This window comes from Dicentrarchus labrax, unplaced genomic scaffold, assembly GCF_905237075.1.
Source record: "Dicentrarchus labrax unplaced genomic scaffold, dlabrax2021, whole genome shotgun sequence".
NCBI lineage: Eukaryota > Metazoa > Chordata > Actinopteri > Moronidae > Dicentrarchus > Dicentrarchus labrax.
Window position 1 is genome coordinate 10,795,331 of NW_026136716.1, and position 72,089 is coordinate 10,867,419.

Consider the following 72,089-nt stretch of genomic DNA (forward strand, 5'->3'; position numbering starts at 1 on the left):
GTCTGTGTTCACAAATTCCTGCAATTTTGGTTCACATGAATTCCACAAAAATATCCATGTTGTATACTTTATTCAATCAATTTTTTTGGCAAAACACATCTTTGAGGCCCATTAGTGCATTTCCCTGCACAGCCAATTTTCTCTTTTATTTTGGAACCTTCATTGTCCGTGTTTGCTTACTACAGTGACAGCAGTTCTACACCAGCAGACATGGCAATGTGCCATCAAAAGGCTACAAGGCAGACTAACAAGTGTGTCCTCCGTCCTGTTTCCATAAAAAAATAACCCTTTGATTTTGGATGACTTTTTCAATGTTCATTGCCAATGGTTTTTAAAATGACCTCTTTCCACAATATCTGCACATAGCAACAACAGAAAGGTTAAGAATAGATAAAGATTGTGGTTAAGCTAGTGTTAAGGTTAGTGTTAATGTTAATGTTAAGGGTATGGTTAGGCAACTAAATCATGAGTTAGGGAAACGTGATCATGGTTGAAATGACGCCATTTTCTTCCACTTTGCTAGACGAAGGGCCTTCTGCATTTACGCTGCATACTAGCATTGGAGGATTAATCCAGTAATCCACTTATTTAGCATTGCACTCCACTCACAATGGACAACAAAAATCGATCCGAATCAATGCAGCAGAACCAGAGATATCGTCTTTAAAAGCATTATCCTTCCTTGTCAAAACCTGGCAACTATCTCACCCACAATGCGACGCAGCAGCTAATGTGGCGTCAAGCTCCTCGTGCAGAGATGAGGAGCCGGGTATGGTCTGAACAGAGTCCAGTCCAGGAAGTTGCGATATTGTACCATGAGATTTTAATTTAATTATGCAAAAGAAATCAAATATATTTAGCAATTTTTCACTTACTTCATTGCAAACCAAAAAAGGCCTTAAGGCTCTGCATCATGCATTGCAATTTTTTTGGGAAAAGCTGCCACGAAATCTGGCATTTTAGGCCGCAGATCCGTGAAAATTACCCGCGAAATCCTGGAGGGAATGGTAAGCTCACTTCTTTCTAACTCAGCACCCCCAGATTCTTTCTCCAACCAGTTTGTCAGACTTCACACAGCTCCCTCTGGAGCGACGGAAGGCTTTACACAACTTGCAGCAGTGCTCTCCAAGACCTGTAAACACACTTTGATGTGGAAAAATCAGTTCTGCTTTAGGATACTGGGCGGGTGTCCTGGTGCACATGCTAGTACAGCAAGAGATACAAACAAAACGGGGAACCCACAAAGCACAACATAGCTCCCTAGGACCCAGATGGCAAAAACTAAGAAGAGCCCCTTTAATTTAGTCCCAATTCCAACTGTAATATATTCAGTTTGGGTGGAAAAGAGGCTTAACACCAACCCAGGAGGAGTGCTTAGTCCATTTTGCATTTTATGTCACTTTGACTTTGCCTCTCATCTCCTTTTGTCCCCAAACAAGCCACTCCAGGACACTTCATAATATCATCACATGACCATCTTAACAGACAAGCACCAGAAGCTGGTAGGCAAACCAGATGACAGATCTTAGTAATCAAACCACAGGCACAACCGACGGTCAATAGTCTGTGGCACAGTGCCGTGCTGGCAGTCAGCAGGCAAGCAAACATAATGATGTGGAACTGTGTTAGTAAGAGCAATGTCATCAGAAATGATTCTGCATTTGTATAAATCTCACCTAATCCAAACTCTCTTTTTTTTGCTTACTCACCATCTGATATTGTTTGCCAAATATGCATGGCAACGAGTCTCCAAGCTGCAGCTGGCCCACACACACGCAGGCAACCTGGCTATTATAGATTATCATCAGTGTGACAAATGAGCTGCGCGGGGGGGGCTTTTCTGTGTTGGCCTCCCTGTGTGCAGGTTATGCTGCTAAATGCGGAGCAATACACAAACTTACCTCAAGTGTTGACCAATAGTGATGGAGTTCTGCAGTGCTGGAGTCAGACGCTTCACGGCCATATAATCAATTCTCTGGCTGATTCAATCATGCATGATAATTTGTCTGAACAGGACAAAATGTACAGAGCGGTGCAGCTGATGCATATTGTAACAGTGGAGCAATGTGTGATTTTCTCTGAAAGCATCTGGCAGTTTCTTAAAGGCAGTTGCAGCAGACTTTATTTCCCCTCTGGGCTTGTTGGCATGATGAGAGAGAATGGAGGGACAACAAGCAGCTTAAGATTATATAATTAACTCGGCATGCATGGAGTTTTCTTTTTGATATTACACTCAAAAAGGCCAGTAGTATCTGAGGGTAACCATCAAAAGTAGCAGTTTTTTCCTTTCATATAACAAATACAAAGCCTCCTTGATGCAAAAAAAAAATGGCAAACCGTGACTCCATTTAACCCCAGTTTAGGATATCTTAATAAATTAGCAATTAAAAAAGCCGGCAAATATCACAATGCTTTTATGATTATGAGGATGACATATTGTAAAAAAAATTATTTTTCCCTTGCCCCTGGGCTAAAAACTAACATTCCTAGGGAGCACAATGAGGCAGATAATGTCCTATGCTTGCATAATGCATATTCATAGCCTGGATACTAAAAGTATGAGTTGAAGCCCAATATGTTTTAATGAGCTTGCTTCCTAGGGTGAGCGACTAAATTTCTCATTTGAGCTCCAGACAGAAAAGGTTAAAAGAGCTCTCCCCTGCCAGAGAGAGGAAGAAACAAAAAGGGAGAGAGCGATGGCGCGTCGACGGCAGCCAAAACCTCCCGCCAGGTTACAGCCACGAAATGTTCCTTTTCTAGCTGCGGCTCAGGTTCTTACATTGTAAACATGCACACCCATATGGATAGATGGTCCTTTTTTTTTGCTGAATAATTCACACGGTATCCGTTTCTGTGCAGAAAATTAATATTTTAATATGCTCGTATTTTATTCAGGTTATTTGCTGAGTTAATTGAGCTATTGGAAAGTCCTCAGAGGACAATAAGTCTCATCTAGTCCCGTCTTATTTTATTATATCCAGCCTCTGTTTTAATTGACAGAGCTGGTAATTAAGTATGTGTCAGTTTGACTCCCTTCTTCATATAAACATGTATTCTTTGATTATGATCAAAACTTTATATTTATAGAAGGAATAACATCCTCAAAGGACAATAACCTTCATGTAGCCTGCATCATAAAAACCTCTAATCTAACATTCTAATGCTTAATATATTTAAAATGTAGCAATCTCTTCCCACTGAGCCCCCCGCCCCCCCCCCCGCCACCCCCTCTGGATTCTCCTTCCGGCAACACGAAGCGATCTCAGATCTTCTCGAGCGCGCTTCATTTCATCCGTGGCACAACAAGTCATTCGCCCGTCCGCAGGGAGGAGGAGCGCCTCGCCGCGCTGAGTTAATAAAACAGGATCAAGTGTGTGACAGCGGTTGTGCCGTCGTCAGCGAGCACACCCCCTGCTGTCCCGCTTTTACAGTAATGAGCAGGGACGTCCTTTCTTCATCCCCCTTAGAGGCAAAATCACAACTAATAATAGAGGAGATTCCAGATGGGTTTTCTCCCCGCTTCCCTTATTTTCTCTTCACTTTTAGACCGACTGCTTCCTGTTTACAAACACCTTTTTTGCCTTTAATCTGCCTTTGCAGCTTCTTCCTCGGTGGTCCCTCGGTGCTTGATATATGATCCTCTGCACAGTGGCTATAAGCTACAGCATGTGCCATGTCTCATTTCCACAGAGTGCACTTGTTCCTCGACTTAGTGCCCACTTTGCGCACATGAATCATGTAAAATGCATGCGCCCCCCCCCCTCGGGAGAGGCCGCACCGACCCTTAACATCGCATCACATTTTATGGAACACACAATTCCCATGAACATTTATTGCAAATGGATGCCTTTGAACTCTTTTTCTCTTTGATAAGTCTCCATGTCGGTGTTTAAAAACTACAAACCTTGACCTTCCATTTAGCCAGGTCAACCGGTTTTTAAGACGGCGCACGTCCGCCACGCTGTAAGTGCAATTTCTGAGAGCAAATTTCCTCGGAAGGATTTGAGGTCACATTGTGAATTCTTTGCAGTGTTTTGCAAGCAAATGCTTTATATACAGTATATATATAAAAAAAGATAAACTGCTGAGCTTGGACTTGTCTGTTCTATTCAAATGATCCCTTTTTTCACAAGAAGTGTTGGAGTTTGAAACTGTGTTGTCTTTTTTTTTATTTGGTCTTCAGAATGCCTAATAAAACAATGACTGCAGACAACAGTCACCCCTTGAAGAGTGCACACATTTTGTTCTGGTGAATCAATTATTGATAGCTCTATCTTACTGGTGCTGGAGAAATGGATGATCAAGGTGCGCCGGTAAAGCTTAACTTACTGCAGCACACAGTAAGACCCAGAACAGCTGCTAGTGCACAGCAGTTTTTTTTTTTTTTCCCCACTTCAAAAGTGTTGCAGTTTAGCTCACAGTAGACATTTCTGTCCTACTTCAAATATAAAGTTTACCCGCGCTGAGCTGTGCATCAGGAAACCTCAGCTTCATCTCACTGCCTGCTTGATTAGTAGCACAAAGGGAGCTATTTGTACCAAACTGTAGGCCGTATCACCAAAATAAAGTTCCCTCACCAAATCTGATGTTGTGAAAAGTGACACAAGAGTGGGCTTGGATGAAAAGAAACAACAGCAAAAAAAAAAAGGCACAGGTCCAAATTTACTCTAGGTACATTGTCCTTGCGCAGCAGCACTGCACATGCAGCTGCCTACGCTGGCCTGGCTCGAAGCGGTCACATTGAAGAGGCACTTGCGAGATAATATCAGGCCTCTTTTTTGATATCGGGACTTTTCTTCAAAGGTAAAGTAAATAAAAACTAGTGGTGTGTCATGTGAATGTCTGGGCTCGTATTCAGAGACGAGCAAGAGCAGACTGAAAATAGCTGAAGGGATCATTTCAAGTCACCAGAGAATTAGAAAAAATAAATAAATAAAAAAGAGTTTCTCCTGGCTGTGGATATTTATGTCTCTTTCAGTTATTTTTTTCCTCTTATTTGCGTCAAATTATTACGCGTTTGCTTTTGTCCTGCCACAAATATCAGATGAGGATGGCTTGGGGGTTGATTTCCGTGCAGAAAAACAAGCAAAAAAGCACTGCGGGTATTTGAGAAAATAATACACTCGGGGTTAAAAGACAGACACACAGACATGAGTTTCATTGGGAGGAAAGCAAATACTGATTGAGGATGAGTCTAACCTTTAAAACTTGAGTCTGTATTTTTTTTTTGTGCATGTCCTCATTATACAACTGTAATGTGCGGTGGAGAGCAGCCAGTCTGAGAGGTCAGAAGCTGCAGCAGCTGAGCCTGATGGCTGTGCATGTTGAAATTTGGCAGAGGGGAAATTCTATTTGAAGGGCACTTGTCCTGGCCGAGTACCAGTAGTGGGCCTGTGTCATAATGGAGGAACTGACACAGGATGACAGCAGGAGCCCGCTGTGACATAATCTCACGTAATCGTGATAATACACGGACATTTAGTTTGATTAGCTGTGAAACGGGCATTAAAGCGCTGATCGATTGCAAGGATTTTATTAAATGTAAGACATATTTAAAGTGCGTTAAATCTAATTTCTGTTTCCCTCAACTCTAAGTCGTTTTGCCTCAAGGAGCAGCTAATGCTAAAAGAATTTCATTAAGTGATGATCTAAGCAGTGGTGGAATGCAGCCAAGTACATTTACTCAAGTACTGTACTTCAGTGCAGTTTAAATGAACTGGTTTTTCAACTGAGTATTTACATTTTTTTCCTCCACTTTACCACATTTAAAAAAGGAGAAATACTTTTTATTTGACTACATTTATGTGTCAACTGTCACCCAAAGAAATCCTCAGCTCAAAAATATGATACACATAAACCGATCGACAGCAAGTAAACTAGTTCAATTAGGTCAACTAGCTGCAAATTGGTGCATCAGTAATAATGAAATGGTATAAGTATTAATACAAGACTAAAGAGGGACCATTCTGCATGTACAATGAGTATTTGTTTATGATAAGTATGTTTTTCTGATCATAATTTTACACATATATTTTGTTTTAAAGGACCAGTGTGTAACATGGCGGACTCCGTAGAAGAGGACCTGCTCCTTGTGTAAATACAAAACAACTCATTCTAAGCTAACGAAAAGGCAGGTGATTATACACCACTGAAAGCATATTTATGAATATTATATTCTATTTCTGCCAACATAGCCTCCTGAATATTATACACTGGACCTTTAAGTTAAATTGTGAATGCAAGAAAAAAGTTTTGTGAAAGATCGAATGGATTCCTGTTAAGAACATCCTTGACTTTATCCACATAAACCTTAACTCATTATTTTTAGAAAAATAGAGGTAAGGTCAACTCCAATTTAAAAATATATTGTTATACGTGGACGACTCTCTCCAATATTTTAACTCTCATAAGAAAGAAAGCTTTGGTAAGAGTTCAAAAGGATTCCTGTTCAGATCAGATCAGACCTTGACTGTAGGCATAAAAAATGTAATGGCTACATCAGTTAAGCCATAACCACAATGTTAAAGAACATCAGCAAATTACAAATTGGATATTTTTTCATTGTGCTTAAAGAATCAACAAGTTTCTTTCACCACTAATGAAACGAGAACTCTGGGCAAACACTGAATACTTTATAGTCTTTTGGCCTAAAACAAACACTAACATTTAAAGTGAAACTTGGCACAAAACATGAACTTTTTAGAAGTTTAGAATCTGAACCTTTTGATGCCCTCTTCACTCCCGTCTTGTATCCCAGCTCTTTTATATGTAACTGGTATTTGTTCCAAAACAGTCAAACAAAAATAATGCAGAATTTACAGAATAATAATCAAAAGCTTTGAGTTTGAATTGATAGAGTACAAATTCAATACCTGGTGATTCATCAGTGAAGACATTTCCTTTTTATCCCCGTTATCTGAGCTCTCTTGACTTTTAGACTGCTTGTACATGATCAAACTTTAATAAATCTAAAAAAAACAACGGCTACTGCATTTATGATTCTTTGGAGAATATTCCTCCAAACAGCAACACTGTATAATGCACCTGCATGAGAATCTTGCGCCTCAGAAGGGTTTTGATTACTTTGATTATTTATACCCAACTCCAACAGAGGGCGATGATGCAAAGCCGTTTTGGAGACACCTCCATCACGGGAGCATTCAACTCTGCTGTCAAAATATCATTTTTCACTTTGGCTTGTTTGTGAAAGTCAGGAGGTAACGCAGAAAACAACATCATTTCTGTTATGATTGTGCGGGAGGTCAAACAAACGATTATTTCTCCGCCAAGTGACAGTGACAGAGTCGCTCTACATCGCAACGGAGCTCTCCAGAAGCGTAAAGGGCCTCCGATTTCTCTTACATTCCTCAAACTGACGTATACATTGCTTTCTAAGGTGACATAAATGCCTCAGCCAGCAACATCCAGCTTGTGCATCTTCCTCCTCTAGCCCAGAGGAGCCTTTTTAATGGCCAGAACGGCGACATGCATCAAACCGAGCTGAATTGACGCAGCCCGACACGCGTGACATTGATATTCATGGCGATCACGCAGGTCATTTAGAGTCGTGGCAGGGGGAATTATGCAGAAAGTGCAGAGTGGTGCAGATTTGTCAGACTAGGGAGCGTCTGGGACCAGAAGATGCCCTTGGATCGTCCCTTTAGTGGACTCCAGCATAGTCACAGGAGTGTGTGTGTGCGCGTGCTTCGTGGACGCGTGCCAATTTGTCATCATCTCAATATGTCTTCATGCTGATGAAGGTCTCGTGGACCAAAATATCAGTTGCTCCTCATGAATATGTAAACAGGGGAGACGGAGGAAGGCCACTCTGAGGAGTTTGAAGAACTCGTCCTTGTCGGAACATCTTTACACAGCAATCATACACTTTTTCCCACTTGAGGATTTAGCGTCTAATAACAAACAAACACAGAGAACCCGACGCTCAAAAGCTGTGATATACAGGAGGAACAAAACAAAAAAGAGGGAATCCTGCAGAAAATATGCAGCAACAAGAAAACTGTAAGACTTCTTTTCTTTACTCTCCAAACTTTCCCTGGCCACTGAAGCACATCCTTAAATTTGATGCACAACGTCAGATGGCTTTTGTGAAAAATACTGAAATTTGCATATTGCGCCTGACAGAGTCATCCCTATCTCTCAGCAGAAATGTATCAGCAATGCTGCAGTGTGGAGCAAATGGAAGCGATTCCAGTACAACAGTCTGCTCGTGTCATTCCCTATATAGGTCACACAAACTGGGAGACTGGCGATGCTAAATGGCATCATTACTCCTCTAAGTGCCCCCCCACCCCCTTTTGACTTTTTGTGCATTTCTGTTATACTTTTCAAAATGCTTCTTATTCAGGATGGCAATTTGTAGAGCTGCAAAATAAAGGGAGGGAGGGAGAGAGTGGGTGGGGCGACTGGGAAACAAAGTCTGAGCCTGATCTGAGGTTCTGGGGGCTTTGCACTATTATCAAAAGGATCAAGCATCACATTCTTTGATCTGGAGTGATTTGGGGGAACTCTCAAGTGAGGTCATCGAAACTACAGAGGAGGGCTGGTATCAAAGTGATCGGCTTATGAATGGGAGCACAGTCCTCGCAGGAAATGCCAAACCGGAGTGGGTTCGGGCTTCTTAATAATCCACAAAAAAAAATGTGGCGATTTCCAAAATGCTACTGATGTCACCGAGTTTTATTTGGCTCGCTTCGGCCATCAAAAGGATTGCGGAGATTTGATCACAGCATTTCTATTGGGTCGTGCAATGGGTAATAAAAGGAATGAAAGGAGACGAAAGCATGTGTGAAATGTGTTTTTTTGGCACAAACATAAGAGCATCAGTTTGATAGTTGTTTGTGGCTCTACTGCACCAAATTCTTTGTAGAATTGTGGGTAATTTGTGGGGAGGTTTTACTAGGTAATTACAGGTCAGAAACTTTCTGACATCTTTTGTACTGTATTAGCAAAAAAAAAAGAGGGCCAATATTTCTCTTTTTTTGTGCCTCTGAAGGTTTTTCTTCATTTTAGTCCATGCAACAGCAGTCAATGCAAAGCTGTTTGAGAGACACACCTTCATTACTGAAGCTGCAAATTGTTTTTAACTCAACTGTCAAAATCTAATTTCTCACTTTGGCTTGTTTGCAAAAGTCAGTGCATTTCTTATGCTTTGTGCAATGGATAATAAAGAAAGGAGACAGGAGATAAAAGCATGTGTGAAATGTGTTTTTTGCAGAAACAACAGGAGCTTCGCAGGAGCGGCAATTACCAGTTGTTTGTGGCTTTATTGCCCCAATTTCACCATGGAATTGTGGGTAATTTGTAGCGAGGCTGTCCTCAGAAAGCTCCAATACTGTATCATTAGCAGAAAAATGAGGCCCCAGAGTTTTCCTGTGTTTTTTTCTGATCTACAGCACCTTAAACACTGTAAACAGCATGTGCTTTGAGAGAAATATACTGGTCATCACATGAGAGATCATCATCATGTATTCTTATCAGGTGGAGATGTTTAACACAGAGATGAAACATCACGACATGAGGGTCGCCCTGTTCTGTCTCGGCGTGGATCAAGGTGGGCGGAAGAACCAGGGCAGACTCAGAGACCACAAAGTGATCGCTTTTAACTGCAGTTTCAGGAAACAAAAAATACTAAAATGTTACTACAGCAAGAAAAACAAGAACTCTAGGGTAGTGAGCTATGACGTTCTGGCAGCCTTTAACTTAAATAAACTCTTGACTAGGCTCCTCATCAGGTGTGCTCTCAGCGGTAGTCCAATATACGACATTGCACACAGGTGTGCTGCTCCTCCCACAGAAAGCTAGACAGAGAGACAGTGAGGGAGACAGAGAGAGGGAGGAGAACAAAAAGCCAAAACACACCAGGCATACAGCATTCATACTGAAAGGAGACTTAAAAAATAAAATGGAACTCGCACTCACACAGCGACTCACGGGGGTGCGACTGTGACAGACGCAGAGGCCACCGTCTGGTTAGTGTCGACTCCTAAGCGTTCTAAAAATGGGAAGTGTTTACAGAGTGGGGCCGTGTTCTTTATGAGTCCATATGAGCCGGTCGGGTCTGTTTCCAGTCAGACTCTTACAAGACTTATCTGCTTTCACTTTTCTCTCGAAGAAATGTGACGGATTGGTCCCCCGCTGGCACTCATTTAAGATCAAGGAAGTTCAGTGGTATCACAAGAAGTGCGCTTCTCAACCTGCCACATGGTGTCCATTTACCTGCTGTAGTTGCTGGTAATGGGGGAAATGAAACTCAGATGCTCTAGTTTTGCTTGGAAAAATATTGACTTTCATGCCTTTTTTTTTTTATGTTCACGCACAGTATGAGTGACATTTTTAAACGTCCTCTTGGAATAACTTGTTATGTAAGAAACACATTGGCAGCGTAGCGACTTGTGTGGCAAAGCCAACTTCAAAACATCCCATAAAGATCTAAAGACGGGTTGAAAATGACCCAGCTTGTCTGCTTATTTTCCAATATTTTAGTGAGAAAAATATGATGTCTCCGGTATTCCTCAATAATCCTTGCTTATGACATCCCCACCGTTGATTCTTTTATTTACCTCTTTTACATTTTCAGTAAATAGTTTTTGGTTCCATAAGTGGAATATATTTTTCATTCAAATTCATAGAAACCTTCATCATCAGTCTGGTTTCCATTTTTAGTTCAAATGTCGTAGATCTTTCACCATTTTTTGCAGAGTGAAGTGAATAGAAATAAACAATATAAAATGGGACCAGGATGAAAAGATTAGCACAAATTTTTATTTTTTTTTTAATTCACTAAATGTAGCTTAGCTAATTAGATTAGTGGCATATTTGACAGAGACAGTCTTACTGTTAGGTGCTAGGTATAGCTTTAATAATGATTTGATAAATGGCACAGTGTTCATTATTTTACATTTGTTTATGTGTATTATTGATGTGCTATTTAAGCTATGCTCCTCCATTTAGTATATATTCATCTTAAGTGTTGACTTGGCTGCTAGATAAACAGATCTTAGAGACACTGATAATAAAAAAAAAAGGCTTACAGTATTGAGAAGCCTGTACATACATGAGGACGGAAGAAATAGTGAAAAATGTGTTTTCAGATTGCATATCCTATAAAAAAAAAGTTGGATTATAATAATGAACTTATCAAAATGTTCATGACTGTTTTCCAAAACGACACATTATCTTAATGCGTTTTTTGCGTAATCTAAATATGTATACTTTAAATGCAAACACGCACTGAGAACAGGTGTTTAACCAACTCTGCTTTTTTTGTGCGTCACAACTGTTTTCGTTTCCTTCCTGAATCATGACAAATGGCTTCAACTGGAAGAGGTTTACAAGAATAGGAAGTTCAGTGTTTGCCAGTTGCCTGCTTTCTATCTGTCCATCCCGGAGGTTGTGATGGTAAAATAAAAAACAACAAGTTTTTTTGCTATTCCTGAAATTGCAACATGTCTGCCTTTTATTTGCAGATAGTTTAAGTTGTACAATCTGTCTGCTCTTGAGGAGGAAGTAAACTCTGAGTTTAAACTCACTGGGCCAAGCTAAGCAACCACATTTTTCCAACTTAGGATCACTTGACTTAAAAAACCCAGTGAAAAATGAGCAAGAATAGAGGCAACTTTAAGCTTTTCATCTCCATTTTCTGGTTTCTTCAAACAAAGTATTACACGTTTGGATTTTTCTGAAACCGGACCCATGTTTTCTGTCTACACACAATTACTATCAAGGCGTCACATCTGAAATTTCAAACAGGTCTCCAGGTCCAGTATCTACCCACATCACCTTCCTGACACTGCCATTCACACGGGAACGTCTTGTTGTAATCCAATCCAAATGCCAAAGTCTTACACAGTACCTGCAATATCATCACTTTATTATTTATTAAGCATACAGAAGCCCTGGAAATGAACTTCACAAACAATCACTGGCATCAAAAAGACGCCCGCATTTGCATTTGTTAAAATAAACAGGGTTAGGTCTGCTTCGTGCTTTGCTCACCCACCCGACGAGTCATCGTTATGCTGAGTGGCTGTATACGAATCATCGTTTTAAAAAAAGAGTTCACATTTACATTAAACGATGGAAATTTATTCTTGAGAGAGGCCTGTGATAAAGCCATAAAAAGGAATTCAATGAGGTTTTTCAGCAAAGACCAAAAGTGGGTCATAGGATTATGTGAAAGTACTTCACAAACAATTGTCTTCTTAATGCCTCAAATCTTGACTGCCCTGCAGGATTATATGAAGAAAAGAAGCACACATTATAAACATGGGTGGAAAATAAAAAATACTCGGTCAAGAGGGAGTTCCGTATGAATCCAGTGGAGTCCAATTTCTTCAATGCAAAGTCAAGAGGAGGCTTATAAGAGCGAAGTTAAGTGTTTAGTAACACATCTTCCTGCCTTCTGAAAAGCCATTCAAAGCTGTTTGAATGGAGCTTTACCTTTCCGCACCCCCACTCTAATGCATTGCCAAGGCCAAAGGTTATTAGCTCATATGTCACACCTTGACAGCTTCACTCTCCTGTTTCAGCAATGAGATACCTGGGCCACGTCCCTGTGGTCATCCTCAAATATGTGCTCCCATCACCACCACACTGCAAAGTTGAAAGCAATCAGCTTGTCAAGAGCTGAAGCTCATCACTGTGTCTGCATGCCAACAATTAACTGTTTAAAGTTGCCCGACTGTATGTGAAGAATTCCAAAGGGTATGAATTCAACAAAGGAAACACATGTTTAAATATTAATAGGAAAAGTGGTGGCTACAGGCTGTGTGCCAAATGTTTCATCTGTAATAGAAACACTGTACGTCAGTTATTCATCACTCCATTACACTGTAGTCATTATTTATAAGTCTTCATGTCACAGAATTTAACTGTATGAATTAGATGAGTCAATATTTCTGTTTTCAAAGATAAATTGTCAGTACAGTAAAGCTGTAGTTTCAAGTCTAAAATTTAATTTCTTCTTTTTCGTTTTACACTTTTTGATTTTCATGAAGTCAAACATTTTGGATACCACTGAATTTCTGCATTTTCTGAAATAGACATTTAATGCATTTAGATTCTGTAATTATCTCTGTACATAATAATTTGTATTGGAAGTGGTGGGGTCCACCATTGTCTTGTCTGAAATAGCCATTCAATGCATTAAATACAGTAATTATCTCTCTATATAGTATTTGGTATTCAAAGTGGCAGGGTCCGCCATTAGATTTCTGAATTTTCTCTGAAATAACCATTTATTGCATTTACATTCAGTAATTATTTCTTACATATAAGTTTTTATAGGAAGTGAATTGTTGTTTAAGCTGTATATCTGATCTCTAAATTATTTTACATTACCAAAGTAACTATGGGTGTTGCCAAATCAATCAGGGCTGAAGTCTTCAGGATTACAACTTTAAACAATTATTCTGGTTTGGTTTGACTCTTTGGAAAACTTTGCATGGGCAGTAGAGGTAAGAAGATGAACTTATTCCCCATCAGTTATCTGGATCACTTTAAGTTTATTGGTGTAGCCCTGCTTGTGATCCTGGATTAGTGTCACTGCGAGATGCTTTGTGACAAGAGAGCCCAGAGTGGGGATCTGCATGTACCGAGAGTACCGAGAGTCACGCTTGAGTTGTTTTACAAGGTCAACAGTCCCACCTGAAATGGCAGATGACAGGGACAAGTAGTTCAAGGACTCTCGACGACGTCCGAGAATAAATGAAAAGCCTCGTCCCATATTCAGAACGCCGTCAGGGACCAGCTGGGTCAATAATATTGAGGGGCAAACAGCGCCGTGCTGTTGGAGAAAGTGTTGGCTTTTTATGTTTCACAAAAAAATGAAAAGAATCATTGACTCGCGCCAAACCTTTTACGTTTCTCTCGCTCGTGTTATGACTTTGTTTGTCATCTCCTGGTCCTTGGATGCCCCTTGCACCTCAATATGTTATACTGAGAGCGAGCTATAAACATAAACACTGAGAGGAAGAATAGACATATGGAAAGCTGTGTTCTCACTACAAGACATGCTGGAGGGTAGGAAGGGGAAAGGGTCAGTTTGAGGGTAAAGCAGAAGGTACAAACTAAGAAATGCACAGCCTATTTTAGTCATGAAATTGCCCCTCAAGAGCTTTGATTATAAGTAATATAAATACATTAAACTAAACAATAACTTATAGTATATGCTACTAAAATAGAAATACTACCTTCTGAGTTTAAAAGCAGTGGAATATAAGGCACGCTGAAACTGAAAGAATCTAATTCCTCCTCACATTTCTGAAGAGGAAGGATTGTTGTTCTAGCCACCCACCTTCTTTCCCCTTAAATCAGCCTCCTGTGCACCACTGTTTATCCTCTGGACAAAAACAGTTACCTCACACCGACTTTTTCCTCGGCGGTCATATTTAGATTGCCGTGACAGCCTACCTGAGCTATCTGGGCCATGGTAAACTTTAGCGGGCCGCGTTTACTCCTCTGGCTCCAATAATCATCACAAGACGCTGTAGCCTCCTGCTACGGAGAAATTATTTATCCTTGCCTCAGCTGGGGTACACACAGGACATGCTCGCTCGGAGCCTCTTTCTCTCACATTTTAGCCTTGCCAAACAAAGCACATTTGGATTCTGCACTTTCACACACATGCTTGTTTTCATCTTATTATACTGTTTGTTGCATGACAGCTAGATAATACTTGCAGTAACAAAATTATGATAAGCATTTGGAGCAGGTTTTTCAGGTAAGCGCATTCCCTGAGGCTAAGTTTGTATTCTGTTCAAACACAATCAGTGTGATTTGCCTCCCGTCCAGGACATAATGTTCCTTTGCCCTTGTTTTTATTGCTCAAATGAATATTTAAGCGAGCGGAAAGGCAATTACTGTGCGCTTTTCACCAATAATGAAACCCAAGTAGCAAGATTACTTATGTCAAATAAACACTTCTGCAACAAGGTCATATACTTTCAAGAGGGCAACAGTGTTGTGACTGGATTAAATGTTTAGTATGATTGTATCTGCCCTATGATGAGTTCACCGTAAGTGTTGGGCAACAACATTACAGTACATTAATACTTTTCCCAATAACAAGTTGTTACAATTTGAAATTCAGCAACTTATAATAACGGGTGCTGGTGCAGAAAATAAGAGCATCTTTCTTGAGTTTGAACAGTCCAAAAACAACTGGAATATACATGGATAATAAGGGCACAAATCCAGTGCTGAGAGTGAGGCTGCATGCAGGCGCAGTTATGGAGAATTTACACATGGTTTATATGCTACCTGCTACTTTTCTCCTGTAAATCCTGTTTGTTTTGTTGACTATTTTTATTCACCCCAGAATTATATTTTACTTTGGTTTTTTGGTGAAGGCTCTGAGACAGCATTGTGAGATATAATTAACAAATAACAGTTTATTTTTTATTTTTTAACAGTTTATTAAACATTAAAAAACACGAGTATTTTGCAGCCTTTTTGTCTGGTACTTGGGGTTGCAGGCTGCTTGGGAATTGGGACTCATGACCTCAATAAAATCCTGCTTACAGCCCTGACTTTAAAGTTGTCTCGTTGTGTGTTGCAGCTTGGGGAGGGGGTGTGAACTCTGCGGCTTCACGGTGAGGACAGCCTAAGCCAGCTGTTGATGGTCACTAAATACCTTGAAAACACAAGATGGCTGCTCGTTTACACATGTTAAACCCAAAATATGTGCATAGCAGCTTCGTAGTTCTCCGAAGGAACCTTTTGACAGAAGTAGTGCAATAATTACTTCTGCTATAGAGTCATTTTTTAAAGTATTGGTCATCTGATCTGTAACAAGTTATTTTCTACTAACTTGGCCAACACTGTTTCTGTGTATACAATAATTTGCATGATGATTTATGCGGAAAATACGCGACACATGCGAGCACCAGGTGACAATCTTATGAAAAAACTATTTGAATAGCAAATAGGCTCTGCTGTTGTTGGTACCCAGGGAGGAGGTGATGTTTTGACAAGACTCTAGAGGAGTGACAAGTGAAAGCAGCACAAAACGAAGAAGACAAGAGAGGGGAGAGGGAGGGGGAGGAGAGCAAGCAAGGTGGCCACCAGCTGGGAGAGAGAAAGGGGGAGAAAAAAAGATAGATAGATAGACAGATAGATACTTTTGGTATTGTATATGTATGTGCAGATGCTGGGGTGGCAGAACAGGAAGGAAGACAGCAAAATGCATGTCTTCAGGCATGGGAGCTGCACGGCGAGAGAGGGAGGCATCGAGAAATGAATGTATTCATGCAGGGGGGTGGTGAGAAAGAGAGGGAAGGAGCGAAGCAAGAGTGTGAAGAAGAAAAATATGGACAAAGAGGGAGGAAGTAGGCAGAAATAGACTTAGGAGAGAGGACAATGATGAAGAGACAATAAGGGACAAAGAGAAAGAGACAGGGCTGGAGCTCGCTCGCTGTGTTTATAGGTCCCAGATGTCCGGTGGTAATTGTGCAGAGGGATTGCTCTGCAGACATCTGGCTGCTGAGAGCTCAATACTCTTTCACACAGACACACACACTCAAACAAATCCATCTGAAGAGCTCCCCATAATCCCATTGGATGCATTGCTTAAAGCATGTAACCTGGGTTAATTTAAATCACTCCAGGTTCCCACCGCGGTGGAATTCAACCAAATGAAGGGGATTCTTTTGAGAGTTCACCAAAATCTCCCTTAAAATTGACCTCTAATTTGAGAAGTCTAGAAGTTTCTTATAAATGCTGAACTTTTTATACACATTCTGACTTTAATAAGTTGAAATATTATTATACTACTGCTGCAGAAATCTAGCAAACTGTGATTCCACTATACCTGATGGCTGAATTACAACTTATGGGTTTCGGTATGTTGACTGGTCAGCCATCTCTGTCAGCTCTGTAAAACCAAAAGTTCCACTCATTTCCTACTGGCATCCCTTTTGTGTACCGGCTCAGGTGGACTGGGATTCGGTTCAAGACGTGGTGGATCCGTTTGATGCTGTTGCCATGTTTTCAGTTTCTCTTGAACATTTACGCTGCTGCCTGCAGTCCACCTTGAGGAGCCCAGACTGCGGCTCCTTCTATTCCAATACGCCTTCTTTCAAGTCTGCCAGAGCATGCATGCCTTTGGGAGGTGATGTTGAAATTCGACTGGCAGATCGCCTTTGAAACTATCTGTAAGGTTTGTATAATGTGTTATTGAATTTTGGTTATCGTAGCAACAGTGCTGCAACTGATTCATTCATCTGCTTTGAAAATTCAGCTGCAGCTCTGCTTGGGGTGTCAAAACCGCTCACATTAGTTTTGGTTCAGCTCCTTCGGCAATTAGCCGATTATAAGTGATGAGCCCCATTCGCTGGAACACTACCTGTGATCCTAATTAAAGTTTTAATCGAGGGCTGACCATTTGCCACAGCATTCTCGATCGTATCTTCCATCAAGGAGGTTCTGGGTAATGCTACTGCTTGGTCTTCTGAGTAGTTTGCATTTTATTATCCAACCCGCCTCCATCTGCTGAACCTTGGACCTCTTCATATTAAAAAAAACAAAAACCACTGGCATCCACCAAAAATGCTGTTACTCATATTGCTCTATCTTTGCACAATGGTCCTAAAATAGCCCTTCTTGAATGCTTGATACATGTAGAGATTTTCTTACAGTCATCAGTAGCTTCAAAACTCAGAACACGCACTTTAGAGATATTCTGCCAAAGCATCTTGGCGGTGACTTCTAAAATGTGGAATTGGCCTTGCAGGCTGCATTTTTAAAACTGATGCCCTAAAGGCAGTAGGTACAAAGTGATACTAGCCACAGGCTGCTAAACATACAAGCAGTCTGTTATGCAGCAGAATGCCATGTTACGCCTCCCAGGAAGCCAAGCTAGAGTCGGTAGCTGCCAGACAATACCAGATGCCTGACAGGAAGTAAAGCCATACAGGGGCAGTCTGTCAGGCAGCTAGATATGAATTTAGCCTCCCAGGCAGTCAGGAATACCAGATTGTCTTTGGAGTGCCATATGCCCAACAGAAAGCAAAAATACTATTGGGACAGGTTATTGAGTTATCTACTGTATATCTCCTGGCTTCCTTTCTCTGCTAATGGGTGTTATTGTGTGCCTGTGCTGCACTTTAGTGTGGCCTGTAGACTACTATAGCATGTCTTTCCTTGGACTTTTCTGTGCACAAGGATGTATCTTGGTAAACGCCTACCTTATTTTGGGTTAGAAATATTTCTTGTGCACAGAAACGGGCTTGAAAGATGTGTACAACTTATCATCCAAGATAGAAAAAACAACTTTACCAATTCTGACATAAGGCAACACTATCGCCAGACAGAAATGTCAATATTGGACAGTTCTCAAAAGTGAGGATTATGTTCAATGTCAGTGTTTTTTCAAATTCTTCCATTCTGCAATATCTTCACAAGGCAACTTTGGTATGGTTAATATTAAGAAAAGATCAGAGTATAAAGTTAAAGGAATATGATTTATGTACGGGAAAATTGTTCGTTTCTGTTAGTTTTGGTTCCCCAATCATTGTTGATGATTGCTAAAACCTTGGGGCTTCCGGAGGCCATTGACATCTGACACTGACATTTAGTTTAGTTAGTCAGAGGAAGAACGCGTTATTTCAGCCTTACTTCAGTGACATAGTCTTGCTTTAAAGTTACGCAAATGTCGTGACGGTTAAGGAAAAGGGCATTTTAAATTACAGGTCTGTGCAGTAGATAAAATCTTCTGCATGAAAGTCAAACTAACTTCACCTGACTTGCTTCTTTACTTTGTTCTCTTTACATATAGGGCACACTACTTCCTGTATTAGCACTTAACACTTGATGTAAATCATGAAGTAGAGAATTGTCCAATATGGACGTATTCTTTAGGATAGAGGGCTGGCATAATAATATCTTTTGAGATGGCGGTTAGCGGTGACACCAGGACCAATTTTGTTCCCCTCTTTTTGTCTTTCCCTTGCGTTTTAAGCTGTCATTCACATTTTCGCAATCACACACAGAAAATGTCAAAATTTTGACTTGATGGCCGCATCATTTTCAGCTGAAACTCTGTCACTCTCCTGACAGTTTTCTTTCTTTTGTCGCTGGCTTTTTCTGTGGAGTGCCGTTTTAGACCATCTCTCTTTGAAAGACTGGACATCACGGAGACAGCTTCCAGACTTCCAGGACTCAGAGCTGGAGGCTCCATCAGTGACTTGCTGAGCAAAGTGCCTTCCTTCCACTCCTCCCAAACTAATCTTTCTTTCCGTAAATGCATGTCACAGAGTATTTATATTACACTTCTCTAACTTTTAAAAATACTGGAGAGGTCTCATGGAGGAGACATGTGTGTTAAATATTTAACATACAGATGAAGCAACAGTTAAAACTGCAGCTTGTGGTGATAATGATGCTCTTAATATAGCCTATTGCTCCGGCTTGAGGTAGCACATTTGCATCAGTGCACTCTGTGGTCTCTGGGTTTTCACGAACCCTTCCTGTGATGCTCCTTCATTCAGATTCATTATTCCCTTTCTTTTTTGCATTCATGCACGCGTACATAGAACACGTGAAAAACAATGTGGTTTTATGATTCCCCGCAGGAAGAGCTCTTGTGACGCTTGTGTAGCAGGGCAGCTTGTCCCTGAGGAAAGTAATGGCCTGCCCTGGAAAGTCATATAAAAGAACACGAACACACACACACACACACACAGAGGCAAGAAAGAGGATTTGAAAATTAATTACTTTCCATCTTATCTTTTGTACATACATATTAAGCTGCTGAGATGATATCAGTTTTATTGTAAGGAACGGAAAACATACAGTATCTTGTTCTTGATAGAATCCTTGTGTAGGGCAATTCAAGGAGGGGAGAGTAAAGCCTAATTGGGGCATAAATATTTGAATCAGCTGTAATATTTGAGGTCGAAACTCGGAAATATTGACGCTACTTGTGAATTCAATGGATGATTTAGGGTTTTTAAAAGCTATAGAATATTCAAAAAGGAACAGCAAGTTAACGGGGAATGAAACAATTTCCGGAACACTTGCTATTTTATTTACTTTCATGTCCGACATTAATAATTCAGATTCCAGGAACATGTCAGATACTCGGAGCCAATGCGTGCACACGTGCATCAACGCCATTAACACAACAAATGCACATCCACCTGAGGCACAGAGCGAACCAAAGAAGACGCCGTCCTGAAATATTTAATGTATTCCTCCTTTTTTTTCCCCGCGTCAGAGTTATAGGAAAGGACAAGGAGCTTTAGTTGGACTTCCCCAGAAGTCGTGACTAAACTGGAAGAAACAGCGGAGGAAGACAAAATGCTCCCTCCCACCTCTGTAACCCCGCTGTTCAGCCGAAAGGTACACAGTGTGAATAAGTCTTAAAATGGATTATACACAGTGGACCTGGGAGCGGTTAAAGTTTGAGTGGGAAAACAAAATTATGTACTTTCTTTGATCTGAGGCACATTTAGCAGGAAAAACGGATGTGTCGCCCCGAAATGTATTTTTACATTACAGTCGATTGCTGCCCGCTTGCATGATCAAGCGGGCACTTCAAAGGAAATACAGAGGGCCACTGGAATTCTTTTTTCCTGTTGGTTTAAATTTTATGGTCCATAGCTGTAACATTGGATATCATCCTAATTTGAACATATGCAGTCATAAAATTAACCCTTAAATGAAGTGATGTGTGACAAAACGGATGAAAAATGGAAAGAAAGTGAAGAGATCAGCTTCATCCTTTTCTTTTTTTAACATCTTTTTGTACTCTGCACTCCTCTCTCCTCTTTATTCCTCTCCTCGCTCTTGATCAGTGGAGCAGGAAATAGATCCCACGGAAGCAGTGATGTAACTGAGTTATCTAATAGCCAATTGAAAAGGGTCCAATTTACATCAAGCACAACTTGATGTAAATGACCTTCTTTATGGCACGCTCGCCGCCGTCAAACATCCTGTTAGCGACCAGCCTTGCACTTTTGCCGTGTCACATTGATATGGCTCGCTGTGTGAACTGTGTCTGAGGAGATGACACACACATACACACACACAAACACACACATACATATATACATACACAATCCTGACCACTCAGACCAAGGGTTGTGACAAGGTGTCGAGAAAGCGCTACTTGGCCAATGGCTCTCGGGCCCTTCGGGGATGGCCGGGGAAAATACTGTCACTAACTTTGTGTGTGTGCGTGCACACGCACGCACATGTGTGCCCTCGACTTGTGTCACTTTTTAGCAACAGTGAGAGACAGTGGCTTGAGGACCATTAGTGATATAACCCATGGCAGCCATGTAACAACACAAGGTCATTATATTCAAAATACAGGCTTAATGATAGCTGGATGTACAGTAGAAGGAGTGAGGATTGCCGGGTAGTAATGAGCTCTTTTTGGAGTGTTATTTCACTACTGCTGGAGCTTTTTCTTTCTCCCCCCTTTCCTTCCTTTTTGCAGAGCCAGAGATCCTGAGTCATTAGCGGTTCAGCTCCAATGATAGTTCAATGCAGTGCAGCCTGATCATTTTGATTTAGATGAAAGCGGCGCGCTGACAGAGGGCTCCTTTTCAGTTCGCCTTTCTCTATGCATGTGCTCAAAAGGAAAGCAAGAATGAAAAGGAGTGAGCCGGTGAGGTAGCTACCCAGTGCCCCATACAAATAAATCCAGAATTTGAGCAAGGCCAGTTCATTTCCAAAATGAAGTTGTACAATTCTGACAGTTTACGTTGCATCATCGGTGTTTGGGTTTCACTGGACCAGGATGTTTACCGTCCGTATGGTAGATGTTTGCAGCTGTCGATGAAAACTCATGCTGCAAGAATGGTGCACTTTAATGGAAGCTATCAAAGCTACAAGCCGACAGTAGGACCGTATGATTGTCAGTAACATTTCTACTCACAATGCACGGAAGTAATTCTCTCATCGTCTGCATCTGATATTCAAGACTGCATTAGCAATCTTGTGGATTTCTTGCTCAAAGAGTTGTTTTGTTTATGTTCCCAGATCATAAATGAACTATCCAAGACCATAGGAATGCCATAAGCATCGCCATGAGTGTGTTCTGTTGCGGAATGGATTCAGCATCTAAACAGTGGGCCTAATGAAAGCTTGAAAGCTGTTTTTTTTTTAAAAACATAATGCACATGAACTCTGTGTGTCAGCCCTGATCGCCCACATGCCTTTCCTTTTTCCCCCCGGAGAGTGTACTACTCTCAGCCCTGCACTGTACAGCAGATTGTGTGAATCACATGTTAGCAGTCCACGGCCTGAGTCCACACAATTCACACTTTATTTCTCCCGCTGGTGAACGTCTCTGTTGGCAAGTGACACATCATCGCTTTAGCTAGCGTGGAACTTTTCTGCCAGTGCGTGGCACGCTGGCTGATCACACACACACTTCCTGTGACACGCAGCGGGAACTGTTCGGTCACAGTCATTACGCTGCTATGAGGAAACACCTACCAGAGCTGCGGATTTGTCTAATAATGACGCTTTTGAACACATCACATGTTAACATTTCAGAAAGGACTTTTAAGTCAAATTGTTTTGCTTCATAAAATAACCATCAGATTTTTTTGTGGTTGGACATAAAATGTAATGCCTAGCAGCCAGTTTGGGATGAAGATGATCAACAAAGCAAGACAGTGTTAGACATAAAAAAAAAGGGGAAGAAATAATCATCTAATTCAACTTATCTTATAAACAGCCCTTTTACACCCCATAAACCTCTCCAAGTCACCTAACAAAAGCACAGTATATTAATCCAAGACATGTTATGTGTTCAAATGAATGAGAAACTTAACTTAGTCTGTTCAAATGACGACATTTTCTTCCTGATAAACACACTTTATTCTTTGTTTAACACTGAACCGGAACCTGGAAATCTGTTTAAGAGGCTGGCAAGCGGCCTCTAGCAATTATGGCAGATGGAAAACCACTGAACTCTGTTATCTGTGAGAGCTGATCAATACCTACAAGTAAATGTTTACTTCAGCCGGTGCTGAGCTTTCAGGTCCTCGGAACTAACTTTTCTGTCTTCCTCTGTGTTTTGGGACAAACTAAATTAGTTCTTCACTGAAGTTACTGCTGGACTCTGCTCTGTTGGTTAGCTTACTCATCCCTCTTGAGGACACTGATTTTATTGTTTGTGGCAATCACAGGCTTCTATGATTCACTGCGACGAGGAGCGCAATGGTAAGGGCTGTTCTAGAGATGTGTACAAATTGCTAAGTAATAGATGTATGTAAATTGTAGCTAGTCACTAACAAAGATTGATAAAACTAAATAGTCGTAGAGGTTCCGTGGTGTCCACCATATAACACAGAGAATTAGGAAAGTAAAGTGTGAAAGTGCCTTAAAGTTGCATTCTTTATAATGGCCAGTAGGGGGAGACTCAACTGGCTCCAAATAGAAGTCTATATTCAACCTAATTTCAAAAAGACCCAAATTCTTACTTGATTTATGAGCTCAGTAAAATGTTTCCTAATGTGTTTATGGTCTCAATTGCTGGTTTCAAGTCTTCTTCCATACAGCATGATGTTCGTTTTGTAAATTATGGTCCCATTTAGAGTAAAATAGACGATAAAGCAGGGTATGCTTTGGAGCATGGCCGAATGAATCAAGATTCTGATACTGTTTGTGATCATAAAGGCCGCCATTTTTTCCTGCTTGAAAACGGAGGGAAAATCAAATGCAGTTAAATTCACAGTATGTCATGCATGACTCCAATTATGGTCACTTCTGGTTTAAAAAAAAGATGGTGACAGCCATTAAGCCAAACTTTTTAGCAACTTAATTCCCAAAATAGTAGACGTTTTTGACTTCCTTTCCATTTTATTTTCAAACTTTTAGAAATATTACAACTTAAGTAAATTATACGCAACAAACTTTCTTCCTTGTGATATTTTGACTTTATTTTTCTCTAAATAAAAAAACAGTGGCCCTACTTGCAGTATGAGTACAGCAAAATGTGAAATAAAGAAAGATAAACATCAGAACTTTATGACCTGAAACAGTCACCCGTGAAGACAAAGTCAGTCATGCTCAATGAGGATATTTCAACCATTTCCTGCCAGAACGCGCCCCTGAGCTCCCGGGCGGTCGCCTGATCAAACAGGAGGAATGAAGAGAACAGATCCATGTTGAGCTTCGATATCAGCAGATTGTGTTCGAGATGAGAACCTCCTCTAGGCAAGGCTGAGACCACTCTGGCTCTGAGCCAGATTGTCAGCTGACAGGGTGCGGAAGTGAAGGGGGAAATGATGTCCTCAAAGGAACCTTGCTGGGTTCTTTACAGGTCTTTTAGATAAATCTGGAGAACGAAACTAATCTCTTGTGGCAGAAGGGGTGTTTGGACATCGAGTCTCTTCTTTCAAAAGTGATTATTTTATCTTGTTTCAGATGGTAATGGCCTGCTTTCTACCTCTTCAGTTTATTCTCTCCTCACTTTAGTTGACTCTTTGAGGACTTCCATCAATACATATGGCCTCATTTTTCTTAAAAAATTGTTGCTCTTCTGAATCAAAATCGTTAGGCTGTGACTGTGGGACAGAGCGTCTCTGAGGCACAAAGCATAGAATTAAGAAAAAGAAAAATCAATCATTGAGATTTCAGGCTTAGAGGACTTTTTTTTAACCCAGATATCGAGGCTTGTTTTCATCCCTTCAGAAGAAGCTATTTGCTGCCACTCAATTCTGTACTTGAAACAACTTGAAAATTGCCACAGCTCCTGCTAGGTAATCCATCATAGTGAACACGAAGCCTTAATTTGGTTTTGTCAGAGTTTGTTTAATCGTTATTTCATTGTGACACAGTCGAGTGTCTTCCTATCAGTGCTGCATTACGTTTCAGTCTGCTTACTGCCAATCACCGAGCCAACACAGGAAAGGTATATTATTTAAGTCTCTGTCAGGGAATAATCCCTCAAAACATGTCACCTTACAAACTTAGTCACATCCACGTTTTCCTATTAAGGTTCTCTTTTGAAGCTGGGGCAGCACTTAATTTTATCTTTAAAAATGTTAAACATAAAGGATAAAAAATGCTAATTAAATGTGACGTGTGTTGCTCAGTAATTCGGGAACACGCTGTATAAAGTATTCACATTGAAGATGTGTGCTCACGCTGTGATGGGAGTGATTAAATCTGGCACAATATGACAGTTTGGAAGCTGACATTTTGGAATAGTTGAGGTACCACTGAGCTGGCATTTCCAGCGGCAGTCGGGAAGTCTTGTAGCAGCTCAGCCAACAAATCAGATCTGAAATATAAAATATGTATGTTTTCTGTTTATGCACTTGCACTTAGTTTGTTATTATTGATTTGTATTAAATAGTTTGTTTTAGCCATCTACCTTAGAGCTGTGTGTGGGATGTGTCTAGAATTTTATTCTTTCCCCAAATAATACCAATTGTAATTTATCATGAAAATCCATATTGGCAACTCGCTGCAAAAAGTACAGCTCAGTAACTAGCTGACAAGAATAATCACAACTTTATTTCAGCTCAGTCATGCAAACAGCACAGCCGAAGCAGTGCCACAAATTGTGCTCTTCTTCCTTTTCTTCTTTCATGTTGCACATTCAGACATGTTCTGGCTGAGCTCACAGCCTGTTAACATGATGCAAATGATCATCAGCGTTTAAGTTTACATGGTTATTGTCTTCCGAGTTGCTCTGTGTCTCTTTTTAAAAGGATCGGTGTGTATGATTTAGTAGCATCTAGCGGTGTAGTTGCTGATTGCAGCTCCCTCATTTCACAACGCGGAACGGAAAACGCAATGATTCTCATTATCATAACTATCATTATACACTAATTAAACCTGATTATATTCAATTTCTGCCAATAGATCTTCGTAAATGTTACACACTGGATCACAAAGGTGACCATAATACATTCTTTGTTGTCATGCCAACATTATGGAAAATGTATATTCTTTGAGGATGTCTAGAGATTGATTTGATTTGATTCTATCATAAACTCTATACACGTTATCCAACATTTGGGTGACTTGAAAAGACGAAAGAAAACCATCTTCAAATATCAATATCATTATAAATTTCTATGGTCAAATTATCATAACAACAAAGACTATGCCTACCATTGTTCCTCTGCTGGTCTCCAAGATGGATGGATGGATTTATGCATTATCTAGATTAGATTTTTTTTTTAGTTGAAACCATTCAGAGGCAAAGTCAGTGGGCCCATTTACACACATTATTCTGAAACATAATGAAAAAAATTAAAAATAGACAGTGACGCCTGTGAGTGAGCTGTTGTGTAAGCCTCCATGAAGCCAGTTTGGGTACATTTGTTGATTAAAATAACGGCACTTCTGTTCAAACAGGTGACATCTAAAAAGGGTGGCTGAGTCGTGAAATAACCACCGACTCGGAGGCTGAGCATTACAGTCCCCGCTCAGGACACCATGGCTCACACTCTTTGCAATCACATTAAATCTTTCATTTCATATTTTGGCACTGAAAGCTGAAGCTCTTAATTGTATATTACATTGCAGCTGGCATCCCTCTCTCCTCATCTCAGTTCCTAACTGTGTATTGCGTGCGTAGCAAGGAAACCCGAAAACACCAATATTTCATTCATTTATCTGTAATTGACGCTTGACATTTTCATGCACCGGCACCAAGTTTTGCAGCCCTTGAAAGACAAACTTGCATGTCACCTTAAAACATCCTCATATGGAGATGCAGCTTTCTGTAGAGCCTAAATAATATGAAAATGGTCTTATTAAAATAATCCTATGCATAACCTTGCAGTGTCTCATTATCTTGACACAAGAGGGAATGGGGCTTGTCACTGCATTCCATATTTTATCTATGATTTAGCACAAAGCTGCCCCGAAGTCACAGTGACTGATCCATACCTGTAGCTCTTGTTATGTACAATAAACTTTAAATTTATGTAATTCTCTGTGTGCCTTTTTGATGAACTGCAAAGTCCTTGAGAGCGACATGACAGAGAAAAGAAATCAAGTAGAAACTAAGCTTGTTTTTGGCATGTTCTGAACTGCACTTGAAAACAGCCATTAAGGGTGAATCTCCCTTTCCTCAAAGCCATTACCCACAGGCAGCTTTTCAATCCGAGCAATATCGTGGTCATTGGGATGTAATGCTGGCCGTTCTTATGAGCTCATCCATCACATTTGTCCACGATCAAACTGCTTAAGGAGCATTTTGCTCACGAGCTAAATGTTCATTTCAAGTTTGCTGGTTTCTTGATGAGTTAGCCTAAGCCACGCCAGTCTAAATCCTCTAATCGTTTCATCTAGCTTTAGATTTAGTATACTTTTTGGTTTTTAAGTTAACTCAACTCCATATGTTGAGTTAAATAACATTCTTGTAGCTAGGTGTGTGCTACCATAATAGCTATTCTGGGTTTTTTTTAACAGTAAACTAACTTTTGTGAGGTTATTTTTGTAAAATAAAACTCACAAAAGTAAAGTCTACCTTAAACTGCATAGCTTTTGTATTGAATTAGCATTGACTTAGCATGTTTAGATTAATAGCATTCTGTTGGCTAGCAAAGCTGCAAGTTGCCTAACCTTTACCTTTATTTTATTCTTTTAAATACTCAAACATAAAGATTGATGAGCTGTCTTGTTAGCATACTGTTGAAATCTGCTCTGTATGTTGAGATTAATAGCATTGCTAATAGCTATGTTGATGCTAGTATAACAGTCCAGTTTTCTGTAGTAAGCTTTACTTTTACGTTGGTGTTATTTATGTCAAATACAATTCCCAAAAGTAAAGTAAAGATGGATGAGTGGCCGTGCTAACATTCCCTTACTTTTGTGAAATAAAGCACTATGGCAAATTCAACAGCTGTCGCTAGCATAGGCTACACCTAGCTCTGAAAATGCTATTTACACCCACTTGTCTTTGTTGAGATTCCTTTAAGCTAGCATAACACTGTCTCAGTTAGCCAACATCTGTGGGTTTTATTTTTGTGAAATAGGACTACAAAACCACCCAGAGCATCACTGACATTTTAGACAGTTATTTTCATACTTTTCCCACCCCTGGGTGACTCAGTATGAGGCCTCCCTTTAGGGCAACTGTCTTTCATTTGCTCCAAAATGGCAGCCACCGCTGTCATTTGAGCCACACCTGTGAAAAATCGACACCTTTTACATCACCCTTTAAAGTGCACTGTTTCCAACCGCGGTATGCTGTCACGCCCAATCAAAACGCCTCAAATATATTTAGCTCTTATTGTTGGTGTTTGTGATTCTAGGTCACTGAATCTATTCACTTAAATCCGCCAGTGAACTCAACCAGTTTAAAGCACAAGGCCTCACGCCTCTTTTTTTCTTGAGAGCGAGGCTCATCTTTTTTTGGAGGCGAACGAGGTGAGCGCCTCCAAAAAATACATAATGCCGAGGAGCTGGAGCAACATTAAATAAAAGTGAGACAGCAATAAAAGGTCATCCTCTCATTGATGTCCTCAGGTCTTGGCACCCCTGCGACGCATTTAAAAAAAAAACACAGCCACATGCCTTTGGGTGTGTAACAAAAACAGCAAGACAAAAGAGAAGGTGCTCAGAAAAAAAAAAATCAGAAAAGTAGCCTCTGGGTTTATGAGTTCACACTCTCACAGTGATTGACAGCAAAGAACTAAGAGGACATAGTTTAAATGCCTGAGCGATTTCCGTGTCTTAATGCTCAAAGCCAAAACAAGCTGGAACCAAATAAGAGGGACTGACGGAGACCTGGAGAACACGCGGCGCAGTCACATCCGTATTATCTCCTGGAGGATTTGGGGACCTGTTCTGCTACACAAGCCCTGGTGTATCAAAGAGATTCGATCTTGGGAGATTTACTCCTCTCGTCTTCTACTTTTTTTTCGAGTGGCGACGCGTGCCGCATAATCAGATTCCGGCTAAGTTGGAGGAGGCTGCGGCTTGTTAGTGTAGGTGCAGATAGGCGGCTAAAAATAGCCCCCGGAGGGATGATGGAGCAAAAGAAATGAATGTGAGAACGCTTGTAACTGGAAGAGCACGGGACATACAGCCGGCATGAGGCGGGAAAGAGAGAGGCTGTGTGGGAGTGGAAAAAGAAGCGGTGACGGGGGGGAGAGAGAGAGAGAGAGAGTGCAGGATTGAGAGTGTGTGACTGAAAAGACGGAGAGAGTGAGAGGTGAGGAGAATTGGGGAGACTCCAGCAGAGGATGGGTGGGGGGGGGGAGGCCAAACTCCAGGGGCTCGCTGCCTCTTTTCACCAAACTGACAGCAGGCCCGAGCTCCCGCTGAGAAGAAGTGTGTGTGTATCTAGTTACACAAATCCCCTTATGCTTGTGCACCTTTTTTTTATATATATATACGTGTGTGTGTGTGTGTGTGTGTGTGTGTGTGTGGGAAAGGGACTCCTGCTGAAGAGTGTGACCTAGCTCGCAGCAGATATGACTACAGCAGGAGCCCACTAGCGCCAGGGTGGATGACAATGCAGAGTCAAAAGCCCGAACAGTGTCATGTTCACCCCTTGAACACATCATATATCCCACTATGAAAAAAAATTAAATAAATAAATAAATAAAAATGCTCCCAGGGATTTGGGGATGATTCACCATGTCGGTTAGGCTTACATTTTGTCTGTGTGCCACGTCGGGGAGGGCGAGGGTCCGCACGCAACGTGTGCAAAGTTCACACGTCTCCGATCGTTCGCGTAGAGGCGGGAGTTCAGCGTTCACGCCGAATATCGATCGGGACCGCACGCAGTGGTAGTCCAGTTTAAGTGGAAATACATAATTGTGACGATGCGTGGCCGCCCCCCCGGCGCGTGTGTGTGTGTGTGTGTGTGTGTGTGTTTGTGAATGTGGGAGTGTGTGGTGTTGTCATCAGGAGCAAATTAGCCTGGGCTGTGAGACTGGCGGTGGGTGGTATTGAAAAAGCACATGCTGGCTTCAATAGGGATGGAAATGGCAAACTCTTGGGGGTGGGTTGGGGAGGGGGGGATTGGGATACACACACACACACACACACACACACACACAGATACAAACACACAAACCTGCATCCCTGCTTCCACTCTATGCAGCCATGTGTACTGGGCCGTGTAGCATCAAGTCCTAGCAATCATTCCGAAACAAGCTGGGACTCGTGTGTGTGTGTGTGTGTGTGTGTGTGTGTGTGTGTGTGTGTGTGTGTGGTTTCATACGTGCATTGTGTGGTATGCAAATACACAGTATGCATGTGGCTCTCACTTTCAGCTGAGCAACAACAACATAAACGAAACCAATGACCCCCCACTCGCCTTCTTGATTGGGTGTGTGTGTGTGTGTGTGTGTGTGTGTGTGTGTGTGTCCTCGCCATCCTGAGCCGCCATCACTTACCGCGCTCTCCTGAAAGAAAGCTGACGTTTATTACAGGTGTAGCTACGACAATCACTGCTATATAAAACTGTCCTTGATTACATCCTGAACCCCCTCCCCCTACACCCCCCCGGAGGATTGAAGATATAAATGAAAAACATACAGTATGTGTGTGTGTGTGTGTGTGTGTTCTTGTCAAACAAACTATCCAAATGGAACAACTTGCGCAGTCATATTCTCTGTAGTTCTCTTTAAAACTGATGCTAATTAGGGATTTTTTTTTGTGTGTGCACCGGCTGTAACATGGATTTTAAAACCACAGTAGGAATAAATATTTAATATGTCCCAGATCTTTGAAAAAGAAAAAAAAGGCACAAAAAAAAAAAGTGTCTATGTGCCTGTTCTGTGTGGAGGAATATATATAAATAAATGTGTGTGTGTTTAATTTTGCCTTCTCTCTCAACTCTTGCAGCCTCTATACAGCACAGGCCTATGGGTGAATAATGACTTAATTGTTTTGACGTCCAACGTCGAGAATACAACAACAGGAACACACGAGGCCCAGAGCCACGGATGCTCAGTTAGTGTGAATTTAGAGTTAGATAAAGTTAAAAAATAAAATAAATAAAAAAAAACAGGCAAAATCTGCTAGATTTGCACTTTCTTAAGTTTGAGGACTGAAAGCGGTTCAAGTTCATTTCGCCTTCGACATCAGCGGTTCCGGCAGACAGCGCGGAGTGTATTACTGTAGAGATACAAAAACTAAATGAACCTCACAGGTACATGTTCACAATTTTATGTTCCATCATTTTTAAATGTGCATTCTACATAAATGAATGCCCAACGACAATAATTTCCTTTTTTCTTTGAGAGCAATCTGTTTGTCTTAAATCCACGAGATTAAGGAACCGGACGTAATTCCAAATAAGAGGCTTCAAAAAATCCACATAAGGGACTTCAGGGACTTAGTGATCGCACCAGGGGATGGTCCTCCTTTAAGCCCCCGAACACACAGTGGAAGTGGGTCTCTAGGACTGAGAAGAGAAAAATAAGGGTGGGGAGGGTGACCTACAGTGTGAGTCACATGTGGTTTAAGATGGAGTTTTAGGACAGATCTGTTGATCTGTGCCAGAAATCTTTAATGAGGTCTTCCGAAAACATAAACATTTACCGGATAATGATTCTAGCAGAAGCTTTGTTCCACCGCACCGAAGGTTTTCGTTGTTATCTTGTACTTTATCGATCATTTTGCAGTTGGTTTAACACCTGTATTTACTGTACTTTGCTAAATGTAATGGAGTTTTAAGAGTTTTAAATCAACATGGAAGGTCCCAAGCCCATTGGGGGGGGTTGTGTTGTAGCCTGTTCCCTTATCAGATAGTGTCTCGGGTTATGGTTATGTATTGCAGAATGAGATAAGCGGGAACACATAACAACGGGAAAACACACTTTGACATAACAGGGGGCTCCAAAGAGACCACAACTAAGCATACGCACAAAAAAAATCTGTACTTCGCCCGTTAGTGTTAAATACTGCAACATCTGGGACTTTGAGTGAAATGTGTGAACAACTGGATGGATTGCCAGAAAGTTTTGTACAGATGCCCCCCCCCCAGGATGAGCTGTAATCACTTTTGGTGATCTGTTCATTTTTCATCCAGTGCCACCATCAGAGCATGAATATGTCTAAGTATAAGCTCACAGAGCCATGCTGGCCTAGCTCTAGACCCTTATTCTCTATGACATTTGTATCAATAACACAGCACAGAGCTATGTATATGAGTGTATAGAGCTAAGGTGAGAGGTGAAAGAGGTCAAAACTCCAGCAGCAGCACATGACTCCGACTACAAGCCGATAAAGTTGTTCTTTATGTTAAAAGTTTTGTGGAGTTTTGACCTTTTCAGACTTCTTTTCCCCTTTCTTTCCTGTGTCCACGCTCCAAAAACCAGGGCTGGCCCAAGCCTTTTGGAGGGCCCCAAAAGGCCACCCACCCATATAAAGAAGTAAACTAAAATAAGAAGTATATTGTCCACACAATCTTTTAGATAAATACTCACGTTTGTTTGGGGGCAAAATCATGTCAACATCATTTAGATTTACTAATTTGGGATCCCTTTAGTGGAATCTTTGCTTGTTTACGCCTCAGGCTGCTCTTCAGACAGAAGAGTGAGTCAGTCAGATGTACAGTACTGCTTTTTAGGGCTGACAAATGTCACCATGTTGGAATGTCTAACTGTCTGGCCTGTCCAAACACGTATGTATGACATTTGGGTTTATTATCTGGTATTCTGTGAAATGTCTGCTTTTGGCTGAAATCTTGAAAAAAAAAAAAAAAAAAAAGAGGGAGCTCTTTGACGCCTGTAGTTTGTAAAAATGAATCTGCCAAAACACTTTTGACTTTGTAACTTTCTGACCCGACCTTTTCTACATTTTGAGGAACTCATCATCAGTTTTTTTAAAAACCGAGATAACTTCAGCATCGCAGTAACCGCTTGACCTCCAAAATCCACACAGAAATCTCCCAGATTTAACCCTCCTAACATTTAAACTCATTTTTGGAATCCTTGCTTAACCTCCCTCTCGCATAAATAAACCACCATTGCGTCCATTTCTTTCTCTTTTTTTTTTTTTTTGCACTGCCTCAAGCTAAACACCCCATTTTACTAATGACATGACATGTAAGTACAACTTAAAGCCCTTAAGGATTCTTGTCATAAAGAATCTCTCGCATATACGTCACATTTATGTCACCATGCACTTGCCCTTTGGAGTCACTTCATTTCAGCTCCAAGATGGAGTATTATAGAAATGCAGAAATGCCTAGAAGTTCATGACTTATGTGTAACTTACGGACATGAATTTATTATGATGGCTGGGTTGTAGAGAGGCACAAGCAGCTCGCGGTGGCGTGTTTAATCATACATGCAACGTATTGTACAGGGCCTTGGTCTTTTCACACATTTTGTTCTGTATTTACACCCGTTTTGTTTATTCGCCAACATCCCAACAAATGAGTGCATTTCTAGATGGATTTTTTTTTACTCATTTGTTTCTTGCCACATTCCCCTTTTGATCACTGGCTGTCCTACTGCATCCCTCTGATCTCTGATTTTTTTTTCAAAGGAACAGAGGAGAGAAATCTCAATCTGTTTCCTGCAGATACCTTTGCATTTGCAATTTTAGTAAAGAAATTGAGTCACTTCTGAAGTGATGGGGTCTTGCAAAACACTGGATAAAAGAGTTTTAGTGACTGAATCTGCATCTGTTTCATGGTGGATTTACTTTTCTTCCCTACTGCCGGTCTCTACGAAGAGGGAGTAAGTGGCATTGTGCGACGCATGCACTTAAGAATGAGGCAAACAGAGGAAAACAGAATAAGAGATATATGAAACAGGCGTACGTCTCTTTCTGTGCTTTTGCTTGACAGCTTTGAGGGAGAAGAACAAGCTAGCTGGGATCCGCTGCAGTGCTAGTACTGATGTTGGCACACTATGAAACATTTAATTGCACCATCATTCAGCGGAGGAAGGAACGGATGGCTTCTGCTGCTCTGTCTGCACGTCTTCTCGAGCCATGAAAGCCCATCAGTGATCCTGTTCAATGCTCCAAGTGGGCCGGGCCAGGCACTTTTCGAAATGGGTCATTAGCTTGTAATATTATTAGAAACACTTTGGGCTACCATCTCATATTTCTGCAGTTTGATCACATGAGGAAATTTGTTCAGATGTAGAAGGCACAAGTGTGACTTGTGACTCTCTCTCTGTCTCTGAGGGAGTTGCTCTCTCTCCCTTTTTCCCTACTCATCGCAGACGTTCATGTCACGGCCGACCCCGCTTCATGCTCGACAAGCTCCCCCAGTGTTTCCAAGACATAACAAAGAGTATTCTCTTATGGGACATGCATACATGCTGCATACCTATTACATTTGCATGAATGGGCTTTTCCCTCGCCTGTAAAATTCACTGAATCCATAGAGAGGGAATAAGGCACTTCTGGGATGAGGTTCATTGAGCTTTTTTTATTTATTTATTGTTCTCATGGTACTTTAATATATGAACAAGGGCAAGGTCATATGTAGGCCCTCACATGGGTTACATCTGAACCGTGCTCAGTTCATGATCTGCTTGGGGCAATTTGTCAACCGGGCAGAATAGGAACGTAATGGTGAACAATGTGTACGTATCCATTCAGCTGAACGTCGCCATTCTTGATTTAAATGGGACGCATGTGACGTCGCTGTAGGCGGAAATTAGCCACTCAGGGGGTGGACGGCCGGGGCAACACAAGCATTCGGCATCCACCATTGATGTTCTCGCATGGGGATGAAAAAAAACATACGCAAAAATAGTAAAGAGATGTTGTTCAATCGACTGCACAAACAGACTGAGAAAAATTCAGTCTTACCTTCTCAGGCATATCTTTTTACAAACTGCCTAAGGGTCAAAGGAATGAATAGATATGATATTATCTATGGGTGGTGCAACGTTAAAGGCTCTGAAAAAATATTTTCTCAATCAGCTTCTTACTTTGAGCAGTGAGGCAGATAGATGAACAGAAAATTATCCGCCACAATTATGATTGTTGGTTGTGTTACATTAGATATTTCTGATTACTTACTCACTAGTCTGAAATGGGCGGAACTGGAAAAATATGATGTCATGTACTTTCATGCACGAATCAATTCTGTTTTGTTGTTGTTATTTTTTTTCCTTTATGTAAACACCCCTTTAGATTTTCATGAAATAAAAAAAAAGTTTTCTGCAATAGCTATTTAATGTGTTACATTCAGTAATGACCTCTCCACATATTCATTGGTAATGGCGGAGTCCGCCATTCACGCACAGAGATTGAATTGCCTTCACACTTATGCATGCATATAATCCTGCGTTACTGTTACTGCTAATGCAAACCAACATTTCTTACCTTGGCTACTTTAAAAGCATTCAACTCTTGAAACACAAGGTGGCTTTTATTTTGAAACAGTCAAAGGAAACTCAATGTATTTATCACAGGGATTAGCATTAACCTCAATTGTTGATCAGAAATGCCTCTGCAAAAGAAGAAAACTGTCATTTTTGAGTGTTATTGCAGGGAGTACTTATTTAGTCATGGATGTTTATTGTTAGAGAGAAAAACATTGGATTTTTTAAATGAAAAATGTAATAGAATCAAAATACATTATAATCATCCACAGACAATTCTTTGAAGTCATCATGATTTTAATCAAACTGACAAATCCTGTCTCAACAGAGGACTTGGCATCTGCTGTGCCTTCAGTGTCAACATTATTATCTGGATGTTGAGCCACATTTACCTCATATGTGCCAGGAAACTCAATTTCTGGCTTCATTTAAATGTCTAGACATCAGACAGGTCATGTCAAATTCTTTTACATTTTTGAATGTGTGCGTTTTCCACTCAATGTCACACTTTTGCACATTCATATCAACCAGAATAGGTATACCTAGCCGCTCGTTGGTGGTGATGTGAAAACGACGTCAAAGCATTACTCTATTGAGTCTCAAAACTTTAAAAAATCTATCACTTACTTCCCCAACATGATCAATAAGGACTTAATAAGGTTAATAAAAGTGGATATAATGGCCTCTCTTTGATTGCACTGTACTTTATGAAAGGGAAAACTGTTCCACAATTGATTTAAAATAAAAGGGTAGTAAAAGAAAAGAACAAATCAATACTATTCATAAAACACAATATGCTCCTGTACGCCAACATTAACCATCAATTGGTTATAATCTCACTCACACTTACTCCCCATCCATTTTCACTGAATTTTACTGTATCTGTGATACCTGATGGAATGCTGCACACACTCCATTAAAGGGAGAAATCCTCGCTTAGATACTTTCAGTGTTATATATCATCAATCTGGGATGTTCAACACATTCCAGGAGCTATTTTGTGATGAAGTGCTGTAATTTACTTTTTTCCTGGCGCCCACTTTCTCTCAATATACCTTATTTATTTGTAGTCCAGTGACTTTCTACATTTCCAAGAATGCCAGACAACATCCCTGAACGTCCATCCGTGACACATGCATGCAGTGAAATGAATATCAGTAGCTTTTTGACAAGTTTGTAAGACTTTTCCAGAAGAAATTAAACACTTCAAACTCCAAGTCTTTCAAGGCTGCAATGCATTCTGGTCTATTGAGGCTATAGGTGGTGAAGAAAATAGTGTTTCCAATGCAAAATGGTGGCATTGGAAAGAAAGTGACAGCCACAGCACTGAAAACACCTCAGTGTAAAGCTACAATATCTACAATAAACAAACAGACCAGGACATATCAAAAATATATTGTCAGAGGATGGTTTTTATGGATTTTCCCTTTCATAGAACACTTTTTATCCCCTATACCTGAGAGGCTGCTCTCAGAACAAAACGATTCAATGCAGTACATCCCATGACTAAATGCTTCTGATGTTCAGATGCAAAATTGGGTCACCGGCTTGCTGTTTAAACTGTGTGCCAGGCGAACAACAGGATAGGGGTTCAATGTCCATGGCTTCATAGCAAGCTGCTCCGCTTGGCAGCCAGCATCATAAGATCGGCCCCAGGGTAAAAGCTCAGTAACAGACTACAGTCAGGAAGTAGGGGAGTGCTGACAGACAAAGTCACCCCCTCATAATGGCGCTTCATTCATGGTCGGGGCTTCCGAGTACACGGCACAGTGTGTGGACACTTGATATGGATTAATGTCTCTTTGCTGCCTTGAATCCTTTTATTTTTTTTATTCACTTGGATTCTTCTTTAGGGCTTTAAGTAGGTATTTGGTGTCCAATGGTGTCCAATGGTGTCTATTGAATATATTAGAAAACACCACTGGCAGCCATTACAGCATCAATTGACATTTTAATAGACCTGCTCAATCTTCCATACCACTTTACATAAACATGTGTATTTCATGCACGTCTGCCTTGCGTTGCCCCAATGCATGCCGAGAAAGGCGCCAGCCCCCCTTCGTGACCCTTGTTTAAAAAAAAATGGGTATAGAAAATGGATGGTTGGAAGGATTGATGGATGTGCGTTTCATTCTAAATCATATCCCATCAATTAGACTGACCACAGGTGGACTCAGGTGATAGAGATGTCTAGGGGAGAATTTTAATGCACCTCAAGTTAAATGGAAGAAGAAGTAAAGCTGAATCAATGCTTCTTTAATACACTTTGAACTAAAAGTGAACACTGCAACCTTCATGAAGGTAAGAGTTATTGCTGGACTGTTGTATTAGACTTAGATTAGACATGTTTGAAATAAATTGAAGTAAGATTCATTGGATTCACTTCAAAAACAACAATTTATTTGAGTCACAGAGAGTAAATAAATAGAATTCCAGCGTCATTGGAGTAAAGAAGGCCTAATTAAACTAAATTGTAAGTGTATTAAGAAAACCTTATCATTAAGTATCTGCTAATAACAGTCATGTCAGATCTTATTGAGTATGCAAAAATGGTTTTATAATCTCTTCTGTGATACTGCTTGTTTTAAGTTTAAGTAAAAATATCTCAGCTTGAATTGCATTGTAGGAAATGTAGGATCTAGCATTTCTGGAGCTTGACTCTTTTATTAAAACACTAAAAATTCAAAATATATAAACTCCTGCTTCGTTTTTGACATTTACATTCCGAACACCTCCTCCACCCCTGAGGAAGAGTAGCTAATTTCAACTTAAGAACTACATCATTTCACCTCTCGCGTGTAGTGAACCCCCCTTTTGGTCCTGCAGCAATTATATCCAACGGCGCGATTGTTCTGCATTTCTGCCACTCACTGTTCATTAAATGTCAGGGTGGAATTAAAGGCAAAGAAAGAGGCGCAGCCTGAATAATATAATCTGCGAGGCGTTAATTGACTGCAGCTTTCTACAAAAGAACCTGGTGAAAACCTCTTGGATGCAAAAGTGGGATCGATAATGTTGCCCAGCAGAGATGTTCTGTTGTGGTGCTCTCAGAGATGAATATTAACGACCTGTGGTTGGAGGATGTAACAGATAGACCATTTTATAAAATAATAACAACAGGGTGAGATGATATAGATTTTTCAGGCCACTCTTTGAAAGCATTTCACTAATAAAGCTAATATATCATCTGCAGTACAAATGACACACTGGACGCTCCAATAAGTCCACTTTTGCCTGCATTAATGGAGGCAACGCAAATACTATTATTGCAATAATATGCAGTGTTATTTGGGGTATCAAAAGCATTATTTGCTGCTGTTTTTGTGTGCTCATGTGTTAAAAAAAAAAAAAACAACAACCTTGCTGTAAAGTCTATGTAATTATATTTCAGGTCACAACACATGATGAGGATCGTGCACAAAACAAACAGCAAATGAATTGTAAATAGTCACAGTTGGTTGCTGGTGTGTTGTTTGAGATCAGGTGTGTCGAATCTAGCCTGTGTGCTTGGTGTGTGTGTGTGTGTGTGTGTAAACAATGTATTTTATGTGCATCTTTAACCATTGGTTACCTTTACACTCAGGCTTATTATGAGTGCTACAATTAGCGCCATAGTTCATGCCGCCACGTAATTGCATTACCCGTGATTACAGAGAAGTCCACGAGTGTGTGGACGGCGGTGTTACTTTGCAGCAGTTGCCTCTAAACATGAACATCCATAGTCATTAGCGCTCCGGTTCCATAGCTTGTACCGAGCAAGAGGTACTTAGCCCTAATGTACCACCATTTCTCATCATTATTGTGCAAATTTATGCAGTAAAGCGCATCAAAAGCTCATCACATCACTTACTCTTATGTGGGGGGGGAAACCTGTGAGGTTAGTCAGAGGTTGCTATCTTGTTATTGTTCTCGAGTTCAACAGAAAGTGTCTGACAGAGGCCATAAGACGTGTAGTGCCGGGGTTGAGAGACTCATCCAAAGTAAAGACCTGAGTAAGATAATTCAGCGTTTTAGAGTGGATTTCTGCCGTTTCTTTGCTTTACAAATATTCAACTAATTCTCAGAGCTAAATCAAATCTACTTGAAATAAGTAGACAAAAGTTTTTGAGGTTTAAGTTACAGGCTGGGTCATCCTGACAGTGAAGTGAATATGAATTACAGGAGACAATTCTCCTTTTCAAATGCTTGCTTGAGGATTAAAGGTTTCTGCCAACACATCAGCTTTCTGACTCATTTTATATACTTCATTACCTGTTCTTTGAGTTGGGGTTGTTTACTTATTAAATGCATTCAGCAGTGTAGCTGTGTTGTAGAATGGGCGCCTTGTTGAGCTTTACTTCATAAGTGTTTGCATTTATTTGGAGTTAGCCCCTAAAGTAAAGAATCTCTCCGAACACAGTTATGCACTTTGCAAATGTCTCACCTTTGGAGAGGCATATTGCTTATGAGTCTCACAGGATCAGGCTGCAGAGGATAATTCATCTTTCTTGCTGTGTGTGTGCGCGCGTGCGTGTGTGTGTGTGTGCGCCGGTCTGTTTGCCTCTGTGAGTGTGCATACCCTTAAATGATGCGTGTCCGCATACAAATCTATAAACATTTATTTATTCATGTTGGTAGGGTTTCTGTATTTGTATGCGAGGTGCTGCACGGGTATGTGTGTGTGTGTGTGTGTGTGTGTGTGTGTGTGTGTGTGCGCGCGCAAGAGTCTTTCAAAAGGCGAGGTTACGTGTGTGTTCTTGCAAAAGGAGCCTCGGATACATCAATTATGATAGAAAATGGAGGAATTAGAGGAGGGTCCACTGTTTCCCCAGAGAGAGGGAGAAAATGAAAGTCATGCAGAAAAAAAGCGCGGCTGGTGGAAAGAAAACCCCCGCAGCCATTGTTGTGTGATTAAGGACTAGGTTTGAGCCATCGTGGGGGGTTAAATTATTCACACAGCAGGAAAGCAACCAAATGGTGTTTACACAAGTACATACATGCACATATACATAAGCACTGTGGAGGACTGATAACACACTGACAGAGGATGTCATTGTTTTGGGGGGTGGCTGCAGTGCAGAGACGCTCCACATTCCTGTACAGGATCTATAGAACGTGTGACACGCATTGTTGTCGAGCTAATCATAAATTCAGTTCCAAGTTTATGTAATACCTTTATTTCCTGTTTATCAGTTACAACTTCTGTTTATATTCTGTACAGCACTGAAGGCACACAAAAACCAAAAGATATAATGGAACACAGGTATATACAAAATATACAGAATAAATAATGAAATCTAGTTGAGTAGAAAAGCTACAGAGTGTGTGCTTACATGAACCGTTTTCAGAGTTGGATGAGTTTCCGGGAGTACGGTTGGTGTGTAGAGTATAAATCCTGACAACGTCCACGTTGGGAACGTCAGTCGGCCAGCAGTCCATTGCTTTTAATAAGAGAAACACAGAAATGTTGGCTGGAGTCCGTCGGCAGGTTGTCTGCGTGGAAAAAACTGGAGCTTTTTGGGTAATGTTGCTTGTCGGTAACCATTCGTGTGCTGGCGGGGTTAATATGTCCCCCCACCGTCTCTGACCAGTTCAAACAGTTCCCGATCAGCCAGTGTCAGCAAGAGGACGGAGCGGATGTTCCTGAATGCTATTTGAATATTTTCAGACATAAATAAGTGACGTTAAACGCGCTCTCACATACGCTCGCGCACACAGACACACAAACACACAAACACACACATTTGTGGCTCATTTTTTCTGGCAGACATTAAAAAACAAAACAAAAAAAAAAGTTTCAGCAGGACTCTGTTGATTGTCATGCACCATCTTATGGCATTTGATTAGTGCAATGCATTTTTACAAGATTACAGTTGTGTATAATATACTGTACTTTAAGTGCTGCATTTACTGACTGATAGAAGAAAATTCATCCTTTCTGTAAATATCACCAGTTTGTATAAAAATAAATAACGTCCCTATGACTGCCAGTACGCAGCGTATTGGATCGATCAAAGGAACTGACAGGAAGATAGCAGTAGAACCACACTCTTATATCGCTGTTTTTCAATGTACACTTGGCACAATGAGCATTCTGGTTACAGCATTCCAGCTGGCTTATGTTGACAGAGGGTGTAATCAGGTCATAGCCAGAGTCAGGATACACTGATTAAACAGCAATTCTGGGTCAAGTGGTGATTGAAATTCACTCACATCTTTTCCAGACATCTGCTTTATTCTACCAGTATGTCAGATGGGGGGGTGCACTGTGCAGATCAATTCATTTGGCAGCAGTGCGCCGTGGAAATGTAATCAATCACAAAAAGCTGATTGAGTGGATTTTGAAGATGGTTTAAACCCAGGCCCGCACAACAGACTGCGCTAGCTTCTTTAAGTTACATTTGGCCAAAAACACTACACCTTTCACCAGCTACATAACATGGCTGTCAACAGATAAAGAGTAACAAAAAGATAAAACCAGTTACATTCTGTGCTACAATTAAACTTAAAGTGATGTGCCCATGATATATATTTCACACTGTGGAAAGTACGAGAGGGCAAACAGGACAAGGCACTTGGTTCAAAACATAATATATATATGTATATATATAGAATTGTTTTCTCTCAGTTAAATGCAGTTTGATGCTCCAGAACCTCCAAGTAGTCTGGTTCAGTATGCAAGTTAGCCTTGAGTTCAAAGTACTCATTCTTAGTTTGCTCAAGCATGACCTTGCGTGGCCTCGAGTACATAATCGTCTCCATTAGCTTTAACTCCTCCTGGTGTCCCGGGACCTGCATGTCTACAGCAGACTGAAGCTGGGGCATGTTTTTCCTTAGGTACTCTGTTATTCCAAGCTGCTGCAGCTCCTTCTCCCTCTCCAGAATGTTCCTGTACAAGGAGTTGGGATTTCCGAGCGTGACGAACTCGGCGGGGCACTCTCCCGTCATGGGTCTGAACTTGGAGCTGGGGTTGCCTGTGAGCGGAGAGGTGTTCTCCTTCTCCATGATGCTCCGGCAGACGTGGTGCTTGGCGCCGGGCTCGTCCATGCTGTAATCCAAATCTGCGTCGTGCTCCTTGTGCTGGGAGCAGTAGGTGGGGTTGCGGCAGATCTGCACGATGGGGCTGTGTGATCTCTCTTCGTACAGAGAGGCAGACCCTGTTCTTTGTGTCAGAGTGTGGTGTGTCGTTTTCTGCCCGTACATGCTGTAGTGTAAGTGAATGGGACTGCTGCTGCTGTTTTCTCGGGGCTGCTCCTCTGCTGCTTTTTTCTTTGCCCTTCGCCGCCGCCGGTGCACCACCAGTACCACCAATCCGGCCGAGCAGAATATAATCATGAGAACAAACATAAGAAGGCTTAAGATGAGCACAGAGAGCGGGACGGTGTCTGTGAGCGAGCTGAACAATCCTTTGTCGGTGCCGTCAGGCCCCAGTGTGGCTGTCGTGCTCTCCTCCCCATCTGGGGACATGGGGTAGTAGGTCCCTAAACCGGGACATAGCACCTCATGGCGAACGCTTCTTAATTCTGCCTGCATCACTTTCTTTGGGGTGTGACACAAAATGGAGCCCACCACTGTGTCCTTTCGGAGTTTCTCCACCCATTGTTTGAGGCTGAGCAAGTCACAGCTGCAATCCCAGGGGTTGTCCTCTAAATAGATCTGCTCTAGTGAGTCAAGTTGATCAAGCACATTGCTCACTGGCAGGTGCATAAGTAGATTTTTCTTCAGGTTTAATTTGGCGAGGGGCACATTGCGAAATATCTGCGCTGGAAGAGAGCTGAGCAGGTTGTTATTTAATGACAACAGCTTCAGGTTTGGCAGGGGATTAAATGTGCCTGGAGCAATCTCTTTGATAAGGTTGTATTCCAGATACAGGTATTCGAGGTTGTGCAACCCCACAAACATTGTGGAGAACAGCTTTTCAATTCTGTTGCCATTCAAATACAGCTTTTTCAAACTGCTCAAGCTGAGGAAAGTTTCATTATCAATGTAATCAATTCTGTTGTTCGCCAAGTTGAGCATTTCTAAACTATCGTATGTGACAAAATCAAACTTCAAGAGTTTCTGAATCATATTTCCTGTCAGCACTAGTTTAGTGGGGCTTTGCTGAAGTATTCCGATATCCGATAGCTTTTGAATTCCTCTATCTTGACAATGCATCAAAAACCCTGCCACAGGGTGATTGTGACAGGAACAGTGCTCCACACAAGGACTGCCAGGAATGTGAGACGGCGTCGGTACCTTTGCGTCATCTTTGGCGTTGCTCAACTTGGGAATCTGAGACACTTTGGATGAGGGAGTAACAACCATGTCCAGTGACTTTGACGGCTCCTCCAGGTTAATATCTGCATGAGATGGGCAGAGAACATCCCGCTTGACTTTAGCCAGAATGGTGCCCTTAAGGTGATGCGGTGTGCTGCAGACCACATCCCCAATCGCTGACTGGGCCCTCATGTTCTCCATCCAGATTTTTAAATGCAAAATATCACAGTCACAGACCCACTCATTGTCCTCCAGGAGAAGTTCCATTATCCGTCCGATGTGCTCCAAAAACCCCACAAAGGGCAGCGTCTGGAGCTTGTTGCCACGTAAGTCCAGGTGGGTGAGGGGCACGAACCGGAAAATGTTGCTTGGTAAAAACTCGATGGAATTATCATTGAGGATGAGGACCTTGAGGCGGATCAGTTTGTTGAAGGCTCCCGGCTCGATGACCCGAATGAAATTCGTGTCGGCCTGGAGAAACTCCAAATTCACAAGGCCTTGGAAAGTATCCTCTTTCAGAGTGACGAGGAAATTGCTATTTATGTGGAGTTTTTTCAGTGAACCGAGAGTGCTAAAGACCCCCGGTTCCAGTTCTTGTATGCTATTACCCCCAATGTGCAGCGAAAGGGCATTTTTAAGCCCTTCCATTTCCTCGGCGCGGAGCTCAACCAAGTCATTTTTGTAAAGGTTCAGGTGGAAGGGCACACCTGACGGGACTTTGATTTGGGAGATTTTGCTGATGTTTCTCTGCTCGCAGTTAAGATGAAGGATGCCATCTTTTCCCTCACAGGAGCACAAGGAGTCACAAGACTCACTAATAGAGGATGATGACGCCTGTGAGGGATGGATATCTTGGGATCGGGCCGCAGTGAGAAACAAGGCGATGAAAATGACACAGGGCACCATTTCGGTCTGAGATATCTGTGAAGAAAGGACAGAAACATGGGCAGAAGGGGTGGGGAGAAAAAAAAAAAGAACATTAAGTGTACATTGTTTTATAAGTCATGCAAAGTTTGACAAATTAAATGTATTGTTCTGAGTCACTCTGTTAAATGATACTGAATCCCATTGCTCCAAATGTCATACAAATTTCATGTGTTACAATACATGAACTTTGGATGTTGTGTGTAAAAGTGTAATAGCGTAAAATTACATTCATGGGTACATCACATGCATGAAGGGAAGTCACTCCTCAAGGATGAAAGAGTCTGTGTAGTGTGGAATTGTCTTTGTAAAGTTAACATGCATGAAAAATATATAACAGGAAAAACAGTGTTTATATGCTGACCGTTCCACACTCTTTTAATTCTCTAAAAGGAATACTGAGTTTTAAATATCTGTTTTTTTCACTTAATGTTTTATCCCTGTGTGGCCTGTATACTACTTTGCAATGTCCTGGATAGACTTGAGGAATGGGAGTTAAACCGAGTGTTGCAGCTAATGGGAGTCCTAATAATGCACATAAAACAGTCATCAGAATCCACGGTATCTAACAGGACACTGCACTTTACCAATGAGTAAATACATTTCCCAGGGTGAGCAATGACAGTAAGACAGCATCTCTTTCCAGTGACTCACAGTGGGATAATGGCACATTTAAAGAAATGACTTTCTCATCTGACTGAATCTTCTGCCCTTTCTGTGCAGACTCATCTGAACAAAGACTTACTCGGTGTGAGTCATACGAATGCACAAGTTATTTCAGTCCATGTCAAAGTAACATCTATAACAGGAATCCCTAAACAAAGAACCCAAAATGTGCGATCATGTCTTTATGGTTCAACTAACTAACTCTCACTGGACCTGACTGAAAGTGAACTAATCACAAACCGAATATCCATCAGTCTGATTCCTTGAAGCGTTAATGTGATTGTGTTGTTCCACTGTTCCAAACTCGTCTCCATGCAGTGACAAAAGCATCTGCAGGAGCACACAGACAGCACTGTCCATTAAAAACAAGTTCAACCAACTCATACATCATCGCACGCGGGATTTATGTTGAATGACAAGGGAAATGCTGAAATGTGATTGTAATGATGAGAGCGCCACGGCAGCACATCTCAATCCATTACATTCATTTGACTAAAATCACAATGGATCAAAGGCAAGATCACTCTCAGGGGACTGGTGGAGGAGTATAGACATCTTGCCTTGATCGGGGATAACTCGGTACCCACTGTTAACTAACGGAAATCTTCAAAGAGATAAGACATGGGAAGATGACAGGAAGGGACAGATGTTCTCCTTAACGAATCCGATTAGCATCTGGAAAGCTCCGTTCTGACAAGACTAGGCAAGTTGAGCCGATACGGCTTGTGGAGAGCAGTGTTTGTCAGAGGCTGAAACCTCTGACTCATGATCCAACTAGAAATGGTACTCGACCCTCTTTTGACCAGAAAATGCTTCCTCCCTATTGAAAGTCAATGAGACGTAGGGCACATTTTCAGGGGGTGTTTGCAATTGCGTGTGCCCTGCAGCAAGTGGCGTAGCATAAAATGTGGTTTGGAATAGTGATTGGACTACCCTGACGACACACATGCAGAATGCAAATCATCCCATGTACCTACGCACCCCATTCATTTAAATACTTGCTACAGCCCGACTATAAATCAGAGAAGCGTAACATTAAAGAAACATCACAATAAACATCCATTCCAGCTGAAAGGCTGGCCAACCCCACACATTATCAAAATACTTTATTTAATAGTGGTTAACTAATCAATTAAATCAACTAATTGTTGCAGCTCTACGCCACATACAATGTGGACAGCATCCAAGGCGACAACCAAACCCCTCGAAGACAAAAGCTGAACTTGAAGGAGTCTTATATTGTAACTCCTGCTTCTCTTTCACCTTTTTGCCTATTTGTGTCTCAAAACATATTGTGCTGTCAGTTGGAGTCAAAATTATTGATGAAAACCAAGTCAACACTATTTCCAACATCTTTGATGTATTCCGGCATATACGCCAAGGTCACCCTAAACTTTTCCGCCACAAATGATGGACTCACACTCCCCGCAGACCTGGGAAACACAGCAATATTACAGAGTATACCAGAGACTATGGGACTCATTATCATCACATGAAGAAAAAATTAAAAACAAACTCCTCTTACAAAAATCATTTTATAAATAAATCTCTATAAATATTGCCAACAACCTGCCAGCAGAGTGAAAAAGTTCACAAACTAAATGCATTAAAACCCTCTCACTAGTTTCTACAGGGAATCACCACAACATCAGACAGAATACAGCAGAATAATTAGTTGCATGTTCTCGCCTCCAGGGACAGCCAGTGCTGCAAGTCAGCCTGTACGACAGTACAACAACAATAGGGGGACACAATGCTGAAAAGTCTTTAAAAATGAAAAGTAAAAGCCAGTAACTGAGTACATAAAATTGGAGTTTGAAAATATATTTCTGAAATGACAAACAGTGACGTTCAGACAACTATTCTGCATTTAAGAAGGAAACCTTTCATATATCTTACAGAATTGAAACTTTTAAGTGTGTTAGTGATATTCATTTTACAGTATCAACCAAAGTAAGCCTTTGATGTAATATTTATGTGTATTCACAAAGATACAGACCTGGAAAATAGGATAACGAGACCTGCGTTAATGTTGCTTATTTCCCATTTTGAGATGAAGATGTGAAAATGCAGGAGAAGATTATAAACGTGAAGTCTTGTGAAGTCTCCCGTATTTTTAAAAGTCTCTGGCAAGCTAAGAAATGACCATCTTGAGCCAATAATAGGCCGAACATTGGGAGATATGATTATCTATGAGCCCCAATTACCAATGTTTATCCTTGGAAGATAATATGGTGAAATATAATGAAACGCAGAAATCTAATTTGTCAAACCTATTAAATATGCATTGTTTGCATAGTGATAACAAAATGGCTCCAAAACATGCCACCAAAGAATATCTTTGGCCATTTTCTTTTCATTACTTATCTGTATGCTTGGTTTTTTTTTTTTCCCCAGAAGTCTGGTGGTGGTCATGGTACCCAAGGCACTCACCTCTGTGACCCTGATAGCTCCTAACACAATGCGAAATGAAACCGACTATTGACAGATGTTATCGCACACTGCGCGATAACGCTGCTGCTGAGGGCAGATATGGAACGGCATTAGCGTCGTGCGCTCGTTCTCCTGTATTTCAAACAGACTTCTCTAACTGATCCATTTTTCCAGGTAATCAATGTTGCATGGAACTCGCCGTGACCGGCAGGAGAGATGAAACGCTCTTCCGGTGCCGGTCTTCCACTCCGCTCTCTTTTTCGAATTCAAATGTGCATCTCTTGCTGTTCAGACAATTCAATTAGAGATCTACTGAAGCCCTGTGAGATCTCCCCTCATGCATGTGTGTGAAGCCAACTCATCGTCCAACATCAAATGGGATGCGTTAGAAAAAAAAAGAAAAAACTAGTACAGAGCTGCAGAGGGAAAGACAGCAGGGGGGAAGCTAGAATATCTATCATGCATTTTCTGCTGAAGTATTTCTGCAGGCTCTGTAACATACACAATAGACTTTGGCCACTTACAGACCCATAAATAACCATGCTTTATTTGGGCCAACTATAAATTGCATTGTTCCAGTGCATTGAAGTGCTCCATAATATCATAGAAGTACAATGTGCCCTCATGAGTATAACATGTCACCGTGACGAGGCTTCTTCTTTGTCTTTCCAGCGACCCACAGTCACGAACACACATGTCCGTATGACACGCAGATACTTCAACAGTGCAGAACACTGCTCTGAGGAACTGCCGTCTCTTCATGCTGATCAGACTGAATTATACTCACTGACGATCAATGCCCATAATATACTCCTGTTGCTCAATGCTGAGGTGTTAACAGCCAACAGAATGAACTGCAGAATATCACTAATCAGGCCTGCACATCACTGTTCAAATTCATTTCATTTCATTTTTTTTTTTTATTGGTCCCTAAAGGGAGCGTTTGACCTTCTTTGCAGGAAGGTAGGGCAGCCAACATAGGGCAGGAAAGTGGGTTCACCACCCTGGCTCCATGATGCTGCACCGTACTGTATGACCAACATCACCTCGTGCACCTAAAATATTATTTTCTACTTTATTTTCCTTCTTGGCTGTCTAATAAACTACAATTAAAATGCCATAATCAGGATTGATAGAGAAATAATTGTCATATATTTATATTATATATTGTCATAATCCTGTTTTTCTCAGTTTATAATCATATCAAACTAAATCTCTTTGGGTTTTGGACTGACAAAACCGGACATTTAAAGACAGTATTCACTATTAGGAGATTTTCAGCAGATTAATTGATAAGGAAATGAATCGTTAGTTGCAGCCCTAGTGATTTGAATAAGCAATAATGGTAGGTATATTGCCAGTTTTGATGATGAGCCCAACTCACAGCATGCACTATTCTAATTACAAACCAAAATTATGTTAAAATTGACAAACATATCTTGACTTCCAACTGTCCGGTCTGTCCTGTTTTGCGATACAAATGGTCATCACTCGGTCTGACTTTGACAAACCTTCTGCGAGACAATGGTATTCGCTGAACCATTGGAAAGCCAGGGGTCGCACTGAGCACGTAATCTTTACTGAAGAGCACAAAGCACATGTGCCCTTGCTTTCTATTGATTCTGCACACTTCACGCCCCAAACGGTCAGAGTGCTGCAGTACCACATATTTCTGTCGTCTATACATTTATCATAGTTTGCAGGGAATTGATGCACACAGTGCAGATGTAGTATTTGTCATAGTCTACAGTGAATTGATGCACACAGTACAGATACAGTATGTGACCACACAACATGAACCTCGACTTGAACCGTACCGAGTCGCGTGCCCATTATCCTGTTGACGGTTTAGGACATTATTTTTAGATAATATGAACATAGCTGTAGTCATGTTCTGTCCTTGTCACTGTCAAAGTAAGTAAAGCATGCTGGAGCCACAAATAGCCCATAAGGCTGGAGCCTAATTCCTTTTTCTGTAGCGTGAGGCAACTTGATGTACAAGTATGAAAGGCTTGTTATCCCTAGTGGCACCCGACAGATAGAGCCAATCTCCCAACTCCGTCAAGGGTGATAAAAGTCACTACATATCTGTGTTTTAAAACATATCCAGTGGATATCTCGTGGATAGAATTTCTTGGTTTTCAGTCTGTTTTAAAAGCCTTCACAGTCCTCTCAGTTCAGAGAGTTTTATGACCTCAGTCCTCCTCATTGCTAGGCTACCTGCAGTGATGGCGATTTATAGATCTTGACAGCAGGGGGGTTGAAGGAGTACATTTTAATTCACTGAAGTCTGGGGTTCCTTGTCGGAACCATATAAATAGTGTTGAATATACTGGTGTATCATCTACATGTCTAAAAGCTAAAATGTAAATGTAATCTGTGCTCCATAACAGGGATTCAACACAATGATGGTGAACTCCACGAAGTTAAAATTTGTTTTTGGACTGAATATTATTCTTAAACTCATTAGTGGAACTTCTGTAGGGAACAATCTCAGTTTACGCCAAATTATGTCTCAATATCTGTGCCAGGCACTGGTGTCAGAGGATACGTGCAGAGAATGATGCATATGTCTGGAAGCACCTGAAGTGGCCTCTATGTTCCTATTCATCTGCTTTTCTTTGAGATATCCACAAAATCAATACATACTGAGCACCATTTACAGCCCCAGGAAACTCAGTATAACATCAAGTAGACCAAACTGTGTCTTTGAACTACTAATCAACCCCACATTCTCCATCTGGACAGGAGTTGGGCTATAGCAACCCATACTTCCTCCACCAACTGCTCTACCATGCAGAAACAAAGCTCCTTTGGCAGTGTGTAGGCACACAGCCTTTGGGGACCAGGGAGGCGAGGATCATGCCCCATGCTCTGCTGGCTGCTACAAGGGTTGCGTCTTTAGAAACATCATCAGTGGCCTGTTAAAAAGTCAGATCAGCTGTGCGCTTTCCCGTGTCACGCAGCAGTTCTAACAGCTGGCAGCTGATCATATGGCGAGATATAAGCGGCGGAGCCTGATATGCTGAACCGCTGTACACACAGAAACCCTTATACATGTACGTGAACATAAACCGACACACAGAAAAACACATTATACTAACTAGCTACCTTGTGTACTGCATAGCTTCCTCTCTTACTGTTCTCAGCTGGTGGGCCTTCATTTGTGATAGCAACATATGCATGATAGAACTAATAATAGAAGCACAAAGACTGCATGGGGAAGGGGGGGGGGCTTGGCTTCCCTGGCAAGCGCGATTTAGTAGGCTTGCATTTCAAATGGTCTGTTTAACTAATGCGCAGTAATTAGTTCTCCACAAATGAGCAGGCAGATTACACCAGTGTATTGTGGCATCAAGGTACGTTTTGTAAGGAAAGACATCTGCACCAAGCAGCTGTACATTTTCTATGTACATTATTGTCCCTTACATTTAATTCAGGAGTGACACCAGAGCCCAGCAGGACTGGTGAATCCATTCAGAATCCTCAGTCCAGGGGCAGCTGTGTCTGAAAAGTCTGGCACATCACAAGAGAAGCAAATATGCGATCAAATGTATTCTAATACAGTTTTTGTTATGATTGTTGCACAGTGACACAATTTAAGGTTGAGTTATTAGTCTAGAAATATTCAGCAAGTCTTGCGTATTACACTTGAAGTTAGTACGATTATGTAGGACATCGAGTCTCTTCGTCTTTATCTGTTCTCAGCTGAATTGCCCATTTAAAAGGAGTAGCCACCCTCAGTAAAAAGGCCACAGGGCAGCAGTAATGACAGTCTTATGATTCACTCCATAAATAGGTGGAGATTGGCTGTCTGATAAACAAACTTCAGTCTCAAAGGAGCCACACATTCTAGGTAGACAGACCTGCTTATTGAGGAATAAACAATATGAAGGGCACCACCTAGAACATTCTGTAGTGTCGCCACAACAGGACTAAGTGGCTAATCAAAGCATGGTTTATGTTGTCCACCAAATATGCATCTCATTCTGTGAACAATTTCCTTCATTTTGTTCTAAACAAGCCAAAAAATTTAATATTTATTCATTGCATCAGTAAAAACAAAAATACATGGATCTACTTTTGATGCAGGTTTAAATCTATAAACTATTACATATGCATAACATGGACGCCTATGTGCCTGCAATTACTAAAACACGCTCTAAGACTCAAGTACAATCTGTTTTATGACAGATTACAGTGCCATGCATGTAGTTCTTGTGACTGTGGCATCCTTAATTGGCAGATGCAGAACTACTTTGAATACTATATGTTCACAGTTCATCAACAGAGCCCTGCCGAGTTTACTAATTGGACAAACTACTATAAAGTCATAATCTGATTTTAAGACCACATCTGCTAGTGGCTGTAACCATTAGCAACAGCTGATTGGTATCTGTTCAAGTGACAATTAGTTAGAAGTCTACTATAAAAAAAATAAAATAAACATGGCATGTGTATTTGTATATGTTTGTATATATTTCACTAATGGTAACAGTGCTATCATCCAGACTATTACTGCTATAAGTGTTTCTGCAGAATTCAGCAGCCTTTGACAACATTCTTAAACATTTTGTTGCCCAAGATTTAACTTTATTTATGGTTTTAATTGTGTGGTTTTATTTTACGTTTTATTTATTTAGGATATTTTAATATTTAATAATCACGTCCATTTCAATGTCTGAACATTCTTGAGAATTAAAAGTTCTCTTTAAAAGGGTGTACCTGCATTATTAGTGGCATAAAAAGGGTCTTAAAATGACAATGATATCGTTTATCCCAATTATTTCCAGGGCAATGTTTTCTACAAAAGTAGATATCGTGACAGCGCTAGAGCGAATGCACGTCTCTGAGACCAATGAAAAAAGTTCTAAATAAATAAAACAAGACAGTGGTGGCCCAGCATTAAGCCCTGTGGATTAGCTTTCAGCTAACCTTGCAAAAACCTACCCAAAGTTCCCTCAGGTCTTGTGGTGAAGAAAAAGTCAAAACAGGACGGAAGATTAGCACAAAGTCACAGACTATCTTTCACTGTTTGGGAAACGTGCGCTGGCAAGTTTTACATCTGACAGAAAATCACTGGTTGGATCGTGTATTCCCCCTCTTCTGAGTCTCTTTCAGCTCTGCCCTCTCCCTGTTTATTCACTAGACACTTCCATAATTCATTCCTCTGTCACACTGGGATCAGTTTAAGTTGCTTTATGATGCAGAGCCAGTAGAACAAAACTCCACCCATTTGACACCCTGAGAGCGGACTGATGCACACGCCTGAAGGAAATCCAGTCCATGACCAACAGAAATAACAGGACTCATTGAAGCTGCCAGACTTAAACAGTCCACAGATGGAGACGGAGCCTCTGGGTTGATGGGTAGAAAACAGATTCACAGAGGACTGGAAAATAGCTACACTCGCAGGCCCTCAACAGGATAAGCTGGTTAGAAGAAAGAAAGATTGATAGATGTCAAGTCTGTACAAGTCTGTTTGCAAATTAGTGTATGATCCAAGTACAGTTCATCATACTTTCACATAATGGGACGTTTGCTTATGTTTTTCCACAACACAAGGAGCGGGGGATTAAAAAACCTGCATGATGGTCATGAACTTCAAAAACTGCAACGCTTCAAAGTTTTGATTTGACAGGACAAAGCTAGGGAATCTCAGTAAGGGGGGGGGGGGGTAAGGCTTTTTAGTATTGCAGTGCCTGATAAAACAGGTATATTTTTACATAAAAGCCTTGTCTAGAGAAGCTTTAAATAAATCTATTCAAGTACACGCGTAAGGCAACAACTTTAATGCAGATTTAGCTCAAGGTATCTTGTTTTTCTGCCCCCACGCTTTTTTTTTTTTTTAAGATCAGGTACTGAGTTAATTGAGTGTCTGATGACTGAGCAGCTACAGAGACTTGAGCTGACCTGCACCGGCCTACTGAACAAGACCTTTCAAGACCAATTAAGTAGGAATGCCACAGCGGGCAATTACAGAAGCTGGACAGCATTCTAAAAGCTCCTGTTAAAACCTGTTAGAAGAACAAAAGCTTCAAAGTCACATCAAAAAACGTCTCAACACCCATAATTCCCTGTTTGTGTTTGGGATGGCTTACTGCCAGGCATCTTAAAATGCTTCGAATCATAACAGAAGCCAGATAAATGCATTTACAGACAACACAGCGCATATCACACGTCTGGCGAAAGAAATGTGGGCCTATCACACGTGACGTTGATGCAACAGAAGGGAGTGTGGCATTTCAAACAAAGGCAGCGGGCTGTTTATTGTCCTAAATAATCTGCTCACTGAGCATTTCATCAGAACGCTAACCACAACCCATCATACTCTATGTGCTACTTTCCAAACAGCAGGTTTTCCAATATTTATAACACACTCAGCAAGACACACAGACAGATAGACAGATAGACAGATAGACTCAGCACCTGTCATGAATGCCTGAAAGAGTAGACAATGAAACTTTGTTGCATTGTGCATTGTATTTCTGTAAAATGTCAGTTTAAAACATTGATCAGTAACTTTTAAAAAAATCATGAATTTGTTGTGTTGAAATGATTTTAAGTGCAGTTCCTACGTTGGCTCTGCAGCCCTGCGAGGAGTCTATCGACTCACCAGACTCCAATAAGAGGTCCGCTGGCCTGAAGCTCCCTCCTCCTATACATCTCCTGACAGAGAGCTTTATAGCGAGACGAGCTTTTAGTGAAAGAAGTTATTTTCTTTCAGGTATTGGAGACACACTCCTGGACAACAGCGATACAACATGGAGTGACTAAGCACAAACCAGCAAGAGCTAGTTTTAATAAGACAGAATGCCTCGTCTGACAATTCCATTGAAAGCATTTTGCAGGGAGTGCATTTCACAACATTAGTCATCATACCTGGTCATTTAGTCCAATTTACACCAGCTGTACATCACTGCAACACACAGCATCAGATGCTAAGACCTGGCTTAGTGGCACAAGAGACTCCTCTTTATTTTCTCTCCCTTTCTCCCTATTCACTTGGAGGTCACCAACCAACAGTTGCGTGCATCCACTAATACTGAAAGTCAGGCTGCTTTTTGCTCGGGGGGCTGAAACAGAGAATGAGAGGGAGGCTGAGACGGAGAATACGAGATAGTGAGACTTGTTGCGTCCAGCCAAGGGTTGTTTCATTTCAGCCTGACATGGGATAGCAGATTAGAGCCCCTTGCACTCTATTGCTTTTGCGTGCGCGTGTGTGTTTTGCTCGTGCGTGCGCATGCACGCGTCCCCGGCCTTGTTTGTGTGTGTCTGTGTGTGTATACGTACGAGCTGTGGCCGTCTATCAACTTCCCAGAGCACCCTGCAGTGTTCCCAGGCTCCAATTATGGTGGGACTTGTCCCTTTTTCCTCTGTATTGGAAGTGATGTGGCTTGCCCTACAGGGTCGACACCACCACTACACCCACATATCTGCAGAGATTCTGCCAGCGCCCGCGGCCCTCCACCGCAATCCTGGAGAAATGATAATTATGACATCCGCCCACTCAAGAGGCAAGAGATAGTTCAACTCCCTTGCCCCTTGTTCCAGCCCTTCTTTTTTTTTTCCTTTGACTGATTCAATATTCTGTGGGCTAGTGCTGCCTACTTTCTCTGTGTCTAAGAGAAGCAGAGGCTCTCCAATATATCTGCAGGCTTTCTCTGTCTGAAAGCAGTGTGCTTTAATAAAGTTTCACAATGCCTCCCCTCCCTTGCTCTGCCCCTGAGCTGATTCTCTTAAAAACTGCACACGGCAGCGCAGGTCGGACCGATTGCCTTTTACACCATTTCACACATTACAGCAACATTTTCTTTTAAAAACACACATTTGTTCAGTAGGGGTCAGAAATGATCTGTGGTTGGTTGATTATTGGGATTGAGCCATTGGACCTTTTAAAGCTGGAGAAAAGAGGGAGATATCTGTCGTTATAAAGATAATTATATGCAGATATATTGCTAATAATACACTGCTGGGGGAAAGCAGGGGAGTACAGCAGCATACAAAAACTTCCCTTGTGAATCATCCATAGTTTGGCCCACACAGACCATCAATCAATATTTAACCTCAAGTTATTCCGACACATTAGGCTCAAGCAGCTCGTCCATGTATGTTATGGAGCACGTCTAACTAAGCTGTTAGATTATTAACCATTGAGTCACCCAAGCAAAAAATTGGGCTCCAAACTCAATTATGCAATTCGCAGCTTAAAGCTAATTAGACACTTCCTTCCTTCATTAACTTGCACTTAAATAGGACTCACCCTCACGTGGAGAAATTAAAAAAAAAAAAAAAAACAGTCCTGCAGGACAAAGTGCAAAATGATTCAATTAGGCTGGAATGCAGTAAAGATGTATTTAATCAGTCGTGATCTACAGTATGGCCAGGAACGCCTGCTCAATGTTAACAGTACTGTACAACGCCTGATGACTTTAAATGAGTGTGTGCCAGGCAAAACGTGCCTCTGATGGAGCAGATATCCTGCTTTCTGATTGGCTGTTGCAAGTCGTGACGCCGTCTCTATTAAACACACCTGCGACCACTAACGATAATTATAAATATTCATACGCCACCGCTATATTTAGCTGTGGCTAAACGCCAACTATTGGACATTTAAATCAGCTTTCAAGCAGATGTCTATATTTTTCTGTTAAAATCCGGTAATGGCGACTTAGGGGAAAGTTTTTAGGGATTTTCTGAGGCTAATAAAAGCACCGTGTAGGCACAGCACCAAGTCTCTCTCTCTCTCGCCATAAGGCTGCACAGCGCCGTAGGATACAGTAACTGCGTGTGGGCAAGCAGCCAGGTGTGCTCGAGGTAGTTAATGGAGGACCCTCGGGAAAACTCACCAGCCTCTGTCACCTTCCCGTCAAGTCCAGGCACTTTGCTTCCTACAAGACTTTCTCTACTCCTAAAATCATTCGAGTGATAAATTGCTTTAGGTCTGCGTTGACAGGTCCGTTCATATACTGTACATTGTCGGGTCAAAAATGAAGAGGGGGCTGCTCAATAGCATACTTTAGCTAGTTTGAACCTGTCCTTAATGGACACCTGGATTCTTTAGTTAGGCTAAAATAACAGCACAGAGAAGCCCTCTTTAAATAAAGCCCACCTGGTCTAGAATTGTTAAAATAAAAATAAAAGTAATTGAGCACATTAAAATTCAATATTTAAGATAAACACATAAAAAAGGACTCGGCTTTGTGGCTTACCGACTAAAACTGCTGAAAACGAGGGGGAGCTGGTCCGAAAGCCACCGTGCTCAGTCCATCAGTAGACACCGGGAGCCGACGCATTGACTGGGGGTGGCGGGGCGGAGGGGGGGGGCTATAACCTCCACAACACTTTCTCTCCGGTCCGCCGCGCTCCTTCTTTAAAAAAAAAAAAAAAAACAGGCTGTCACACTAAAACTTCACAAGGTCCGCCGGTCCACACTTGTCCTCTCCGGTCCACCAGCCTTTTCTTGAGTCCGATACAGCCTGTCACACACACACACACCGAGGCTGCTAATTATTCCTTTGCAAGAGGAGCTTGCGGTGAGGTTTTCACTCCGGTCCCGGGATGAGGAGAGTAGCCCTCCTCCCGCAGCTTCCCCAGAATTAATTATGATTAAGTTGCAGGTTCGACCGACGAGAAGAAGACAGTATTGTGATTGGATAAAGGTTTTCTTCCACCTTTCTACAGTCCACTCACAGTAATGAAAGCGCGCACAGCGTGTTTGCTCTCGCGCCGCGCCGCGCGCTCTGTGTAGTTAACCAATCTGCGTTATATTGGAGTTGCTCAGTAATTTGCATGCTGTAGAGGTGGACTGACAGAGAGGGGACGGAGCGTCAACGCAGGCGCGGTGTATAGCACGAGTTCCGGCGGTGCCTTTCAGAGTAAAAGCATAGGGCTAAGTGTACATACGCTCCGAATGTATTTTCCTTTATACTAGTTTCACATTTTTTTTTTTTTTTTGAGTAGACATTATATAAGCAAGATGACTAAGTATAGAGTTTAACCCTATGTTTAACAATTGCAAAGAAAAAAGAAAAGAGAAATCAAATGGGGATTCTGTAACTGTAACTGCTTATATATTTCCAGTTTTATTTAGATGGGGAAAATTACTCAACTTCCGGTATTTCCCTGTCTATATCTGGCTATCTTTGATACAGCTGGGGAAGCTCAGTAGCAGTTATACAGAGCTCCTCCTCTCCGAGGCTCTTACAATACCAAGGAAAAAAAAGAACTTGCATTGATGGGCTTTAAATAGCCTGGCTGCAGAACCAAGCCCAAAGGATGAAACTAATGCACTATAATACACACATACCTACAGTTTTGGGCAAGTTTGAATGTAAATGTAATACATTATTAGTTACTTTGATTTGAAAGTAATACCTCACTTTGCAACACTGCGTGGGATAACGCATTTCTGATTTACAGTTACTTTCACCAATATGAACAATTTGCATGATAAACTGGAAGAGGCTGATGTTGCTTCATAGCAGGTAATCAAAGCACAGAAGCTCAAGTGGTGGGCGATATTGTATACCCTAATGAAGGCTCCCCCTCGGAGCGCAGATCTGCCCATTCATGCATTCATCCCCAACGTAATCCAAACCACAGATCAACAATCCAGTCAATCAATAGACACTGTGAAGGCTGAAACAGGCAAAACTCGTGTAAACCTATCCAAAATGTTCTTGGCCTTGTATCACTCCACTAAGCCTCTCCAAGCCACAAGTTCAAATGGCAGCAGAAGGAGACTGTTAAAACAGCTAATAAGAAAGCCCCTCTCTGAAATGACCTGTGATGGACCACAGACTGCCATCATGCCTGAAAACGGAGCCAAAAGGTGCTGCAGTCCAGTTTTATCTCAGACCACTTCAATTAAAATACGCTGAGTTAGCTGAAATTATGGAATCTTTGCCCAATTTCAGAACACCCCCGCCGGCCGCCCCCACAACAAACGAAGTGCCTACTCCAGCGTTAAACCCATTCACAAAACACACAATACAAGAGAATCCGTCCTTATGAGAGAGCAATTTATTTGTAGAAAGTCCAGTGGTTAAGTCTTAGTGGGGGACGAGCACACTGGCACATTGCACACCTTCCATCATGCGGCGAACCGGGGTTCAAGCTGGTCTGTGTCCTTGAACAAGACACCGAAGTGCAACTGGTTCCAGCTGAGTCGTAGCACAGCCTGACCCCTGACCTCCCTGCGGCGCCGGAAAAAGCGAATGTCATCCTCATTCCAGCTCACGCCTCTGTGTGATGATTTAAAAAAGCCAGACTTGATAAATCAAAGTACAGTACTGGGGATTCATGTGGATTCATCTGACTCTAAACCCCCCCCTCCAGCTGTAATTCTCTGCAGCTCGCTGGTTGATCACTTTCAGATGGTCCAGGGAATGTCTGCCTCGCTGTAGTTCTATGTGTCTGTTGCTTAAAGCCAAGTGGGTTTGTCACAGGATTAGTGTCAATTGAACTCCCCATCTGGAACATCATAGGAGGGGTGCAAATCTATGCTTGACCTTAGCAGTTACCCGACCCACATAGATCTTCTCAAAAGCAGGGGTGGTCGGAGGATAGAGGAAGCAAAAAATGACAACCTTGAAAATACTTGAGAGCTTGCACTGGATGAAAATGACTGAGGAGTTATTGCAGAATGATAAAAAAAAAAAAGGTAGCTGATATATCACTTACCAATTCATTTGCACAACCTGATATAAGCAGATTCAAGCATTTCCACAAAACACAATCAATATTTAAACAGCGGGTGTTATTTTAATGGCAGCGATAACGTTTCAAGAGCAAGAAGCTGTGTATTTGAAATGGTTTTTGCAAGTCACTCTTCAAAAAAAGAACTCCCGACCACATGCCTCCCTCTTTTCAAACGTAAATATACTGTATCCTTTCAGCGGTGCCTTTTGAAAAATGCTCCGACTACTTTCTACAGTGGCTTTCCTGTTAATGAAAGCCACGAAACCATTAAGATCTTTTGTCAGCGGGTTCTTTATGTGCTGTTGCTAAGTAGTCCAGGTGCTTTATCACATGGACGTGAACTAATAACAAACAATATATAGAGATAAGGCGCTTATCTGTATTGCTTTGTGTTTGCGGATACATACTGGGACCAGACTGGGTGTTGATGGGTGTCGGCGTCTCAACAAGAGCGGCGAATGTTCAATTATTTATGTCGCTTTTTTGTTCGTAATGAAAAACTGATTAGCTCTTCCAACTTGCAGATGGGACATCAATAGACAGTATGTTTGCTGGATAGAGGAAGTTGGATGGTGACGCTGCAAAAATCTGAAATAACAAAACTACGTCCCGATATTCAAATGCTATCTCGCGCTTTGTATTACACTTTTTGCATCCTGGCTCATCAGCAGAGCGGTGAACAAGACTGGTGTTTGTGGACTGACGAAATAAGAGAACCCTTGCAATAAAAGGCCCTACAGTGATACCAGTCTGATGTAACTCACAATGTTTGACTTTTGCCTGAGACTACTGGGGGTGTTGATTTAACCTGCTGGTGTATTTACTGAAGCTGTAGTTGTTGCAAGAAAATATCCTGTGAGTGTCTCTCAGGTAGCGCGGAACTTCTATTGCGACAACTGCCATGATTGTTAAGGTCCCCTTTTTTTTTTGCCAGCATTTGCATAGCACCGGCAACATATTAAAAGCAATTAGCCGCGCTGTGCTTATAGCAGAGCATGTCAACGCTAATGCTGATTTAATTCTAATTATGAGAGCTGTTTTTTTTTTTTTTAAAATTAGTTCTCTTTTAATGTTTTGTTTTTTCACCATGGGATGATCCCCAAGATTTCCCCGCTGTAGTTCGTAGGCTTTAAGATACCGAGCCAAGCGCTCGGGGCTGCGGTGCTTGCACCGGGGGTTTAACATTTTTTGTCTACTGAACACTGTCATTAAAAGCTAAAAGTGAACTGAAAAGTAGGGTGACACTCACAAAAAGGAGCCGTCTGTTGGCAAATGTTCAAACACATGTCCTATTTTTGTCATAATCATCATATACTTAACAGCAAAAAAAAAAAAAAGGAGCTTAGTTGCATCCACAGTGTGATCCCACTTCTGAGCGTTCTGCCAGTGCTGCATCAGTAATGAGAGCGGTGTTACCTCTCTCTTACCTCTATATATTGAAAAGGGACACTATTGTATCAGCACAATTACATGCCTCCCACTTCTGGTAAAGCCGTGGATGTAAAGTATTTGAGCTGAGAGGGAGCTTGGATATATTTTAAAGGGCAGGGCGGCATTAGCCAACTGCAATAGCGAGACTTCAGGCGACTATTCTCATATTGGACGTGGGTTGAAAATCTGTGGTTGAACACTAAAAAAGCGTGTTTTTATTTGGAGACTGTTCAACGTGCAATGAGGCTATCCAGATTCTGTTATTTAATGAGTATCTGGGTTTTGTTAGTTTCTTAGTGACAACTGTTTGTATGCATAATTTAAGAGCTCTTAAGTCACAGATTTCTGAGGCAACTCTTGTATTTTCTTAAAGCTGAAGAACTTTCCTTTGCTAAAAAGGTCTTTTTTTTTTTTTTTTTTACATAATAGTTTGCATAATGGCTCTGTAACAATATGCACAATTATCATCAATGTATTCCACAGCTGTTTGTCTATTTTTCTCCACGTCAAGGTCATTATCTGCATTTTAGGAAACAAAAAAAAAAGAAATAAAAAAATCATGCTGTAGATGTGTTTTTTGGCTTTGTTTGGACCTGAAGGCATAAAAGGTTTTGCAGCCCATTCAGAGCCATATCCCCTCTGCTCCTACTTTTAGTGCTTCTGATGTCACTATTGGTCATCTTCATGGAAGTAGCGTGGTACCCAAGGAAGCCAAAGGAGTAAAACACTGCTGCGTGATGACATTCAGAAGACAGGGGCAACTTTTGCTTATCTGCAATGAGAATCTCCTCAAATAACGGAGGATCCTCTTGCATCTGTGTGTGGATTTTTTTGTCTTGGCCCAAGGAGCTAGCCCACCCACAGTCCTACGCTGCACAATTTGTGTGCTGCAGTCTGAGATGTCTCACATGCTCTGCATCAGGGATTCTTATGAAAAAAAAAAAAGAAAAGAAAAAAATGAGACCCAGACTTGGTAAATTTAGTCTCGCTCCCCCCGCTACTTCTCCTGTCAAAAGGAGACCCATCAGAAACAGGCCTTCCAACCCAAACTTTAGAATCCCATCGAGTCTTTTATGCTGCTCACCTCAAGCTCTCAATCGTGAAAAACTGGTCATGTTAGTGATGTAAGTCCACAGGCTGGCACTGTGTGGGATTTGGGTCAGCAAGATATTCTGTGAGAGCTCTAAATATCCACATTAAAAAGTTTACTAAATGGGAATATGTCTCTCCTCTGCATTGACTACACAATAACATGCTGTTTTAGCATTTTTACCGCCCATCAGGGTAGAAAAGTCATTTCACTTTGTCTGACAGTATATTTCCTCTATCATCTTGTTCCAGCTCTTCATCGAATCTCTGCAATGTCAACACGCAGATGCTTTTTATGGTTGCGCCATTCAGTCAAATATAGATATGCCATGAATGTCCCCAGAATTCAACCTGACATATTATGGTATCTTTGGAAACTTGAAATTGAACAGTTTTAGCTGCACAGCAGGGGACTGTAATGACACAGTGAGTCAGTGCAGTTAAAGCTGGTTTTTCTACTTGATGGAAGGGGGACTGTCTCTCCATAGAAATCTATGGCGTAGGTTTTGATTTATAGTTCAGTGTTGGGTTTCACGCATTGATTGCACTACTCCAAGACCAGATGGATGTATTGTATTGCAAGGCTGTCATGCTTTAATTATATTCCCCCATAGTAATAGTGGCCACATCCTTTCAATCACTTATTGATATAGAGCAACAATGAAAAGATTCACCGTGTCCTATTACTGAATGACGACTCACGTGCAATCGTTCCACGCCAGTCGTGACCACAATGTGTATATTTGGAGGAAGCGCACATCAGAAATATATGCGCCCTTTAAAAAGCACCAGTGTGTAGGATTTAGTGGCAGCTAGCGGTGAAATTGTAGATTGCAGCCAACTGAACCCCCTTCGCGAAAAACCGTATCTAGAGCCAAAAACAATTCTTATTTTCAGGTGATTATAAACTGATTGAAAACATACCCATATTCTGCCAATAGAGCCCCCTAAATTTTACAACTTTACCTTTAAGCAGTTAAGATATTCCCTCACATTTAATTCATCCGCTCATAAACTCAAAGATCATTTAATATTTTGCACCTTTGACAGACTGAAGTATAAGAAAAAGGTGTCTGGTTTCTATAAAGTACAGGAACACACGTTTAGTTGTCAAATTGAGTCAGTGGTCAGCTCAGTGCCGTCTTGTTTTTAAGGATTATTTAACCTAGATACGTATATTTGTGTCCTAACGGTACAGTTCCATGTTTCTTTATTCCCTAGAGGGACAATTGAGTGCCATAGAGTGTCCCTCTGGTCGGACCAGTTGCTCCTAAGTGCTCCTCAGGTTAACCCAAGTGCCCTCGTAGTTTGCGTGATTGCTCTTTTAGCTGGCCTAAAGGGCTCTCATGACCAAGCCAAGTGCCCTCATGATTAGCACAAACGCTGTTCTGGTTCAATTTTATACTAGGAAATTAACCATAATTAACCCTACCCTTACTCCTAACATGTGAAGGGTTCATGTTCAAGTAAGTGTGTGCATGAATTAGTAGCTTTGAACTTTGAACAGTTTCTCAACAAATGCATTTCAATTATCAAATTATAGTGTATCGTTGGTGGAAAGAGAACCGAGCTGTAGCCGTTAGGTGCCTCCTCTCCCTCTGACTGCAAAGGAGTTGGACAATTGAGTCACTTGAATAAGGTCAGTCTTGATACGTCTGATAATGCTAGTCATCCCTTATCACTCAGCTATTGTTAACATGAAGCATCAGACCATGTAGCGTCACATCGCCCAGGGACACATGGATGACTCTGGTGACTACACTCTTATCACCTGTCCTTTAAAATCTTGTATCGCTTAAAAGACATCCTTTCAGGGTTCTCTACCCGTAGCAAGTCCTGAACTTTTCCCGTACAGATACATAATGTGGTTGGACTCGTTGGAGGAGCAAAGTGAGACAGAAGCACGGGGTTAAACGGGAACTGGATCAAGGACAGCATTAAAAGCTCATGTGGTGGAACGACACTAGCTGTAAACTTGGATGACATTTACATTCACTGTGTAGGCTACTGTTAAAGCCTGGAAATGTAAAGGCAAACACAAATACAACTCACTGCATATTTACACATGCCAGCCCTTAAACCTTCTGATGAAAGCCCCTTTCATCACGTCATCCCACGGTGCGGGATCAGCTGCTTTTGACTTTTGTTAGCACAATGACTTGGCAGAGAGACGACAAATAATACTTCCTCCATCCGAGTTCCAAACCCTGCCTTTTGGACAAACATGTATGAAGGTGTGTGATGACAGAAGAATGCAAATTTCTCTCGCTGAATCAGGTCCAGGCTTGTAAGATGTTTGATCTCTCTGGCAGTTGAACCTGTCCCTGCGGTGTTGTGCAACGGAGAATGACGTTTTGTATGCAACACTCGATGCAAAATACAGATACATGTGCAATGTAGCGTCTTGAAAGTTTTATAGTTCACAGCAAAACTTCTTTAATTAAAAGCTACGTGGAAAATTAAGGGTTTTTAAACAGTTTGGGGTAATTAAAAGCAATTTCATGTCCGATGTTAATCAGTTTTATGTAAGGCATGGATGATTTCGCTCTACAAGCTATATTTTTGACTGAAAACAATCTCAAGCCACCACATGTTTTCCTTCAGTGACAAAGGCTTGTTTTCAGTCTTGTTGCTCACCCTGTGGTTAGCGATGATTTATGATTTGTAATGAGATACTTTGCTGCTCGCTGTAGTTGTTTTTTTTCTTTTGGTGGTTAGTCAAACATTCAAAGACATAATAACAGGAGCACTAGAGGGCATTGACCCTCAACTGTTTTTGAGCAAAACAGGAATAAGCTACATGCTTCACCTAGCACATTCCTCGCCGTACAGCATCCTCTTAAACTAAATGTCACCGTTGGTTTGGAAGCATGTCCCAGTGGAGCTGTTATTCCAACCTTTCATCAAATTCTTACACATTTAAGGCATGCTCAGCAACTACTTCAAGACAGTTTCATTCATTCCTTCTGGCAGGGCTTTGTTATTTTCATACTACGGGCGGTGCTTTGTTTTCAATTCCGCTTTTACACAGGTATTGTGACAAGAGGGCAAAGGTGAATGCATGGCAGCCAGATGCAGAGGCACTGCAGGACAGGGGACATGGCAGGTGTCGGGTTTGATCCCATTCCCCTCAGGGCGACACACTTCAAGTGTATGACAGAGTGTAAGAAAACAGGTGCCAATGGCCACCTGAGTACAAAGATCTGACATGAAAGGACAAAAGTGCTGTGTTATTGCATAGGCGCAGGATGCTAGAACATTAAAACTTTCCTGCAACACATTTTTTTTGCCCTGAAAATTTCTCTGAAGCCCTTTCTAGTTTTCACACAGCATACACACTTTGAGATGCTGCCACACTCAAGCCCAAATGAACAGAACCCCCGAGATTCTGCACGAAACGCGCAGCCAAGCTCACAGCCCTCACACACATCCACCATGGCAAAAGTTTGCCACGTTGGAACCCAGCACCTTATATTGGGGACTGATTGAGCACACCTGTGCTGTGTCATGCAAGGGCACATGGGGAATGCAGTTCAACAAAACACAAAACACATGAACGTGTACAAGAAAGTACGTGAAAATAAGTGAAAAACAACGTTTAATCACATACTACGCATACATCAAATCTATGGCAAGATGCTTAAAATCTACTTCTTATATACATATTTTGATCAACCTAACATAAAACTGACTTTCTGAAGATCCAAGGTTTCTTTATGACGTGACTTCTTTTTTCAAGATCTCCCAACAGAAGCTCAGAATCAATTTAAAGGAAGGATTAGTCGAGCTTCTGATTTAAAGCAGCGGGGCACAAATTATTCCCCCACACACAGACTCGCTAAAGGAGATGCTCAACATCTGATGTATTTTTTTTGGACTTTAACCTTCATGCGATAAGAATTCGATTAATGCTAACCTCTGATCATCGCCAACATACCCTGACATCCGACCATTAGAGCTGTTCAACCATTTTAAATGAACTAAAGTAAACCCTTCAACATAAAATGCACTGCGCATGGGAGCCCTCTGTCCTTGAGTCGAAGTCAAGAGAACTTATCCTGCACATGCATTACTCATGCTGCCTGAACCCCATTGATCCATTATTGAGCCAAAATCGTATTAGCAATCCAATCCCATTTGTCATACAGTGCCCTTCCCTTCAGCATCGTGCGTCTTTTACCTGCACTGCATGAGTCATAAGCGCTGTATGAACGACACTGATAACGTCGCCCTTGTGATTTTCCGTCCTGTGAACACCTGTTTGCTCTCCAGAGAGAGGTTCATTTGACACCGCTCCAGTCATACTCATGTGAGACCCCACATCCCGTACCACACCCCCTTCCGCAAACCCGCTACAAAAGATGACTACCTGGGCAATATCCTGCTTATTGTTCACCTGGGACAACTTTTAATTAAAACCTAATGCTGCTTTTGTGTTTTCAACAAAGAAAGCGGCGCCATTGTGATCAGCCTGGGAGCCACCTCTGCTTTTGTGTTGCTCTTCACCTTCCCTTATTGACCGGTGATCTATGAGCCACTTCCAGGTAACGCAACAAATGACGAACGTGTCCTGGACCCGTGAGTGCTGCTGACGTAAATTCTGGTGAAAGAGGACAGCTTGTTTTGCTGATGAAGTGGCTTTTGGAGAGATCGGAAGGGCCTCGGGGTGCGAGCCCTCTGCCACATGGTCCCTCGGTCTATTGCTCTCTTGGTTTTATTTCGCTCACGGTGCCTATGACTCTGCGTGTCTGCCCCTTGTACGCTGTCTGTGTCTCCTGTCCTTTTTGTTCTAGCCTATATTTTGTTGGCGCCACATGCAGACTGTTTGGGTCAGTGTGTAATTGGTGGCCATTTTGGTTCAGTAGTCGCAGCAGCGGACAGAAGTGAGGTGCAGTGTTGCATTAATTACTGAAACACACATGCATATACACCTACATACAGAGTATTAGGTTTTTTTCCCCTGCAGGTGCATTCCCAATTTGTGGGGCTAATACAGAATTTGTACTCAGGATATCCATGGCTGCTTTCATTTTCAGCAGCTCAGAGGGTGAACTAGGGCGAATGTAATATGTTGGCACAAATTAATAAGTACATCTATTTGAATTGAGAATTTATAAAGGATTACAGAGAAGAAATGTCAATTTCACTGTTTGCCTCGAAACCCATGTTAAATTTCACCAAGCCATTGCAGTCTTGAAGGGAATGTGTGTTGTTAATTGTTAGTTTTGGTCGCCATCTGCTGGCGATTTGACATATCAACATCTGACACATATTTTCTAAGGGAGTCTCGTCCCTGCATTACAGGTATAATTTTATTATATTAATTAACAAGCTACAGAATAAAACAATATCTCATAAGTATTTGGTTAAATATATTAAACAGTACAGACCGTGGAGGCTTTGAAAACAGCTCTAAAATGTACACAAATGTATAAGAAACACAGGATAAAACCCCAAACTCATAAAAATGAATGGAGAATAAGAGCATGTGCTCATATACATTTTCCATACAGTTTAGTTGAGAGAGGAAGGAGGGTATGCACTTTTTATTTATTTATTTATTGTTCTTCTATATCTGGAACCTGAAGCTATCAATCACTGGGATGTAGTGGATGGCTGCTGTCACACACACACACACACACACACACTGTCGCTTTCTTTGACAGCTATTTGTTATACAGAACAGACAGATGTGGAAATGTAAGAACTGATTCAATAGAACGTCAAGGTCAGGAAGATAGCGAGCGGTCGGAGCGCTGCTTGTGCTCGTTGCTGCGCCGCCACAAAAATAGGGCCCTATGAAGAGAATTAAAAGACATTAAAAGTTAAGTTGCATCTGGGAGATTTTTCTGTCAACCATCGCAAAAATAATCTGATACTTTTCCAGATCATTCTCAGTCCCGAAAGCAATAAAGTTTGTTTTTAGGCCTAAAATATGTTCAAACTTGAGTGTAGAGTAAAAGAAATGTCATGTAATCATTTAAACAGCCTGAAGTCACAACCAGGATGCTATCAGTTCAAGTCCAAATGATTTATGGGACAGCTTCAAAAGAGGAGTAAAGTGATTTCAGGTGGTCATCCATGAATGAGAGGAAGTCATCCATGAAATCTTCCTCACAGTGAGCTGGCTGCCCACGCCCACTCCGACCCTCAAGACTGACCCTGTCTGCCGTCTCCGTGTCAGTATTGTACCGCGATGGCCAACTTTTTACTAACAGAAGACTTTTTTGGAGTTAAGAGCGCACTGTCACCCAGCAGCTGTCCGGTTTAAAGTGAGCCACATATCGCACCTTAGACCTTTCTGTACTACATTCGATGCTTAAAACGACTCAAGGCATGCGTCTACATTCATTACTGTCTATATCGTAATAAGAAGCTGTGCACAGGAGGGTAAAACAACAAAACATCTATTCATAGCCCAATTCAAACACTGCATATTTGTGCATGTGCCTAAGCCGGAATACACAGTGTGTTTAGAGTATTGGCTCACTGGACAAAAGCAGCAGCCCTGAATTTCATGCACACACACACACACACACACACACACACACACACACACACACACACACACACACACACACACACACACACACACACACACACACACACACACACACACGGACACACCATCTCTGGGCCTCAGCTGCAGGTTGCCCTCCACTGGCAATTACTTTCATCCACAGACTGTGACCAGGAACTGTTACCCTTGTGGTTGGCGCACACACACACACACACACACACACACACACACGCTCGAGCACACACGCCGCTAACCTACTGAATGCTGATTCTGGGCTTCTGCCTGTGCGCCTTTGGTTCGGACTCGGGTCCTGATCCCTTCCTACACAGTGGCAATCCTCCTAAATGCACCCCGATGGCTGCGTGGTCAGTGGTCCCTGCCCGACCATGCCGGTCATACTCATAAAGACGCGCACACACACACACACACACACACACGTGCGCGCCACAGGATACACACACAGGCACACAGGCACACTGGTTCACTGGGACCAAGCTTTTAGTGCTCCAGATGTACACGAATAAGATGTACGCATACATGAATAAATTCACTCATGTACAAAAGACACACACGGAAGGCATGGGCCTTGAAATGCCTTTAAGACAATTAGAGTGAAGGCAAATAGTGAATGAGGACTTCTGGGAGTGGGGATTAGGGCGGCAGTGTTTGGCTCCAAGGATTAGTTCAGGGGTGCAGGGCGCTTTAAAAGCAGGAGATAAGCTCTCCAACAACTAAAGGTCACTCACCAAACAGATTGAGTGCTTAGCAAGGATGAGAGGAGATCTTAGTGGCAGCCAGGTACAGCTCAGGAAAAGGGAAGTGTGTGTGTGGAGGGGAGGGGGGCACATGTATCTACTGGATGCATGTGGTTTCTATAAATAGATTTTTCAGTCCCAGTGCAGGGAAAAACCCCACAACTTCTCTTCAAATCAAAGTTTACCCGCCGCCGCCGTTAGATGCAGTCAAATTAAAACTAGAATTGGATTGATGCAGTCACATAGGCAGCTTCATCACCATCTTTTTTATTTCTGTCATCGTTGTACAAAGTAAAAAAAAAAAAAAAAAAAACCCACGCCATCTGCCTCTGGCTGTGAATATGTGGCGCTGTGTGTTTTCACATTGTGCCGCTCTCCACCAACCAGAAAAACAGCATGATTTTCCTGGACTGGACTCTTTCCATTTGTTGAGCCGTTGTCGGCACGCGTTGCTGCGATTGGCCCGGTTTTTCCCGGTCACTTGTTGAGAGCGTAGTTATTAATCCCCACACTCACTCATTTATATTCACCTTCAGCCAGGCGGGCTTGAAGATTCCCAAACCGTCCTACGACAGAGCTGTTTGAGAGGCACGCTTGACGGACTTTACATGTCTTGACCAATCACTAAGCAGGCGTTTCGACCAAAAATAGCATCCATTTTGTCCAATAGCATTGCATTATGATGTCATATTCAGTTGACAATCATTTTTTGTGAGCTTTTTTTGAAGAATAGGGTAGGGCCTTAAAAATCTAAGAAAATCAAGAAAACAGTGATGCCTATAGTCATATTTTAAGTCATGTAATTTATACTAAAGTTAATGGCTGTATTGTCTGTTGTCAAGTTGTCAACAGCAGACCTATTAGAACTGCTCAAGAAAGGGAAGATGTGAGCAGTGATTCAGAGGTCTGGAACCAGGCTAATGTACCAGAAATGTGTGCTCGGACATCATTTTTGGCAGTGTGTTCTGCCCTGTGGCAACAACTGGGCAACTTTTGTTTGAACTCTCTGCATCAGAACTCTCTGCATCCGAGCCCCTGCTGTGCAAATAAGGTAGTCTGAATGAATGTGGAGGATGCATTTTTTTGCAGATGCCTACTCTTACTCAGTTGTTCTCCTGATACATACCTTTTGAATCCTGTAAATGACACGAGTTTCTACTGTTTAAAGACACTTTATTGTGTGTTGTAGTGTTTGTATAATGTTAACAAGCGTAACAAGGCTCTATATATAACTATATATAACCATATTCATGTCATTAACTCTACAGAGTCAAACATACATATACCTACATGCAGTCGTGCACTACAGTTAGATGTCTCCGTTCAATTGTCAGCCGGCAACACCTGCCGACCCGCCCACCTGCTTGCCCCCCCTGCTGCGTTTCAACTCAAGAAGCCCACTGGGTTTGTAACAGCCGGCCTTGTTTAGCACCAGGGACAAGGTCGTTTAAGTGATAATGAAATCGTCTCATTACTGTAATGAGACACATTTATAATGAAGGTGATTTGCCACAAAAAAAAAAAAAAAAAAAAAAAAAAGCACAGGCACACACTTACACGCACAAACGCACAGGTACATGCTAGTTGACAGATGAGCACGGAGCTCAACACGTGCAAAAACATACGCACAACACAAGGCTGTGCGTCACAAACACACACACACACACACACACAAAAACCTGCCACCTAATTACCCAGCAAGAAAATCATAATGTACAACCTCTGTTTGAGGAGAGCGTTGGAGCTTCTCCCCCGCCGCGGTCCAGATCAGTCAGAGAGGAGCTCTTTATAACTGCTGTGTATCTTTGTATTAGTTTATGTGTTTACTTTCAGCCACCACCTCAAAGCTAATTACACTGCGATGAAGTCTTAGACTGTCAACGCTAATGCTGGATGTGGTTGACTCTGGGTATTATTGTATGGCGGAGAGTGTAGAGAGACAAATATGTTATAATTGGCAGGGATGTTGCATTACTGTAGGTGTTGTGCATAGTTACAATTGATGCTGGTTAGTCTGCTTATCGCGAGAATTTGTCACATCTTTAATAATGATGTGGTGCAACCGTATGCGGGGCTCATTTTTTAAAATGTATGTATGTATGTAAATTAGTTTGAAATGGCGAGTAAAGTGGCGGTAAGTTTGGGGGACAAACCTTAAGGGGATGAACTAAGGGATGAGTGGGGATCTATGTGCCGTGGCGGGGTACATTGGCCCCCTCTGTCGTTCCAGTGATGAAAGAGAAGAAGGCAAGGAAGCAGAGGTTTGGAGAGAGGAGAGGAAGTATATTTTCCTAAACTTTGAGGTTGGACCTTGGGGTCATCAGATATGAAAATAGCTGAAAATGTAAATATTATTTAAAGTATTTAGTCAGAAAATAGTCTGCCCTCTGGTGCTCTTCAGATCGGGCATCCTACTAGATTAGAATTGTTGAAGAAATCCTCTTCAGGGCCTAAGATTTCTTCAACAATTACAATATTTTAAGTACAAACTGAAAGTAAAGCTTTCCACACATTTAGCTCCACGCAACACATCACTTTATTCAGCTCGCGTCATCATACAAAATACAACAACGTACATGCAGGTGCAAACAACCAGCCCCAATCATTATGCACTATGCAAAACACAATAGAAGTATTTTAAGTAAACAATAATTGTATCCTCAAAAGGTCATTCTTTAGAGTTTTATTTTGAATAAGAATAACAATATTGCTCGATATATGTTGCACAACCCTTGATCTTCACGACGACGCAACCTGCATTGAGTGCACTCGTATATGTAGCAAAGGAAGCTAGCCTTCCTGCAAAGCACGGATCGCCAGCGGGTAAGCAAAACATTTGACTAGGTGATGGACTCTTTCCACTGTAGAGCACTGTCATCGTCACTGGAATTTAGTTCTCCTGTTTGCATGATATCAAAATACCAGATGAAATGCAAACTTTGGCTTACACCCCGTGACTTCAGGCTGCAGCGTGACATGCGAGCACAGCCATTCTATCAGACGTAGCGAGTTTGTGTGAACATCACTGTCAAACCCATGAGCACGGAGGCGATTTGTAGAATGTAAAAAAAACGTTCTTAC

General features: G+C 41.6%; 1 protein-coding gene across 3 annotated transcripts; it reads right to left on the minus strand.

The window, feature by feature from the left end:
* Positions 1 to 40,382: 40,382 nt before the first annotated feature.
* slitrk6 (SLIT and NTRK-like family, member 6) lies at positions 40,383 to 57,282 on the minus strand. Of its 3 annotated transcripts, none has more exons than XM_051427821.1 (2): positions 56,723 to 57,282; positions 40,383 to 44,408 (listed from the first exon to the last, which is right to left on the minus strand). In XM_051427821.1, the coding sequence occupies exon 2, from the start codon at positions 44,391 to 44,393 to the stop codon at positions 41,853 to 41,855; it is 2,541 nt and encodes an 846-aa protein (XP_051283781.1). In that variant the 5' UTR covers positions 44,394 to 44,408; positions 56,723 to 57,282; the 3' UTR covers positions 40,383 to 41,852. The 3 variants fall into 3 exon arrangements, with proteins under 3 accessions (XP_051283781.1, XP_051283784.1, XP_051283783.1); XM_051427824.1 differs by lacking the exon at positions 56,723 to 57,282 and adding an exon at positions 55,774 to 55,961; XM_051427823.1 differs by lacking the exon at positions 56,723 to 57,282 and adding an exon at positions 54,804 to 55,061.
* Positions 57,283 to 72,089: the final 14,807 nt, after the last annotated feature.

Coding starts and splice junctions, on each gene's coding strand:
- slitrk6 (XM_051427821.1), bottom strand. CDS start 44,393: ATGGTGCCCTGTGTCATTTTCATCGCCTTGTTTCTCACTGCGGCCCGA.